Source organism: Lactuca saligna, chromosome 9 (genome assembly GCF_052625555.1).
Source record: "Lactuca saligna cultivar CGN05327 chromosome 9, ASM5262555v1, whole genome shotgun sequence".
NCBI lineage: Eukaryota > Viridiplantae > Streptophyta > Magnoliopsida > Asterales > Asteraceae > Lactuca > Lactuca saligna.
Window position 1 is genome coordinate 18,034,121 of NC_136425.1, and position 72,089 is coordinate 18,106,209.

The window sequence follows — 72,089 nt, forward strand, 5'->3', positions numbered from 1 at the left end:
CATGGGTACAGGTAAAGGTTCTAAACTCCCATACGGTTTCTGATGTTGTGCCTTAACTCTCGCACATGTTACACACTCGGCCACGTACTTCGCAACATCAAGCTTCATCGTCGGCCACCAGTAGTAGGGTTTTAGGTCCCTATACATTTTAGTGCTACCGAGATGAATCGAGTACATGGTCTTGTGTGCTTCTTCCATCAGAAGATCTCTCATTCCTCCCGTTTTAGGTACCCAAATCCGATCTTGGAATACCTTCAGTCCTCGACTGTTTGTACCGAACACTAACGTTCTGCCCAAACGTTCTTCTTTTCGGTCATTTTTCTCTAAAGCTTCTCCTTGATCTTTCCTGATACTTTCCACAATCGTTGAGACGACTTCGATTCTCAACGCTCTTGGCCTCTTCCTTTCAAGATTGACTTTTCGACTGAGAGCATCAACAACAACATTTGCTTTACCGTGGTGGTAAAGTATCTCACAGTCGTAGTCCTTGAGTAACTCTAGTCAGCGTCGTTGCCTCATGTTCAATTCTTTCTGATTAAAGAGATAGTGGAGACTCTTATGATCAGTGAACAACCTGCACTTCGTGCCGTAGAGATAATGCCTCCATATCTTTAAGGCAAATACTACCGCTGCCAACTCCAAATCGTGAGTGGGGTAGTTCTTCTCATGTTCTTTCAATTGTCGAGATGCATATGCTATCACCTTTTCTCTTTGGGTCAGAACACAACCCAACCCGACTCCAGATGCGTCACTGTATACCGCGAAATCTTCAACTCCATCGGGTAGAGAAAGTATTGGTGCTTCACATAACTTCTTCTTTAGCTTCTCGAACGCCTCGTCGTGTTTCTCACTCCATGTATATGTGGCTCCTTTGTGGGTCAGAGCTGTCAATGGAGCAGCTATCGAAGAAAAGCCTTGGATAAATCGTTGGTAATATCCGGCTAATCCTAGAAAGCTTCGAATCTCCGTGGGACTCTTCGGACGTTCCCACTTCGTCACAGCCTTGATTTTTGCGGGGTAAACCACTATCCCTTCTTGGTTAACCACGTGACCCAAGAATTGGACTTCTCGTATCCAAAAGTCGCATTTGGAGAACTTAGCATAAAGATTCTCCTTCTTCAATACTTCCAACACTTCTCGTAGATGCTTGCCATGCTCCTCCTGGCTTTTCGAGTATATGAGAATGTCGTCGATGAACACTATCACGGATCTATCAAGGAATGGTTTACAAACCCTATTCATCAAATCCATGAATGCTGCGGGAGCATTGGTTAGTCCGAATGACATAACCAAGAACTCGTAGTGTCCATATCTAGTTCTAAATGCATTCTTCTCAATATCCTGCTCTCTTACCTTTAGCTGATGATATCATGACCTAAGATCAATCTTTGAGAAGTAACTCGAACCTTACAGTTGATCGAATAGGTCATCAATCCTCGGCAATGGATACTTGTTCTTCACTGTTGCCTTATTCAGCTCTCGGTAGTCTATGCGCATCATCATGCTTACGTCCTTCTTCTTCACGAATAACACCGGAGCTCCCCAGGGTGATGAACTAGGTCGAATGAAACCATTGTCCAACAACTCCTGGAGTTGTGTCATAAGCTCCTTCATCTCCGTCGGTGCTAATCGGTAAGGTGATTTTGCTATCGGTGTTGTACCTGGTAACAAGTCTATACGAAACTCCACTTGCCTATCAGGTGGTAATTCGGGAAGATCTTCGGGAAAGACTTCCGGATAATCACACACAACCAGTATATTCTGCACCTCTTTCTTTTCCTTCTTAGCATCGATTACGAATGACAAGTATGATGCACATCCTTTGGACAAACATTTTCTGGCTTTCATCAGGGAGATGATTCCAGAACTCACTCTATGTTTGTCCCCGTACACCATAAATGGCTCCTTTCCAGGGGGATTAATCCTAACTATCTTTTTTCGGCATAATATCTCGGCATCGTTGGCGCTAATCCAATCCATACCCAAAACGATGTCGAAATCGTTTAACTCTATGGGTAATAGCTCCTCATGGAATTCGTTTCCGTTTAGGTCGATGACGATGTTCCTAATATGATCACTAATAGGTACGAATTTGCCACTAGCAACTTCTACAATCAGGGAATTATCTAGTTTTTCTACATGCAATGCTAATTTCTCACCAAATTTATGCGACACAAAGGAGTAGTTGGCTCCCGAATCAAATAGTATATTTGCAGGCAAACCATTTACAAGAAAGGTACCTGAAGCGACGTCTGCTGCCTCCTTCGCAGCCTCGAGCATCATCTAGAAGGCTCTTGCCTTCGGCTTCGGTGGTATGTTGGGTCTTCCTGCCTCCTTCTTCTTCGAACAATCCTTTGAAATGTGCCCTTCCTCGTTGCACTCGTAACAGGCTTTCTTATTGAACGTGCATTCGTTGTCGTAGTGCCCAGGTTTTCCACATTTGAAACAAGTGACCCCTCCGTCACACTTCCCAGAGTGCTTTTTCTTGCACTGTCACACCACTTTGCTTCTGATCCTCCTCCTCTCGAACCAAACTTCGAGAATCTACTCTTCTTTCCGGACCTCGAGGATCCGTCAAATTTCCTTTTCTCTCCCACCTCCGCTCTCTCCATACCCTTCTCTCGTATCTGGGTCTCCACATTCTTAGCAGCCCAGATGGCGGCTTTCAGAGTGGTATTTTACTTGACCATTGGACCAAAGTCCGCTGGTAATCCGAGGGCAAATTTGTTAACCTTGGAGAGTTCAGTTGGGACGAGGTGAGGAACAAGCTTCATTTTCTCAATAAAGCTTGCAGCGTATTCAGTAACGCTCATTTTTTCCTTCTTCAGATTCTGGAACTCGTTGTTGATCTCTAGAAGATCCTGATCAGAGCAGTATTGTATCTTCAATTGTACCAAAAAATCTTCCCACGACATCTTGCTTGCTTCACCCTTGGGCATTTAATCAGCTAGTAGCTTCCACCAGCTTAGTACTCCGGATTTTAATAGAGGAACCGCGAGAGCGGTCTTCTGCCTATTGCTATGCTCGCAACTCTCAAACATCGTCTCCATATCAGAGATCTAGTTCATGACTTCCACCGGGGTCATACCACCCAAAAGTTTGCACATGTGCCATCCCTTAAAGAGTTGCACATTTATAAACAAGTCCAAACCCTGTTTCTCAACATAGGATGGCACGCGTTGTTGAGGGTTCAAGAACTTAGTTATAAAGTTAGTTTCGCAATAGCTTAGTCCAAACCCTGTTCAGGAACTTAGTTTCGCAACAGCTGAGTTTCTATCCTCAGTTTATTTGGACCATGGGATCCTTTACTTCCATCTCATGAATCAAGATTATGAAATTTCCTTGGATCAAATTACTGCCATAGTTGGGGCCCCAACTGAAAACACATTTGGACCCACTGACCCAATTAAAGGCTACTTTGATTTGACATGGTGGATCCACCTCATCCATTTACACCCATACATCTCTAGCGCTGCTAAAGCCTCATCACTTATCCATCCCGTGATGAAGGTGGCCCATAGAATCATTGCTTCGCTCGTCTCCCTAAAGAGGAGCGAAGCACCATCAACGCGCTAGAACTCAAAATCCTTTATGCAATGGCTCATCCTGAGGACAACCTCATTCCTCATTATGGTCAGTTTCTATGCCACAAACTCCTCCGCCTGAGCACATCCTGATCGGGAAAGATATATTGTAGGGGTATTGTCAGCATGCTCGCCAAGAGCGCCCAAGTCCGAGCCCCATACCCCGATCCCCATCAACCACTACCGGGTGAGCCTTATCTCACCACCTCTATTCTTGAATCCATGAGACTTTTCCGTTCGGCAGTGAATGGCACAAATCACTGGATCATGGGTCAAAATCATGATCCCAAGCTCCTCATCACCCCAGAAAACAAAGGCATCCTTGATCTCCGAAACCCCATTCACATGACCGATTGGCAAATCACGCCATACATCTTCCCCCGGTCCTACTCCACGGAGGTTGTAACAATGTAAATTTTCAAAATAAATTTTCATTTCAAAAACAACGTAAATATCTTATCACAATTTCAAATTCACATGTCGATAGAATTTTGAAAACATTCCCAAGATCTCTAAACATAATAAAACTCCATCGGTGTGTGTACGTATCATGCCGGCGCCTTCCCACGGTCCTCGTTAGTACCTGAGACATAAAACACAACAATTGTAAGCATAAATGCTTAGTGAGTTCCCAAAATACCGCATACAAAAAATGATGGGTTTTAGCCATAAGAACTTTCCTATGTGCGCATGCAAAACCCTAATGCTTGGATCTAGGCTTTCTAATAAACATGCTTTTGAATCCAAGACTTCTAATAGCTAATTAGGTCAAATAACAAAATTGAAACAGATCTAGAATCATACCTTTGAATCCCTTGTTGATCTTGTTTGTCTTGGAGCTTCTAGAGTCACAATTGTCACTCCTCTAATGGCTTACAAACACCAATAGCAAGCAAGATGATTTAGGAGAGAGGAGATGGGAGGAATTCGGCCAGAGTATCCTTGCTTAAGGTTGTGTGTCGAATTCCCTCACCCATAGGGTCTATTTATACTTGTAGACTCCTTAAGGGTTTCACCCTAAACCCTAATTGGATAATCTTCTCTTAAGGCTATCCAAATCCATTCCATAGATAACCATATGGACGATTTGAGCTATCCTAAAGCTCTTAGAATCCGTCCAAGGTGTTTCCTAATGGATTTCTAGTCTAAAGTCTAACTATCAAACAATTGACAGTTTATACCCTCTTATTTAATTAATCTCTTTAAGTCACCAAATTAATACCAATTAATTTATGACTTATATTAATCAAATAGCTAAATATTATTTCTTACAATATTTACTCTCTCTTAACAAATCATCCTTCAAGTTGCTATGATGAAGGCAACCCAAAAGGACCATGCACAACCGAATATAGTTACAGCCTTAGACACTATTCCAACAAAAAATACGCCACTCGAGGTTAAAATCGAACCTCCAGTCAAGGTGTCTCACCGGGACCCTCCAGTCCCGTAGCTCGTTGGGCCCTCTGGCCCGGTCTGTATTGTTGGATCCTCCGGTCCGGTCTTATACAATCATATAACATACATATATCACATAACACATAAATAGCACATAATCTCATACATAGCACATACGACCCTCCGGTCCACATAAATACCACTCTAGGTAATGTATAGTGAGAAGACTTATATACATTTACTTATTCATTAACCAACTATACACAACAATGCGTTTTATAACATCAAGTTACTGATGCGTTTTCGCATTATCAATGCACAATCAATTAACAAATAATAAACCATATATCTAGGTTTTAAGACCATATGATATTATCGTCTTGCGATCACCTTTTATATCGTATTCCATAAGGTGATTCCAGCAAGCGCGGGTTTATTCCAATGCTCAAAACCAGTTCATAAGCACTCATGAACGTTGCAGCAACCCTTGCTATGTCTAACACCATTTAGACATTCTACACACCAATTCATGACAATCTTCATTCATATCTACTCCCAACATATGAACGATTGTGGACCATTTGAATAATTCGATTATAAATTCAACTATTCTGGAAGTCAAAACATGCAAAGTGAAACAATAGTTAAACAACTAACATGTGACAGTAACTTTACTCATAAATAACACTCCTTTATTTAATCATCAAATGTTAATTACATTTATCTATTATACGTTTCTAATACTATCTAATCTATACTAATATCATCCTTCAGCCCAACACTCCTAGCATGCTGCAAGTGCTTAACCCTACTTAGTCCCTTCGTAAGCGGATCTGCTGGGTTATCTTCTGATGATATCCTCTTCACTACGAGTTGTCCTTCTTCTACACGATGTCTAATGAAGTGATATTTTCTGTCGATATGTCGAGATCTACCATGATCCCTCGGTTCCTTGGTCAAGGCAACCGCACCTTCGTTATCACAGAAAATCTCCATGGGCTCCTTTATGGCCGGCACAACTCCAAGATCACCGATGAAGTTCTTCAGCCATATTGCCTCCTTCGACGCTTCGCTCGCTGCGATGTACTCTGATTCGCACGTTGAATCAGCTACGGTTTCCTGCTTGGAACTTTTCCATGTTACTGCTCCTCCATTTAGAGTAAAGACCCAGCCCGACTGCGAACGGTAGTTGTCTCTATCGGTTTGAAAGCTGGCGTCACTATACCCTCGCACCTTCAAGTCATCACTCCCTCCAAGGACTAAGAACCATTCTTTCGTCCTCCGAAGGTACTTAAGGATGTTCTTCACCGCAATCCAATGTGCTTTGCCAGGATTCCCTTGATATATGCTAACCATGCTCAAAGAGAAGGCTACATCAGGGCGAGTACAAGTCATAGCGTACATGATTGAACCAACTGCGGAAGCGTATGGTACTCGGCTCATTTCTGCTATCTCGGCTTCGGTACTCGGACTTTGGGTCTTACTCAACTTGGCATTTCCTTGTATCGGTAGTTCTCCCTTCTTTGAGTTTTCCTTACTAAAACGTTTTAGTACCTTCTCCAAGTAAGTATTCTGACTAAGTCCAATTAGTCTCTTACTTCTTTCTCTTACTATCCTTATTCCCAAAATGTAAGAAGCCTCTCCGAGGTCCTTCATAGCGAAGCACTTCCCGAGCCAGGACTTAACCTCCTGCAACGTCGGGATGTCGTTTCCTATGAGTAATATGTCATCGACATATAGAACGAGGAAGCTTACTATACTCCCACTGGCTTTGACATATACACAAGATTCGTCTTCTCTTCGTACAAATCCAAACTCTTTGACTTTCTCATCGAAGCAAAGATTCCATCTGCGAGACGCTTGCTTAAGTCCATAAATGGACTTCTCAAGCTTACACACTCTATTCGGATGCTTCGGATCCACAAACCCCTCTGGCTGAGCCATGTAAACATCCTCAGCCAACTTTCCGTTAAGGAAAGCGGTCTTGACATCCATTTGCCAAATCTCATAATCATGAAATGCGGCAATTGCTAGCATTACTCTAATAGATTTAATCTTCGCAACTGGTGAGAAGGTCTCATCGTAGTCAACTCCGGGAGTTTGAGTAAATCCCTTCGCAACCAATCGCGCTTTGTATGTGTGTACGTTCCCATCCACGTCGGTCTTCTTCTTGAAGATCCACTTGCACCCTACGGTCTTACGTTCGGGCACGTAATCAACCAAATTCCAAACTTGGTTATCGTACATGGATTGGATCTCGCTATCCATCGCCTCTTTCCATTTTGCAGACTCCGGGCCTGCCATGGCTTCCTTATAGCTATTAGGTTCATCAAGATTTACTAGTGTACCATCACTAATATACGTGTCCCCTTCGGTAGTAATATGAAAACCATAAAACTGGGGATGAACTCTAACTCTATCGGAACGTCTAAGAGGTAAGGATTCGTCAATCGGTTCAACCGGAGTTTCCTCCTCGGGTTGAATGCCAGCGGTAGAGGTTCCTTCATCTATCGACTCTTGAATCTCTTCAAGTTCGATTTGCCTCCCACTGTCTCCTTGGCTTATGAGTTCTCGCTCTCGGAAAACTCCTCTCCTCGCAACAAAGATTACATTATCTTTCGGTCTATAGAAGAGATATCCAAAGGAAGTTTGCGGGTAGCCGATGAAAATACATCGCTCACTTCGAGGTTCAAGCTTGTCGTGAGTATCTCGTCTTACGAAAGCCTCGCAACCCCAAACCTTGATATGTGCCAACGAGGGAGCTTTCCCCGTCCACATCTCGTGAGGTGTTTTGGCAACCTTCTTAGTAGGGACTCGGTTAAGGATATGGGCGGCAGTCTCTAAGGCATACCCCCAAAAGAAGATAGGTAGTGAAGCACGACTCATCATAGAGCGAACCATATCCAATAAGGTTCGATTACGCCTTTCTGCCACACCATTTAACTGCGGTGTCCTAGGAGGCGTCAATTGCGAAACTATTCCACACTCCTTGAGATACTCGTGGAATTCAAGACTTAGGTACTCTCCTCCTCGATCGGATCGAAGCATCTTGATTTTCCTGCCCAATTGATTCTCCACTTCATTCTTGAACTCTTTGAACTTTTCAAACGTTTCTGACTTTTGCTTGATTAAGTAGATATACCCATATCTACTATAGTCATCGGTAAAAGTCACATAGAAGCGGTTCCCATCCTTCGTGGTTGATCTAAAGGGTCCACATACATCGGTATGTATTAGGTCCAATAGCCCTTCACCCCTTTCACAAGTACTCGTGAAGGGTGACTTAGTCATCTTTCCAAGTAAACAAGATTCGCATGTGTCATCTTCCCTAAGGTCGAATGACTCCAACACTCCATCCTTTTGGAGTTGGGCTATGCGTTTCTTGTTGACATGTCCAAGACGACAATGCCACAAGGATGCTTTATCCATACTAGTGGAAGAATCAATATTCAAAACATCATTTCCTAAGTTATCAACAATCATAACAGTTTCATATATTCCATTACATGGTATAGCTTCAAAGTAAAAGACACCATTTAGATAAGCCAAAATAGAACCATTCTCATTATTAAAAGAAAATCTAAATCCTTGTCTATATAAACCATGAAATGAAATGATGTTTCTAGCCATTTCTGGCGAATAGCAACAATTGTTCAAATCTAAAACTAAACTATTCTTAAGCACTAAAGAATACACTCCAATCTTGGTCACAGGCGACGATCTTCTGTTCCCCATGATTAGATTGATCCTTCCTTGCTCCACATCCCTACTTCTTCTTAGTCCCTGCACATTAGAACAAATGTGATAACCACAACCGGTGTCAAGAACCCAAGAAATAGCATGATTAGAATCGTTAGATTTGATTGTATATATACCTGCGAAAGATGGCTTGATCTTTCCTTCCTTGATGGCTTGCAGGTAGTCCGGGCAGCTTCGCTTCCAATGTCCTATCTTGTGGCAGTGGTGACACTCAGCCTCCTTCGGGTTAGAGCAGGGCTTAGAGGGATCAACTTTGGTCCCACTAGAAGAGGAACCATCTCGGGCTTTCACCTTGCGATAGTTGTTCGAAGAAGCTTTCCTCTTCTTTCCCTTCCCTTGACCAATAGCCAAGACAGGAGCAGCGGATGGATTGGGAGTTGGTGCAACAGACTTGTCCTTGAAATTGCTCTCAGCAACTCTCAAGAGACCTTGGAGTTTACTTAGAGTGACCTCCTCTTTGTTCATGTGGTAGGTCATCCTAAATTGGTTGTACATCGGAGGCAACGAGTGAAGCACCATGTCGATCGCCAAGTCTTCGCCAAAGTCAACGTTTAACTTACGAAGGCGGTCGACATACCTTTGCATCTTTTGCAAGTGCACGGTAAGAGATTCTCCATGACCCATCTTGGCGGAAATCATGTTAGTGAAAATCTCGTAACGCTCTTGTCTCGCGTTTTGGTGGTACCTCTCCAACAAGTCTTGATGCATCTCGTATGGATACATGTCCTCGTAGGACTTTTGGAATTCGGAGTTCATGGTGGAGATCATGATGCAATGTACCTTCGTTGCATCTCGCTCATGGGTTTCGAAGGCGGTGATTTCTTCGGGAGTAGCAACTTCGGGGTTGATTTTCTCGAGCTTCTCGTCGAGGACATACTCTTTATCCTCATAGCGAGCAATGGTGCGAATGTATCTTATCCATTCGCTAAAGTTCGTTCCATCGAAGGTGACCTTTTGGCAAAGGCTCATCAACGTGAAAGAACTAGCAGCAGCGTTGTTTGCGTTCGACATCTATAGAAAGGACAAAGATAGATTAGAATAAGAATCCCTAATTATCACCCAATAAGAAAAATTAGGGCTAGGATCCAACAATAACATTTACATACTAGAAAAGGGATGCCGTAATCTAACATGCAAATAAATTGAAGGTAAGTGAATGACGATTCACTAATTCTCCATCACAAAAACTTAAACTATTAGTCCTAAGTGTCTTTGAGAATTCCTAGGTTCGGATGAGATTCATTGAACTATTCAATGGCATGTTTAAATCTCGATATGCCCCTCTTGTTTGTGACTGGGATGCCGAGGATCACAAAGCGGGTGTGAATTACCATGCAAATTCACATGGTGCCTTCATTGTAACGATCACCTATTCGATGTGCCGGTAAACCACACACGCTCCATCGAACTATGATGAACAATGAATCACCCTTTGCCACCTTCGCTTAGAACCAATTAGTGTGCCGGTAAACCACACACGCTCCACTAACATCTTAGCAAGGTGCAAAGTGTAATTTCATGGGATTGCATCAATTCACTTTTCCTAAAGTAACTAAGATTGGGAATTTTAAAAAAAAGGTTTTAGTTACTTCGTATTCCTTATTATACTTTTAATGAGAGGATGAGGTTGCCCTATCCTACCCGTTCGGCTAACGACCCTCCACCAATCAAGCAAGCGGTGGGTGTGAGTGTACACCCATTAAGCGCCATTTTATAGGCCGCAACCTTATACCCACCTTATAGATCGGCTTCGTGAATGAGGCCTACTAGCGGTAAGACTAGCATTTAGTTATACATATATATATATATATTATTCTAGTAATATCATATAAGTATAGGGTTGTATTTTAAACTTTTAAAATCTAGGGATTGAAATTTAAGTTGTCTAAATTAGAACTTTTAATCACAAATATAAATTTCAAAACTATAGGGTAGGTTTTAAACATTTAAAACATGGAGGATCAAATAACAAATAATTTCAATTAACAATTAATATCTTAATTATCTTTATTTGATTTATCTTTGATTTCTTTGAAGATAATTACCAAAAATAATCAAAATAATTAATTAATTATCATATAAGGAAACTAAATATTTAATTAGTTGATAATTACCTTTAACTAGATCAAGATAACACTTATATTTATCAAGAAATCGGATTCATATTGATCTAATTAGTTTATGGAAAGTTTGGATAAGATAAACACAAAGAAATCCCGAATTTGGCCCTTCCTGACGCTTGGACTCGCCGAGTGCACAAAGGGACTCGCCGAGTCAGGCCTACTCGACGAGTCCACCTTGGAACTCGACGAGTCAGTGACTCAAAACCCAAAAAATCGAATTTTGCAGGTTTGTTTCAGTTATTCAAGCAACAATTTAAAGAAAACCAATCTAGGCTCTGATACCACTGATGGGTTTTAGCCATAAGAACTTTCCTATGTGCGCATGCAAAACCCTAATGCTTGGATCTAGGCTTTCTAATAAACATGCTTTTGAATCCAAGACTTCTAATAGCTAATTAGGTCAAATAACAAAATTGAAACAGATCTAGAATCATACCTTTGAATCCCTTGTTGATCTTGTTTGTCTTGGAGCTTCTAGAGTCACAATTGTCACTCCTCTAATGGCTTACAAACACCAATAGCAAGCAAGATGATTTAGGAGAGAGGAGATGGGAGGAATTCGGCCAGAGTATCCTTGCTTAAGGTTGTGTGTCGAATTCCCTCACCCATAGGGTCTATTTATACTTGTAGACTCCTTAAGGGTTTCACCCTAAACCCTAATTGGATAATCTTCTCTTAAGGCTATCCAAATCCATTCCATAGATAACCATATGGACGATTTGAGCTATCCTAAAGCTCTTAGAATCCGTCCAAGGTGTTTCCTAATGGATTTCTAGTCTAAAGTCTAACTATCAAACAATTGACAGTTTATACCCTCTTATTTAATTAATCTCTTTAAGTCACCAAATTAATACCAATTAATTTATGACTTATATTAATCAAATAGCTAAATATTATTTCTTACAATATTTACTCTCTCTTAACAAATCATCCTTCAAGTTGCTATGATGAAGGCAACCCAAAAGGACCATGCACAACCGAATATAGTTACAGCCTTAGACACTATTCCAACAAAAAATACGCCACTCGAGGTTAAAATCGAACCTCCAGTCAAGGTGTCTCACCGGGACCCTCCAGTCCCGTAGCTCGTTGGGCCCTCTGGTCCGGTCATAGCTCGTTGGGCCCTTTGGCCCGGTCTGTATTGTTGGATCCTCCGGTCCGGTCTTATACAATCATATAACATACATATATCACATAACACATAAATAGCACATAATCTCATACATAGCACATACGACCCTCCGGTCCACATAAATACCACTCTAGGTAATGTATAGTGAGAAGACTCACCTCGCTGATGTCGGATAATCACTAGTGCCCGATCTCCCGATCTATCGTCCTCCTATAACATAAGTACATCTCTAATTAATACTTTCCTGAATCTGGTTGACTAACACTGTCAAGTCAAAACCAGTCAACGATCAACCTTTGACCCGACTCGCCGAGTCTGGTGTGGACTCGCCGAGTCCCTACGAGTTCCCGATTCCTCTGAATCCCTTCCGACTTACCGAGTCACTCACCCAACTCGGAGAATCATCCCCTGGTTCGAAACACGGGACAACCCGCCCCAACTCGTCGAGTCTGCCCATGGACTCGGCGAGTGCATTCCATGCACAACCTCAAACGACCTTCTGAGGTCAGATCTATTCTTCTAACTATTAGATCTAATATTTCCAAGCTTAATAACCATGTAAATTCTATGTCTTGATGCTCATATAACATCTATTTGATCATATATGATGATTTAGCCCCAAATATTATAACCCAAGGTTAAAACCTCCATAGATCTTCATAAAGCTTGATGAGTAAGGTCCTCTGGACGTCTATGGATCTAGATCCAGAACCTTAGCACCAAAAGGGACTAATAGGACACCAAATATAGCCAACAAAGGGTCCAAGAAACCCTAGATCTATAAGAACATCATAAGAACAAAAGATGGGTCGAATTTAATACCTCCAAGTGATGCTCTGAACCTCAAATCAACAGAATAGCAACCTCCTTTGCTTCCTCTTGACTAGAACCTCCTTCTCCTTGCTAAACAACACCTCAAGAGTCAAGAATGACTTCCTTTCTCTCTCAAAACGCTCAATGACTTTAGGGTTTCTCTCTATGGACTGATAGGCACAAATGACGGCCATAAGGCCCTTTAAATAGGCCCCAAACCCGAGAAATTAGGGTTTCATTAAACAGCACGAACTCGCGGAGTCCACAGGCGACTCGTCGAGTCCGGTCATTAACCCGGGTGAGAAATCGCGACTCTACTCGGCGAGTTTATGCATCAACTCGCTGAGTTCCTCCACAAACTAAAAATAAAATGAATAAAATATTATACGTGGGAATCCGGGTGTTACAATTCTCCCCCACTAAAATCAGACTTCGCCCTCAAAGTCTCGCTCCGCAAATAGATCTGGATGTTGCTCACGCATCTCTAACTCTGACTCCCAAGTCATCTCGGGCCCTCTCCGATGCTGCCACTGCACCTGAACCAATGGCACCTCCTTGTTTCTCAAACTTTTGATCCTCCTACCCTGAATTGCCATCGGCCTTTCAACATAATTCAGGATCGCATCCACCTGAATATCCTCCAATGGAACCACTACCGACTCATCGATGATACACTTCCTCAACTGAGACACGTGGAAGGTATCATGGATCTGATCCAATTCCGCAGGTAGCTCCAAGCGATATGCTACCCTGCCCACCCTTGCGATCACTCTAAATGGCCCAATATACTGGGGCCCCAACTTGCCCCTCTTCCTGAATCCTATTACTCCTTTCCAAGGAGATACCTTCATGAGCACATAATCACCGACCTGGAACTCAAGCTCGGATCGTCGCTTGTCCGCATAACTCTTCTGGCGACTCTGAGCGGTCAACAACCTCTGTCTGACCTGTTGTACATGCTCTGTCGTCTGAAGCACTATCTCAGTACTGCCCATTACACGTTGCCCTACCTCTCCCCAACAAATGGGGGTCCGACACTTCTTCCCATACAACAGCTCAAAGGGTGGCATACCAATGCTCGAGTGATGGCTGTCGTTATAAGAAAACTCAGTCAAGGGCAAAAACGTGTCCCAACTCCCGCCGAAATCCAATACACATGCCCGAAGCATGTCCTCGAGCATCTGAATCGTTCACTCGCTCTATCCATCAGTCTGTGGGTGGTATGCAGTACTAAAATGTAGCCTCGTACCCAGTTCCTCATGAAATTTCTTCCGAAATCTGGAAGTGAAACGCACATCTCGATCTGAGACGATCGAGATTGGTACTCCATGCCGCGATACCACTTCCCTCACATACAATTCCGCCAAACTTTCAGCAGAATAGCTCTCACTGATGGCAAGGAAGTGAGCGCTCTTCGTCAATCTGTCCACGATCTCCCAAATCGCATCGACACCCCTAACAGTCCTCGGCAATTTGGTGATAAAATCCATGGTAATCTGTTCCCACTTCCACTCGGGAATCTCTAATGGCTGCAACTTACCATGCGGACGCTGGTGCTCAGCCTTAACCTTGCGATAGGTTAAGCACCTCTCTACGAACCATGCAACATCCCTCTTCATACAGGGCCACCAATACTCCCTCCTCAAGTCCAAATACATCTTAGTGGCCCCGGGATGGATCGAGAACTTCGATCTGAGCGCCTCCTCCCTCAAGATGGTACGCGTTCTGCCTACAAACGGTACCTAAACCCGACCCTGGAAGGTCATAAGTCCTCGACTATCAGTAACAAACTCCGATACCTGCCCGATCACTCGCTCCCTTTTTCAGTTCTCCGGTCTCACGGCCTCCGCCTGGGCCCCACGAATGGTGTCCCACATCGGAGTCATCACTGTCAATCTCATGCAAACATCTCGTATCGGGGCTCCCTCCGCCCTACGGCTCAAGGTATCGGCTACAACATTAGCCTTTCCTGGGTGGTACAGAATCTCACAATTGTAATCCTTTACCACGTCCAACCATCTCCTTTGGCGCATATTCAGATTGGGCTGATCCATCAAATACTTCAAACTCTTGAGGTTCGTGTATATCGTACACCGAACACCATACAAATAGTGATGTCATATCTTGAGGGCGAACACTACTGCTCCCAATTCCAGATCGTGAGTGGGATACCTCGACTCATGAGGCTTCAGCTGTCTCGATGCATATGCTATCACATGCCCCCTGTGCATAAGCACCGCTCCCAATCCTGATATCGATGCATCACAATATACCACAAAATCCTCCATCCCTTCCGGAAGGGTCAGCACCAGGGCTTCGCATAATCTCTCGAGAAGTGTCTCAAACGAGGTCTGTTGCTCCAGTCCCCATGAAAAAGCAACACTCTTCCGGGTCAACTTGGTGAGTGGCATGACGATCTTGGAGAAATCCTTGATAAATCTCCGATAATAACCTGCCAACCCTAAGAAACTCTTGATCTCAGTCGGTGACCTTGGCACCTCCCAACTCATCACAACCTCGATCTTGGCCGGATCGACCAATATCCCCTTCTGGTTAACGATATGCCCTAGGAACTGGACGTCCCGTAACAAAAAATCACACTTGGAGAATTTGGCGTAAAGCCTCTCCGATCTCAGAACTCCGAGGATCACCCTCAAATGCTCCTCATGATGCTCTATGGATTTCGAATACACCAAGATGTCATCTATAAAAACAATTAATGAACGATCCAACATAGGTCTGCACACCCGGTTCATGAGATCCATGAACGTTGTTGGTACATTGGTGAGCCCGAATGGCATCACCACGAACTCGTAATGCCCGTAATGAGTTCTGAATGCCGTATTCTGGATATCCTCATCCCGAACCCTCATTTGGTGATATCCTGACCTCAAGTCTATCTTGGAGAACCAAGACGCCCCCTGAAGTTGATCAAATAAGTCATCGATCCTCGGCAACGGACAACGATTCTTGACCGTTAACTTGTTCAACTATCGGTAGTCGATACACATCCGGTGTGAACTATCTTTCTTTTTAACGAAAAGGATCGGCGCTCCCCAAGGTGAGCTGCTTGAACGGATGAACCCCTTCCCCAACAACTCCTGTAGCTGTGAGGATAACTCCTGCATCTCTGGCGGTGCTAGACGATAAGGCGCCTTAGCGATGGGCCCAGCCCCGGGAATCAAATCGATACGAAACTCCACCTGCCTCTCAGGAGGCACACCCAACAACTCCTCGGGAAATACGTCTGGGAACTCTCGCACTATCAGAACATCCTCAACTGAACCTGGCCTCCCAGTAGCCTCATTTATATCCATCACATAGGCTACGAACCCCTTGCAGCCCTACTGTAAACTCTGTCTCGCTCTGGCAGCCGAACATAATGCTGAACCACTACGAGTCCCCTCGCCATAAACTGTCAGCACTCCCCCACTAGGATCTCGGATCGTCACCAGTCGACGCTCACAGTCTATAACATCCCCAAAATGGCTCAACCAATCCATGCCTACTATAACACAAACGTCCCCCATAGCAATCGGAATCAAGTCTATCAGAAACTCCACCCCGAAGATCTCAAGTACACACCCACAGATCACCTCAGTAGCATACACTTCTCGCTCATCTACTATGGAAATTCGTAGAGGTTGACTTAACGCCTCTCTCTGAATACTGATGTGCTGACTAAAAGCTAAAGATATGAAGGACCGACTCGCACCCGAGTCAAACAACACCAAGGCAGGTACAAAACTCACAAGAAAAGTACCTACGCATATCATATAATAAGCACAATAGCATAAACTCAGCATAAATAAATGAAAGAATACATACCATCCACGACGTCAGGCGCTGCGCGGACCTCCTCCGCAGTCAGCTGGAAGGCTCTCCCCCTAGCATTTGGTGCTTCGGCCTTCACCGGCCCGGTCTCAGTAACTCTAACAACAAGTGCAGATCCATGCGCTGATCTCTGAAGCTGGGGGCACTCGGCCTTCCGATGATCGGTCTGGTTGCAATGAAAGCAAACCGAGAACCCCTTAGGGTAATCCCTTGCAAAGTGACCTTCCTTCCCACACTTGTAACACACCCCAGTCCTGCACGCCCCATCATGGCTCTTGCCGCACTTCCCACAAGTGTGGCCCTTCAGACCACCAGACCTCAAATCAGCGGGCTTCGCCCGCTTAGTTGTCGACTGCGACTGCGTCGGTCACCGATCACCCTTTTGAGACTCAGCCTCCTCCTTCGCCTGAGTCTCTAGCTCGATCTCCCTCTTCCGGGCATTTTCCTGGAGCTCAGCAAATGTCCGGCAAGTTGAGTTCGCCACGAACTCACGGATATCCCTCCTCAGTATGCTCAAATAATAGCTCATGCGAGCCTGCTCGGTAGACACCTGCTTAGGGCAAAACAACGCCCGCTCATGGAACATCCTCGTAATCACTTTCACCGACTCAGTCCCCTGCTTGAGGGTCAGAAACTCCTGAGCTAGATGTTCCCTCTCAACCAGGGGAACATACTCATCACGGAACATCGCAGTAAACCTCTCCCAGGTCACTGCAGTCAGCTCTGCCGTCGAAAAGTCCGTCGTCACAAATTTCCACCAGTCCTTCGCCCCCAAGCGAAGCTGGTTGAGCGCGAACCGAACCCTCAAGTGCTCCAGGCACGAACATGTATAGAAACACCCCTCAATGTCTGAAATACATCTCATCACAGTGATTGGATCCTGTGTACCATCGAACTCTGGTGGTTTCGTGTTGCTGAACTCTCGGTACAACAACGAATCACCACCCTGGGGTCTCGCAGCAGAAACAGCTGTAGTAGCTATGGCAACAGCAACATAACACTCGTCAAACGTCTCGATCAATGTGGTCTTAATAGACCCGAACATCTCCGGTATCTCAGCCCGAATGGGCAGCTACCTCCTCATGAATCAACTGCCGGATATCCTCGTCACTGACACCGCTGCTCTCAGGAGTGTGTCGCGTCCCAACCATGATGTCTCTGAAATACAACATAGGAATAAACATAAGAGACTCAATTGAGTATACTCACACTTGATAATGCAACCCTACTCATCCTCCAGTATCCAAAAGATTCTTACTTGGACTGCTTACTGATTCGGTGTCTTCAGTAGTACAGGCCCTATACTACTGACCACACCGTATCAACATTCACTCCATGTCCTCCTCCTTGGATCCCGTATCGCAAGGACTCTACTCTCGCTATACATTGGCTACCCTTCGTAGACCTCTCATGAGCTCCTCATTGCTACCTACTCACTATGAAGGCATCTCATAGCAGCAGAAATCTCCTAGGCTAAGGCATCACTAATCAGGCCACTCTAGACCTAATATGAATACCTAGCCTACTCTAGCATGCATAACATATAATAACTCATATCACATAATGTAAGGGTATTGTGGGGATTCACCGTTCGGGTGCTGGTTGACTGTACACACTGTTCCACTCTGTTTGTTTCTAAAACCTCTTTTTCTTTTTAGAAAATTTTAGTTTTATTGTTGAAAATTTCTCAAATCCTCGGTTTGAGTTCAAATATGCCCGAAGGTGCATCCGAATCCCTCAAACCAAGGCTCTGATACCAACTTGTAACAACGTAAATTTTCAAAATAATTTTTCATTTCAAAAACAACATAAATATCTTATCACAATTTCAAACTCACATGTCGATAGAATTTTAAAAACATTCCCAAGATCTCTAAACATAATAAAACTCCATCGGTGTGTGTACGTATCACGCCGGCGCCTTCCCATGGTCCTCGTTAGTACCTGATACATAAAACACAACAACTGTAAGCATAAATGCTTAGTGAGTTCCCAAAATACCGCATACAACAAATACGCCACTCGAGGCTAAACTCGACCCTCCGGTCAAGGTGTCTCAGCGGGACCCTCCAGTCCCGTAGCTCGTTGGGCCCTCTGGTCCGGTCATAGCTCATTGGGCCCTCTGGCACGGTCTGTATTGTTGGACCCTCCGGTCTGGTCTTATACAATCATATAACATACATATATCACATAGCACATAAATAGCACATAATCTCATACATAGCACATACGACCCTCCAGTCCACACAAATACCACTCTAGGTAATGTATAGTGAGAAGACTCACCTCGCTGATGTCGGATAATCACTAGTGCCCGATCTCCCGATCTATCGTCCTCCTATAACATAAGTACATCTCTAATCGATGGAGCGTGGGTGGTTTATTGGCACATCGAATAGGTGATCGTTACAATGAAGGCACCACATTAATTTGTATGGTAATTCACACCCGCTTTGTGATCCTCGGTATCCCAGTCACAAACAAGAGGGGCATATCGAGATTTAAACATGCCATTAAAAGGTTTCAATGAATCTCATCTAAACCTAGGAATTCTCAATACATTTAGGACTTATAGTTATGTTTTTCATGGTGGAGAATTAGTGAATCGTCATCCACTTACCTTCAAATTGTTTGCATATTAGATTACGGCATCCCTTTTCTAATGTGTAAATATTGTTGTTGGATCCTAGCCCTAATTCTTCTTATTGGGTGATAATTAGGGATTCATATTCTAATCTATCTTTGTCCTTTCTATTTGTAGATGTCGAACGCTAACAATGTTGCTGCGAGTTCTTTCACTTTGATGAGCCTTTGTCAAAAGGTCACCTTTGATGGAACGAACTTTAGCGAATGGATAAGATACATTCGCACGATTGCTCGCTATGAGGATAAGGTGTCCGTCCTCGATGAGAAGCTCGAGAAAATCAACCCCGAAATCGCTACTCCCGCCGAAATCACCGCTTTTGAAACTCACGAGCGTGATGCAACGAAAGTACATTGCATCATGATCGCGACCATGAACTCCGAATTCCAAAGTCCTATGAGGACATGTATCCGTACGAAATGCACCAAGACTTATTGGAGAGATACCATCAAAACGCGAGACAAGAGCGTTATGAGATTTTCACTAACATGATTTCCGCTAAGATGGGTCATGGAGAATTTCTTATCGTGCACTTGCAAAAGATGCAAAGGTATGTCGACCGCCTTCGCAAGTTAAATGTTGAATTTGGGGAAGACTTGGCGATCGACATGGTGCTTCACTCTTTGCCTCCGAGCTACAATCAATTTAGGATGACCTATCACATGAACAAAGAAGAGGTCACCCTAAGTAAACTCCAAGGTCTCTTGAGGGTCGCTGAGAGCAACTTCAAGGACAAGTCTGTTGCACCAACTCCCAATCCGCCCGCTGCTCCTATCTTGGTAATTGGACAAGGAAAAGGAAAGAAGAGGAAGGCTTCGTCAAAGAACCATCGCAAGGTTAAAGCCTGAGATGGTGCCTCTTCTAGTGGGACCAAAGTTGATCCCTCTAAGCCCTGCTCTAATCCGAAGGAGGCAGAGTGCCACCACTGCCACAAGATAGGACATTGGAAGAGAAGCTGCCCAGAGTACCTGCAAGCCATCAAGGAAGGAAAGATCAAGCCATCTTTCGCAGGTATATATACAATTAAATCTAATGATTCCTACAATACTTCTTGGGTTCTTGATACCGGTTGTGGTTACCACATTTGTTCTAATGTGCAGGGACTAAGAAGAAGTAGAGACGTGGAGCATGGAAGAATAAATATAATCATGGGGAACAGAAGATCATCGCATGTGACCAAGATTGGAGTGTATTCTTTAGTGCTTAGGAATAGTTTATCTTTAGATTTGAACAATTGTTGCTATTCGCCAGAAATGGCTAGAAACATCATTTCTTTTCATGGTTTGTTTAGACAAGGTTTTAGATTTTCTTTTAATAATGAGAATGGTTCTATTTTAGTTTATCTAAATGATGTTTTTTACTTTGAAGCTATACCATGTAATGGAATTTATGAAACTGTTATGATTGTTGATAACTTAGGAAATGATGTTTTGTACTTGGATTCTTCCAATAGTATGGATAAGGCATCCTTATGGCATTGTCATCTTGGACATGTCAACAAGAAACGCATAGCCCAAGTCCAAAAGGATGGAGTGTTGGATTCATTCGACCTTAGGGAAGATGACACATGCGAGTCTTGTTTACTTGGAAAGATGACTAAGTTACCCTTCGCTGGTACGTGCGAAAGGGGTGAGGGTCTATTGGACCTCATACATACCGATGTGTGTGGACCGTTTAGATCTACCACAAAGGATGGAAACCACTTCTACGTGACTTTTACCGATGACTATAGTAGATATGGGTATATCTACTTAATCAAGCAAAAGTCAGAAACTTATGAAAAATTCAAAGAGTTTAAGAATGAAGTGGAGAATCAATTGGGCAGGAAGATCAAGATGCTTCGATCCGATCGAGGAGGAGAGTACCTATGTCTTGAATTCCACTATTATCTCAAGGAGTGTGGAATAGTTTCACAATTGACGCCACCTAGGACACCACAATTGAATGGTGTGGCAAAAAGGCGTAATCGAACCTTGTTGGACATGGTTCGCTCTATGATGAGTCGTGCTTCACTATCTATCTCCTTTTGGGGGTATGCCTTATAGACTGTCGCCCATATCCTTAACCGAGTCCCTACCAAGAAGGTTGCGAAAACACCTCACGAGATGTGGACGAGGAAAGCTCCTTCGTTAACACATATCAAGGTTTGGGGTTGCGAGGCTTTCGTAAGACGAGATACTCACGACAAGCTCGAACCTCGTAGTGAGCAATGTATTTTCATCGGCTACCCGCAAAAATCCTTTGGATATCTCTTCTATAGACTGAAGGATAATGTTGTCTTTGTTGCGAGGAGAGGAGTTTTCCGAGAACGAGAACTCATAGGCCAAGGAGACAGTGGGAGGCAAATCGATCTTGAAGAGATTCAAGAGTCGATAGATGAAGGAACCTCCACCGTTGGCACTCAACCCAAGGAGGAAACTCCGGTTGAACCGATTGACATATCATTACCTCTTAGACGTTCCGAAAGAGTTAGGTTTCAACCCCAGTTGTATGGTTTTCATATTAGTACCGAAGGGGACACGTATATTAGTGATAGTACACTAATAAATCTTGATGAACCTAATAGCTATAAGGAATCCATGGCAAGACCGGAGTCTGCGAGATGGAAAGAGGCAATGGATAGCGAGATCCAATCCATGTATGATAACCAAGTTTGGAATTTGGTTGATAATGTGCCTGGACGTAAGACCGTTGGGTGCAAATGGATCTTCAAGAAGAAGACCGACGTGGATGGAAAGATACACACGTTTAAAGCGCGACTAGTTGCGAAGGGCTTTACTCAAACTCCCGAAGTTGACTATGAAGAGACCTTCTCACCAGTTGCGAAGATAAAATCTATTAGAGTGATGCTAGCTATTGCCGCATTTCATGATTATGAGATTTGGCAAATGGATGTCAAGACCGCTTTCCTTAACAGAAAGTTGGATGAGGATGTTTACATGGCTCAGCCAGAGGGGTTTGTGGATCCGAAGCATCCGAATAGAGTGTGTAAGCTTGATAAGTCCATTTATGGACTTAAGAAAGCGTCTCGCAGATGGAATCTTTGCTTCGATGAGAAAGTCAAAGAGTTTGGATTTGTACGAAGCGAAGATGAGTCTTGTGTATATGTCAAAGCCAGTGGGAGTGTAGTAAGCTTCCTCGTTCTATATGTCGATGACATATTACTCATAGGAAACGACGTCCCGACTCTGCAGGAGGTTAAGTCCTGGCTCGGGAAGTGTTTCGCTATGAAGGACCTCGAAGAGGCTTCCTATATTTTGGGAATAATGATAGTTAGAGAAAGAATTAAGAGACTAATAGGACTTAGTCAGAACACTTACTTAGAGAAGGTACTAAAATGTTTTAGTATGGAAAACTCGAAAAAGGGAGAATTACCGATACAAAGCAATGCCAAGTTGAATAAGACTCAAAGTTCGAGTACCGAAGCCGAGATAGCTGAAATGAGCCGAGTACCATACGCTTCCACAGTTGGCTCAATCATGTATGCTATGACTTGTACTTGCCCTGATGTAGCCTTTGCTTTGAGCATGGTTAGTAGATATCAAGGGAACCCTGGCAAAGCCCATTGGGTTGCGGTGAAGAATATCCTTAAGTACCTTCGGAGGATGAAGGAATGGTTCTTAGTCCTTGGAGGGAGTGATGACTTGAAGGTGCGAAGGTATAGTGACGCCAGTTTTCAGACCGACAGGGACAACTACCGTTCGCAGTCGGGCTGGGTCTTTACCCTAAATGGAGGAGCAGTGACATGGAAGAGTTCCAAGCAAGAAACCGTAGCTGATTCAACGTACGAATCAGAGTACATTATAGCAAGCGAAGAATCGAAGGAGGCAATATAGCTAAAGAACTTCATCGGTGATCTTGGAGTTGTACCTGCCATAAAGGAGCCCATGGAGATTTTCTGTGATAACGAAGGAGCGGTTGCCTTGACCATGGAACCGAGGGATCATGGTAGATCAAGACATATCGACAGAAAATATCACTTTATTAGACATTGTGTAGAAGATGGACAACTCGTAGTGAAGAGGATATCATCAGAAGATAACCCATCAGATCCGCTTACGAAGGGACTGAGTAGGGTTAAGCACTTGCAGCATGCTAGGAGCATTGGGCTGAAGGATGATGTTAGCATAGATTAGATAGTATTAGAAACGTGTAATAGATAAATGTAATTAACATTTGATGATTAAATAAAGGAGTTTTATTTATAAGTAATGTTACTATCTTATGTTAATTGTTTAACTATTGTTTCACTTTGCATGTTTTGACTTCCAGAATAATTGAGTTTATTAAGAATAATCGAATTGTTCAAATTGTCCACAATCGTTCATATGTTGGAAGTTGGTATGAATGAAGATTGTCATGAATAGGTGTGTAGAGTGTCTAAATGGTTTTAGACATAGCAAAAGATTGTTGCAACGTTCATGAGTGCTTATGAACTAGGTTTGAGCATTGGAACAAACCCGCGCTTGCTGGAATCACCTTATGGAATGTGATAGTAAATGGGTGATCGCAAGACGATAATATCATATAGTCTTAAAACCTAGATATATGGTTTGTTATTGGTTAATTGATTGTACATTGATAATGCGAAAACGCATTGGTAACTCGATGTTATAAAACGCATTGTTGTGTATGGTTAGTTAATGAATAAGTAAATGCATATAAGTCAAAGTTTATCTGTAACTTTTATCCTAAGAAGGAAAAAGTGATATCTCGGCCGCTCGATGATTTGATTTGACTTATGTGTCGGGCCCGGTCAGAACTGAATTGATGTGTTTGATTAAGTTCTATGTCGAATAAATCGGAAATCGAGAAACCAAATGCTTGACTAACTGTTCCATAGTATTGTCAACATGATATCTAACAGAGGACTGTACAATCCCTTATCTAAAGGACAAGATTGATTAAATCAAAGTTTGACAGCGTCTTTGAGAGCTACGATTGCAAACCAAATTGTACTTGCGCTTATAGTTAGTAGACTTATCCAAGTGGGAGACTGTTGGAATATTGTCTAAGGCTGCAACTATATTAGGCAAGTATTTGACCCGGTTGTGCATGGTCCTTTTGGGTTGCCTTCACCATAGCAACTTGATAGGATGATTAATTAAGAGAGAGTAAATATTATTAGTATATTATGAGAATAATATAAAGAATAATATATAGTTATTTGATTAATATAAGTCATAGAATTAATTGGAATTAATTTGGTGACTTAAAGAGATTAATTAAATAAGAGGGTATAAACTGTCAATTGTTTGATAGTTGCACTTTAGACTGTAAATCCTTATTGATAAAGGATTGGACGATTTCTAGGGCTTGGATAAGCCAAAATCGTCCATAAGGTTATCAAGGAAAGGATATGGATCAAATTAAAGTCTAAGTTATCCAATTAGGGTTTAAGCTGTAACCCTTAAGGAGTCTACAAGTATAAATAGACCCTATGGGTGAGGGAATTCGACATCCCATCTAAAGTAGAGAGACTCTGGCCGAATTCCTCCCCTCTCCTCTCTCCCAAATCATCCTCCTTGCTATTGGTGTTTGTAAGCCATTAGAGGAGTGACAATTGTGACTCTATAAGCTCCATGACAACAAGATCAACAAGGAATTCAGAGGTATGATTCTAGATCTGTTTCAATATTGTTTTTACATCTAAATAGTCATTAGAAGTCTTGGATTCAAAGCATGTTTGATTAGAAAACCTAGATCCGAGCATTAGGGTTTTGCATGCGCACATAGGAAAGTTGTTATGGCTAAAACCCATCACATATAACATCTATTTGATCATATATGATGATTTAGACCCAAATACTATAACCCAAGGTTAAAACCTCCATAGATCTTCATAAAGCTTGATGAGTAAGGTCCTCTGGACCTCTATGGATCCAGATCCAGAACCTTAGCACCAAAAGGGACTAATAGGACACCAAATCTAGCTATCAAAGGGTCCAAGAAACCCTAGATCTATAAGAACATCATAAGAACATAAGATGGGTCGAATTTAATACCTCCAAGTGATGCTTTGAACCTCAAATCAACAGAATAGCAACCTCCTTTGCTTCCTCTTGACTAGAACCTCCTTCTCCTTGCTAAACAACACCTCAAGAGTCAAGAATGACTTCCTTTCTCTCTCAAAACGCTCAATCACTTTAGAGTTTCTCTCTATGGACTGATAGGTGCAAATGACGGCCATAAGGCCCTGTAAATAGGCCCTAAAACCGAGAAATGAGGGTTTCATTAAACAACGTAGACTCGCCGAGTCCGGTCATTAACCCGGGTGAGAAATCGCGACTCTACTCGGCGAGTCTATGCATCAACTCGCCGAGTTCCTCCACAAACTCAAAATAAAATGAATAAAATATTATACCTGGGAATCCGGGTGTTACAGAGGTAGAGGAGCAAAGTGAAGAAAATGAAGAAGGTGGTGATGATGATGATGACGTGGAGGAGGAGCCCCACCATACTCCTCCCACTGGTGGTACTAGCTCATCCCATTATGCTGCACCCCTGTCTTATCATCAAGAGTATATGGATGAATTTCTAATCCATCCATTCCCGCCTTGACACCTACCAGCACGATATTACAAACCTCACTCAGAGTTTTTCTTCCTTCACTACCCAATATGCTCGGGATCAGGAGCGCCAACGCAAACATGAGGAGGACTTTTGGGCTTGGACCCAAAATTACGACTATTACCCTCCTCCTCTTCCTCCATTTTAGGTTGTTCCACCCTCTCCAAGCATCGGGGATGATGCTTATCTTTATGCTTAGGGAGAGGTAGAGTGTATACATTAGGTTCATGCATCCATGCATAAAAAAAAGTGTACGAGATGATGACACTCTTTACATGCAATTGCTCCATGAAGTGGGAAAACGAGAATCCAAATGAAAAAAATTCTGAGGCGACCGGATAGTTACCGGAATTGTAGAATCAGCTGTCATAACTAGGGGACCGAAACACCGTAATTCAAGACCCTAGCCTTAGATAATAAAAAGAGTTTATATTGAAACGTTTTATGGGCGGTAATAACAAATGTAGGATGATTTGCTACTGAATGTTTAAAAAGAATTCTTGATTGACAACTTTGGACCCCACAAAACATGGACCTATTTGTTGACACGCGTTAACAGTCAATAAAGAAAGAAGGGTACAACTGCCATATCTAGTACCCAAATCAGAATTTCAAGTGCCAAAACGAAGAAATAATCAGAAATTCAAAAGTTGGTTGAAGAATCCAAGCTCAAAATGAAGTTACAAATTCAAGTTCAACCAAAATCAAAAGCCAATTCAAAGTAAAATCCGGCGAATGAAGAACTGTGTGATATGATACTTGTGGCTCCTGAAAAAGTGAAAGTATAGGAGTCAGGCCCCTTCGGGTAGGCTCGTTGTTTCAGCGAAAGCTGATTCGCCGTGACGGGTTCTTAAGGATGCGTCGTTCCCGATTCTTACTTATCTAGTCTTTAGACATGAGATCCAGACTATGTTATTTTCACCCATAAAGCCTAGTAAGGTATACAGTTTAAATAAAACTTTGGTTGGATTATTGGGTTACACCATTTCGGGTCTTCCTCACTTTGAGAGTTTGTGATATGTGGAAGGAAGCAGGATGGTCACCAAGGTATTAATGATTGGAGCTCCATTGATGTAAAGTCTGATCGTATCTTTATTTAGTTACAAAAGTATATATTTTGTGTTTGTTCTTAATTTCTTTTCTTTTGATTCATTTTGTTTCTCAAGTGCATTATGTACATATCTATATTTTTCATGGTATTGCATTGCATGCATTCATTCTTAGCCTTTAGGATCCTTTCGTCCCCTTTTTGTTCTATGTTTCTTTTTGTCATCTAGATATCATCCTGTTTTGTCTTATTATTGTTCTTTCTTAAGGACAAGAAAGGTTCAAGCTTGGGGAGATTTTTTAGGTGCATTTTGTGCACCTTTTTGCACAACCTTTAGCCCTTTTTATGTATGTTTTTAGCATAATTGTTCTTTGCTTTTATTTCATTTCATCATATTTAGGTTAATTTGTTGAACAAGATTATTTTCACTCTTTAATGTCATTTCAGGTAATCCGGAGATTGGAGCGCGCTTTTGGAGGTGTCGGGGAGCGTTGGTAAAGATTGCGGGGTGATCGGGCGAGAAACGTAAGAGTTGAAAAAATCAAGTTGGGATCAGCATCTAGAGGGCTACACGGGGCGTGTTGGGTTTGGCCTAGAAATCCAACACGGGGAGTGTTTGACCATCCCAGGCATTTTGACTTCACTGAACACGACCCGTGTTCATTTAGCCTATTTGGACACGGGGAGTGTTGGGCCAGTTGGTCATTTTTTTTGCAACATACTTTAAAGCTGGAATCAAGGATTGAAGGCTTGTATTTCACTCAACACGACCCGTGTTGATTTACTCTATATTGACACGGGCCGTGTTCGACTTAAAAATTGCTTTTTGGTAGTTTTTCCTATTTTCCATATGCCGGGAATTAGGTCATTTTGGGGGATATCAGAGCATAGGAGAGCACTTTTGGAGAGAAGAATTTGAAGGTTTTAGCAAGGGTTTGTCCATTAATCATTTGGAAACATTTTGATTTCATCTTTGTAAGCACTTTAGCACTTTAATTTCCTTCTAGACTTGTTAATCTTGTTCTAGCCATGTATGGCTAGAACCCTAACTTCTCCAATTTCATGTTTTGACTTTTTGGGTTGTGAATCCAATCATATGACCTGATGTTTGTGTTTAATTTCTATATAGTGAAAGTGTTTTTATTTCAATCGAATGTTTGATTCTAATAATGATTCTTATTGGCCATTTGAATTAAGGTTAGGTCATTCAAGTTAATCCTTTTGCAAAATCCGTAATTGTTTTGTGAATTGAACTAAGTAACAAGCATTAAATTGATTTCCTATGAATGAATTTAGTGTAAATCTCTTCACACACTTTTACACTCTCGAGCTTGTGAGGAGTATTGGGTGTTGTTGGGAACATTCACAATAAGCTTAATGCAATCGTTTAATCTAATTCTAAGTGCTTGTTTAGATTAGGTTAGTAAGGTTAGGATTAATCAAAGAGCTTGTTTTGGTTAATTATTGTGTTGAATGGAAAGTGTTAGAGCTTGTTAACATTTTCCACTACCAACTTAGATAGAATGAAACAAATGTCGTGTCATCTTTGATTCACATTGCTAAATTGTTATACATGAAGTTAGAGTCTTTATAAAATATGAACTTAATTCACTCATTTAGATAATTACTTGTGTTTTTAATTTGTTTGTCTAATCATTGCCATCAAAACACACCCTTCTTTAATCTTTTGTGAACAAGTACCTTACGCAAAAAAAGGGTATAGACTGATTGTCCCGTGTCTCAGTGGATCGACCCTACTTGCCTTGTACTACTTTTTAGTGCAATAGAGTAGTGTACCTGGAGTCATTTGTACCCCTTTATTTGTTTGGTTTGACACCCCTAACAATGCATCCTATTTGATAGTGGAGTGGAGAGGAGCTTCGTTAACCAAAGTTTTAAACACTTATTAAACCAAGCACCGCAAGCACTAAAAGAAACTTTCATCGTAGAAATGGCTAACGGGAAAACCGAGAGCTCTAACGAGATTTACAAAGGTTTCTCTCTGTCTCTAGACAACTATTCATTTCCGATCATTCTCATACCCATTTCAATCAAAAAAGTTTCGACCTCATTATTGGCATGGACTGGTTAAGTCTTCATCGTCCCGATATTATGTGCTTCGAGAAAGCCGTCCGCCTAAACCTACCGAGTAGCAAAACCATGATCATCTATGGCGACAAATCCGATACAAATCTTCGTATCATCTTGAGTATTCAAGCCCAGAAGTGCTTACACAAGGAATGTCATGCTTTCCTTGCTCATATCGTCAATACGACCCAAGAAACCAAAGACATGAAGAACATTCCTGTAGTACGTGATTTTACCGACATCTTTCCAGAAGAACTCCCAGGGTTACTACCGCAGTTTCAAGTCGAGTTCAGGATCGACCTAATTCCTAGAGCTACCCCCGTAGCCAAATCACCCTATCGTCTAGCTCCAGCCGAGATGCAAGAACTGTCCGGTCAACTAAACAAACTACTCAACAAGGGTTTTATTAGGCCAAGCTTCTCACCTTAGGGAGCACAAGTATTGTTCGTAAAGAAGAAATATGGATCGTTCCGTATGTGCATTGATTACAGAGAACTCAACAAGCTAACCATCAAGAATCGTTACCCTTTGCCTCGCATTGACGACTTATTCGACCAGCTACAAGGAGCGAGTTACTTTTCGAAGATAGAACTGAGATCCGGGTATCACTTGTTACAAGTGTTAGAGGAGGATGTTTCAAAGACAACCTTCCGAAATCCTTATGGACACTACGAGTTTGTAGTGATGTTGTTCGGATTGACCAATGTGCTCACAGTGTTCATGGACTTAATGAATAGAGTTTTCCGTCCTTACTTGGATTAGTTCGTTATCATCTTCATTGATGACATACTTATCTACTCTCGGAGTGAGGAGGAGCATAGTCAACATCTGCATCAGGTCTTGGAAACTTTATGATCAGAGAAGTTATATGCGAAGTTCTCCAAATGTGAATTTTGGATCCGAAGAGTCGAATTCTTAGGTCACGTGGTCAGTAAAAAGGGAATCCACGCTGATCCTTCCAAAATTAAAGCCATTGAAAACTAATCAGCTCCTAAGACACCTACAGAAATTCATCAATTTCTAGGTCTCACTGGCTACTACCACAGGTTTATCCAGAATTTCTCAAAGATCGCGAAGCCGCTTAGAACGCTGACCAGAAAGGCGTGGCCTTTGACTGGGAAGAGAAACAAGAGAAAGCCTTTCAAACATTGAAGCGATCCTTATGCATCGCACCTATACTATCCCACCCCGAAGGGATATAATACTTCATAGTTTATTGCGATGCATCCAACCAAGGGCTTGACTGTGTTCTCATGCAACGGGGAAAGGTCATCGTCTATGCCTCAAGACAGCTAAAGACACACGAGGTCAACTACACTACACATGATCTTGAGTTAGGAGTAGTTGTGTTTGCTTTGAAGATCTTGAGGCACTATCTGTATGGTACGAAAAGCACTATCTACACTGACCATAAAAGCCTGCAACACATATTCAACCAGAAAGAGCTCAACATGCGACAACGATGGTGGGTCAAGCTATTAAATGACTACGAATGCGAAATTCGTTATCATCGCGGTAAAGCCAATGTAGTAGCTAACGCCCTAAGTCGGAAAGAATACTCTGGTCACAGAGTCAAATCATTGACTATAGCTATCCACTCACATCTGTCCACACAAATTAAGGAGGCGCAGCTTGAAGCCTTGAAACCTGGAAATGTGGCGGGTGAATCCTTGAGAGGAATGGATAAAAACTTGGAGGTCAAGGGTGACAGAGCATTATATCTCATGGACCGAATCTAGACCCCAAAACTCGGTGGCTTCAGAGACTTAGTCATGACAGAGGCGCACAACGCTCGATATTCTGTCCACCCAGGTTCAGATAAGATGTATCTTGACCTAAAGAAACTATACTGGTGGCCTAACATGAAAGCAGAGATTGCTACCTTCGTGGGTAATGCCTTACTTGCTCAAAGGTTATGGTCGAATACCAGAAACCCTCGGGTTTACTACAACAACCAGAGATCCCATAATGGAAGTGGGAGCGGATCACGATGGACTTTATAACCAAATTGCCCAAGACGACGGGTGGTCTCGATACTATATGGGTGATCGTTGATAGGTTGACCAAGTTCGCACACTTCCTGCCAATCAAAGAAACATACAAGATGGAGAAATTAACAAGAACCTACATTAAAGAGATTGTACGACTGCACGGTGTTCCTATATAAATTATCTCCGATAGAGATAGTAGATTCACTTCAAGATTTTGGCAGTTGCTACAAAGTTCTCTAGGAACTAGGCTGGACATGAGTACAGCCTACCATCCACAAACCAATGGACAAAGTGAGAGGACTATCCAAACCTTAGAGGATATGTTGCGAGTCTGTGTGATCGACTTTGGAAAAGCATGGGATACTTGTTGGGTTTTGAGCATTCTAACACTCCTATGGCGTACATACAACCCTATAAACCTTGGATATATGTTTTCTCTATTATACATGCAAATATTAACTATTCCAAGGTTTCATCCTAACTAACATATTATGAAGCACCTACACTACAAAGTTCTAGTTATATGACATACCTTTTGATGTAGCTTGATGTATTCAAGCTTCAAGAGCTTAGCCCCAATAGTGTGGAAGCCTCAAATGGAATCACAAATCATCAAAACACCTTGGAAGAACTTGAGAGAATATGTATGCACACTAAAATTGGTCCCACTCTTATTTTCACACACTTGTGCCAATTTTGTGAGCCAATGACCCCTTTATATATTATGGCGGATTAGGGTTACATCCATGTAAACCCTAATACCCATGACCTTTCATTTACATAGGATCCATGGGTTAAAACTCCATGGACCATCCATGAAAGCTTAGCCCAACCTAAATAAACTTGGCCCATTCCATATATAAGAGTCCATATTTAATTAGTTCTTTTTGATCACTTAATTAATTCTAAATTAATTCTTGATCAATACTAATTAAATAATATGATTCCATATTAATATATTAGAACTTATAATTTATTAATATAAATCATAAATATACTATTCTCAAAAGACTATCCATATAAATTGTGCCGGTGAAGTACAACCCAAATGGACCATGCCGGGTCGGGTCAAGTACATACCAAATATAGTTATGGACTTAGACATTAATCCAACAGTCTCCCACTTGGATAAGTCTAAAACTATTATTGAGTATGACTTCAAAACCTAACTGGAAATCGTAGCTCTTAAAGCCGCTGTCGAACTCTGACCTTGTCAATGACTTGTCAATTAGATAAGGGATCATATATTCCTCCATTCTAGATATCATATGGACTGAGACATGGATTATAATCATTCTCTCTGTCCATTTTTTGTTTCCCGATTTTCAATTTATGATGACTAACCGATTGAACAAATCAAATCAGTCCTGGCTTGGCCAAGCACTCACATGTGTCATCGCTAAATCATCGAGGGGCCCACATATATCGCTTTTATCCCGAAGGTAAAAGGAATGGATAAACTTCGACTTGTATGGCTTCTTCTACTACTTATTGAATCATACACAAAGGCACGTTTTATAACATCGAGTTACCAAATGCGTTTTCGTGCAATCAATGTATAACCAACTCATAGTAACAACTCATATCTCTAGGTTTGAAGAATATAAGATATTATCGTCTCATGATCACTCGTGATAAAATCCATGAAGTGATTCAAATGAGCGCGGGTTGAATCCAATACTTAGAACTTATGAGCACTCATGAGTGTTGTAGCACCACTTTGTCCACCAACTTGGACCTCTACAAACCAACCCATGACAATCTTGGTTCATATCTACTTCCAACATATGACCGACTGTGGATGGTTTGAATAACTTAATCATTCAGGAAGAGCGACTTAGTTATTCTGGAAGTCAAAACATGCAAAGTGAAACTCAAGAATAAATGAATCAAATATGGTATCAAACCCTATGAATATAAATAAACATTTTTATTTATCACCATAATGATTACTCATTATTCATTGTTTCGGTTTTATCAACTTTATACTTGAATTAAAAACACTAGTTGTCCCATGCTCCAAGCATGTACACTATGTTTTTCTTAAACAATAGCTTTGCCATACACCAAGTATGCACTCTATGTTTGTCTATGATCCTTACTTCGTGAACTAGATCGATTGAACATAATTTCAATGGTTCTCTTTTCACACTCCCAAATCATTATCGAAAAAATTTAAGAATTCCAAATTCCTATCATTTATCGAAATCTATTTAGATTTTTAACTTATATGCACTGACCCTTTTGTAATGAATGTGTACAAAGTCACAAAACTTTTCAACAGTCATTATAGGGCATTCCAATGAAGATCAACTTCATGGAAATTAAGTCTCATATTCAAAGTACATAACTTTGAACATGCTTCTTGCATTAAGTTTTTCTAATCTTACACAGATAACTTCCACCTATGGAGACAACTCCATATTCCCATTTTGACTACCCCTTCTGAACAAGAGTTGCCTCTTTTCAGATTAGGTCAATATGGTCCTTCCAAAGTTAACACTATACTTCCAATTGTCCTTGAGTAACCAATCTTTGGTAAATCCTTAGATTGTCCTTGACAATTGCTTAATCACTTTAGTCATATCCGATTCTAGATATTTTTGTCTTAATGCCCCCGGGCATTTGGAAAATTTAGAAATGATGAATATTATAGCACATGCAATCTTTCCTGTACCCAAAGCAAATGGGACACGATTCATGATGTCTCACATAAAGACATGATTCTAGAATAGTCTTTTGCTACAATATTTTTTATTTGCCATGTTCTCAAGAATTGACTATGAACAGGGATGCCGTAATCATAATCGAATTTTGAGAACGCAATATATAGAATTTCTTTAAGTTGAACCAATCCAACATTAAATTCATATATATATATATATATATATATATATATATATATATATATATTCTTGACTAAAGATGATTAAAATCTCAATCTAAGCTTAAAATCTCACTCTAAACCTTTTAGAATTGACATGAAGTATAATATTCTCTCCCTTAATTTTAGCAAAACAACTTTTTCAACCCCTGCAACCTCACGGATTGAACCTTTTGTTTTCTATAATTAACATTGCTAACTTGCAATACTTATCATAAGTATCATGCTCCCACTAACATGATGATTATTAGCATAACACTCATGCTCCCACTAGCTTTGACATGTATCCAAAAAACAGTTGGACTTCTAGAAGTCAATACTTTATTGACTTTCTTACCAAAGTTCAGATTTCTGATACTAGATTGCTTTGATAAGACTTTATCAAAATCATAAACCTTATTTTAGACAGCTCACAGGTGTGTCTAAACAATTTCATAACTATGAAAAGGGATGCCATAATCATAGTCTCAGTTGTTTATATTTTTTCCATTTCTCATAAGTCCATGTTAGTGTGCGGGATAACCATGCACGCTCCACTTAACGACTTTGAGAATGCAAAGATTACAATTGCTATCTTACTTAAAATCTACTTGGTGGAAGTGTTTCCTCACCATCATTTTCATGAATTGGAGAGAAACCTTATGACCCTTAGATTTTATGGTGTATGTGTTCTTATCCATGTGAATTTGTCAAAACCATAATCACAAGACTAGGTTAGTGACAAATCCTAACTCATATGGATTGCACTTGTGCAATCTTAACCTCTTGCCACCTGGCAGCACAAGGGCCTGCCATTGCTTCCAAGTAGTTATGAAAACAATTGAGAACATGTAGAACTCAAATGTTATAGCTAACTTAAATAGAATGGGCACAAAAATTTCAACACGATAGGTTATAAACCTCTAGTTGTGTGCTAGTGATGAAATACAGGTTTTATTCTTGATTAGTTCTTGAAACCATTTCAGGATCTTTTAAACTCCCACTGTCTTCTTGACCAATAAGACTTTCTTGCCAGATATTCAAGAAGTAGCGTGGATTCTTAATCAAGACAAACACTTTACACAATTGGCCTTAGTTGGTCTTTGTTTTATCCAAAACATCACAACTTACCAATTTCAAATGTACAAGAGTAGAAAACTTTTACTCTTACATTTGACTAGTGTTATAAACCTTCTTTAAGATGTTTCACTCAAATTACAATCTTGGATTATGTCTCTAAGATTTATTTTGGAATGAGGTTTGACTCATCTTCTTGATTTTACCACTTCAACAATTCATGACTTCTCTTCTTAGCTATCAGAATGCACTTAGAGGATGAATTGTGATATGGTCTCATAATCTTTAAGATGACCATTAAACATGATACTAAAGTACTCTCCCATCTTTTCAGATTTGAGAAACTTTTATCCTTCTGCCTAATTTGATTCTTCTTATTCGTTGTGCCATACATTGGAACTTTTCCAATGTCTTAGACTTATACTTAAGCTTGTAAGTAGAACCATATTTACTAAAATTTAGTAAATCATGACGAGTAGTCTTATCGATCTTTTGTGGTGGACTCTGATCAGTGCACAAGGATGTGTACTTGATGTAATATCCTCAAAATACGACCCAAATTTTTTGTTTAAAACATACTAAAATCATAACACTGAATACCATATAATAAAATCGTACATCATGTATCTCAAAACCATAACAAAAGAGTCATATCAAAAGCTATATCAAAACATAAATAAGTGTCTGAACAAAACTCCCAGGAAAACTGCTGAAGTTGTGGTGTGTGCGATGCCATCATCCCGAGCTCTTCCCTTTACTAGCGGAAGTACCTGAAATCAAAAACTGAAACTGTAAGCACGAAGCTTAGTGAGCTCCCCCAAAATACCACATACCATACAAACATATAAAACACATACCGAGCCTTTCCCACTGCATCGGACCGAAGTCTGGAAACTTCATCAGACCGAAGTCCGGAACTATCTGGGGCCTTGCCCCCTGCATCGGACCGAAGTCCGAAAACTGCATCGGACCGAAGTCCGGAACTAACTTGTAACGCCTGCGTTTCCAGGCTAGGAATTAACATTGATGTAATAGTCTAGGTTAACCTTTGTAACTCTTTTTGAAGTATTAATGATGAAATATTTGAGTATTATGTGAATTATGTGTTTATTTTCTTAATTATTATAATTTAATGAATTAAGAATAAAATAAGCGTCAAATTTCAAGTGTGAGATAAGCCCAATATCTTTGTGTAAAGATATAGTGGTCGAAACAAGGATTCCGAAGATATAAAGAATGCCGAAATCCGAGTTATAACGAAGAAGTTATGACTTGTCGAAGTTTCGCGACAGAACCGCCAACGCTGAATGACGTAAAAAGTGAAATTTACGTTAGAGCGATATTTAGCCTTAGTGATCTAAACGAAAGTCGTAGAGTTCGTTAAACCGAGAGCGTGCATAAAAAGAACGCCCAAATCTGACTTCGTATGAGGAAGTTATGATTTTTCTAAGTTTCGACGTAACATTATGCAGCCCGAATACTCGATTTGAGACCAAGCGGTTTTTAGCCGAAACAATCTAAACAAGAATCGAAGATCTCGTTAATTGTAGTGAAACGATGAAAAGATAGGCGAAAACGGACGTCGGATGAAGAAGTTATGATTTTATAACGGAATTTTCCTGTCCCGACCTACTAAAAATAAATAATAAAAATAAATTCAAAATTTGCCGATGGAGTCTAAACGAAAGTTGTACAGAATAGTCTCACCTACGCGTGGATATAAAGAGCGTCGAAAATAGATTTCGTATGAGGAATATATGAGTTTTTGAAGTTTATTAAATAATTAATATATATATTTAATCCTAAATTCGGATGTATATCCGAAGGAGTCACCGGTCTGATCCGAAGTACGCCCAGTGTACTGCTGTATGCCCAGCGTACCACTCGAGTGCTCCGGGTTCATATGCGATGACGTAGAGGCTCCGATGACGCACTTAGTGACGCCTTCGAAGGAGTACGCCCCGCGTAAGACCATTACGCCCAACGTAATGCGAGGCTTCTGCCTCCTATAAAAGGGCATGCGAGGGCAGCCAATTTCTTTTGCAATTTTCTTTCTTTCTCTCTAGTTTTTGCCTCGATTTGCATGCCATTTATACCCTGAAGCCCCGGTGATCATCCCGAGACCCGAAGCAAGTCTCGAAGACCCAAAGATCCCGAAAATTAAGATTCCCGAGCCGAAGCTCTGCCCGCGAAAAGTCAGTTTTTGTGAAGATCTTCTAGATCTACCGAAGAATACTACTTCTACAAGTTGTAGTGCTGTCCGATCATCTTCTGATCAAGTGAGTGTGTAGTTACTTTCTTCTAACGCATAATTATGAAGTATTTTATATAAAATACGTGTTATGTGTATATATTGTTGTTATATGTGTGACTGTATATTCACTTTCTTCTATCTCATAGATCTGATTTATTCTCTATGAAATAAGTGTTATGTGTGTGTGCCTCATCTGTTATGTGGAATATGTATTGATTGATCATGCTATACTGGTTTTAAACTATGTATAAAAAATATTTTATCTACTAATATGTTGGGTAGAACATGGGTAGATAGTTGATGTGTGATAAACAGATGAGAGGCCTCGATGTTTTTGATTAAGTCATCTAGCGGAATTTAGATGACGACCACGGACTCTTTCTAGGTAGTCTCGTGGAACACTAGCAGGCTCATAATTTGTAGGTGTTAATGAACATGGGTGTTCATTCGTTGTATTCCATCCCCCTCATGGTTGCCTTATTTGACTTATATTGCTGATGCACCCCCGAAGCATGTGTAGTCGCCCCGATGAATTATTATTAGACTAGGTCCATTGTGTTAGTTGTCTTAGGGACGTAAAGTGAGAATAACGGGAATGGGTAATCGGGTTATTGTTGGTTGGTGAATTAAATATAATTATTTATTGTGGGTTGAAAACCCTTTATGCTCACCAGGCTCCCAAGCCTGACCCACTCAGTTTTGTTTATGTTATAGGTAGTGGTGCGAGAGCATAAGTTGGATGACTTATCAAGATGTTTTGATTTTAGACATGTTATTATATGTAACTGTCGTAAGGTCTATCTTTTGTTGTTTATGCTTTTGGTCTGTTTATCGGAACATGACATCCGTAATATTTATATAATGAAAATGCATCTCTTGAATGAAATGCTTTGATAAACTTTATTTTATCATGTTTTGTTTTGGGAACAAATTTCGCAACTCTTTTAAATCAACATGATTTACTCTGAAATTATTTTAAAAACATAAATGAAACCGGTCTTTTCTGGCCGTGATTTTGGGGATGTCACAGTTGGTATCAGAGCATTAGTTTAAGCGAACTAGGAATTTGTAGGATTTCTAGACTTCAACTTAGAATGCTAAGTGATGGTTTTGAGATGCGTGTCTGTTATATTTTAGACACACGCACTTGTATATATTAGGAAAGTTGCCTAATATGCTTTTATGTGCTAAATATTATATGTGGCCATATATGATATTATTTGTTCGGATCTATGGTCTGTTGCCGACCGGATCGGGAAACCTTATGTGTTTAGGATTCTAAGCGTTTGGCTACGATATTAGAACTAGCATGTAAACGTTTCGGAGTGACAAGGATGATTGTAATATCTATCGTGGATGAGGATCTAATTTCACCTTATTTGGTGTATAGATCAAGAATGGCAAGAACAAGAAGCAGTGTTGGAAACGCAAACGAAAACAGGAATCAAAGGCCTCAACCACCAGTGATTGAGCAAATACCTGTAGTAGCTGCTGCACTAGAGCCAATAACGATGGCCATAGTGCAAATGATGATTCAAACGATGTTGGATCGTCAGATGGAGGAGACTAGGAGGTTGCTTCAGCAGAATCGGGAAGAACTTTCTATGCCTGTTGAACAACCCAAATTCAATGAAGGGCACTCTGAAGAAGGAAACTTCAGTGGTACTGTTGGTCAAGCCAACCACCGATAGTTAGGCAAATCAACCAGAATGGAGGTAATGGTGGAATTGGATGCAAGTACAAGGATTTTCTGACTTGCAAACCATCGACCTTCACTGGAAAGGAGGATCTGATCGGAGTCATGGATTGGATATCGGAAATGGAGCTAGCCTTCATGACATGTGGTTGTAAGGGCAAGTTGTAGACTACGTTTGCTGTGCGTCAGTTCAGAGGTGGATCTGTTCATTGGTGGAACACTTTAGGGAAAACCCTAAGTCCTAACGAACCATTGCAGTTGACTTGGGCAGAGTTCTTGGTGCATTTCAAGCGCAAGTTCTGTTCGGACCAAAATTTGTTGGAGTTGGAGAACAAGTTTCTAACATTGACGAAAGACAACATGTCAGTTAATGAATACACGAATAACTTCACAGACATGATGGAGTTTGCCTTGCGCATCGTCCCGGACGAGCCGACAAAAGTTGATAGGTACGCAAAGGGACTCCCATGGGAGTATGCGGTGCCAGTATGTCAGGTGTAACGCCCGTAGATCCGGGCTAGTCAATTAGAGACGTTAAGCGTCAAAAATGAATTTTTGATGGAAGATTATTTTGAAGGAATAATCTTAACTAAGTTATAGAATATGTTTCAAGGTTTCCGTGCATATAAAGAACACCGAAATCCGAGTTATAACGAAGAAGTTATGACCTGTCGAAGTTTCGCGGCAGAACCGACAGCGCTGAATGACGTAAAAAGTGAAATTTACGTTAGAGCGATATTTAGCCTTAGTGATCTAAATGAGAATCGAAGATCTCGTTGTTATTATCAAAGCGATAAAAGGTTAGGCGAAAACGGACGTCAAACGAAGAAGTTATGAATTTATAACGAAAATTTCTGTCCCGGCCTATTAAAAATAAATAATAAAAATAAATTCAAAATTTGCCGACGGAGTCTAAACGAAAGTTGTAGAGCATAGTCTCACCTTTCCGTGGATATAAAGAACTTCGAAAACGGAGTTCGTATGAAGAAGATATGAATTTCCGAAGTTTGATAAATAATTTGTATTTATTTTTAAATCAAAAATCCGGCATTATCCGAAGGGGGAGTCAGCAGTCCGATCCGACTTACGCGTCGCGTAAGTGAGTACGCCCCGCGTACTCCGAAGAGTGTCGACACTTCAGATGATGCATGACCTTACGTTTCTGAGGCACGTACGCCCCGCGTACGAGGAGCTTCCAGCCTCCTATAAATAGGATGCGAGGGTTCCGGGTTCCATTGCTATTTTCCTCTCGTTTTTGTGTCGAAGCTTTGCGTTTTTACCCTCGAAGCCACTTCGAAGCCCCGGTAATATTCCCGAGTCCCGAAGCGTGTTCCGAGATCCCGAAGATCCCGAGAAGTGCGGTTTCCGAGCCGAAGCTCTGCCCGCGAGAAGTTCGATTTTTGAAGAGATCTTCCAGATCTACTGAGGATTACTACTTTTACAAGTCGTAGTGCTGTCCGATCATCCTCTGATCAAGTGAGTGTATACTACCTTTCATAAACGCAATAATAATACAAGTATGGTTTGAGTGTATTAAGTATATTGTTGTTTATTCGTGTGAGTGCGTTGTTACTTTCTCCTAACGTATAATTATGAAGTATTTTATACGAGATACATGTTATGTGTATATTTTGTTGTTATGTGTGTGAATGTATATTCACTTTCTTCTACTTTACAGATCTGATTATTTCTATATGAAATACGTGTTATGTGTGTGTGCCTCATCTGTTATATGGAAAATGTATTGATCAAGCATGCTATACAGGTTTTGAAAATATGTATAAAAATGTATGTTTTTATCTACAAATATGTTGGGTAGAACATGGGTTGATGAGATAGTTGGTATGTGATAAAACGATGAGGTATGAAAGATGATTAAGAATGATATTGGCAGATGCACCAATTAGAGAATATCATAATACTAGCAGATACGTTTAAGAATAATATCGGTAGATGCACCAAGTAGTGAATGTCGTAATCTTGGCAGATGTGCTTATAGGATAATCCTGGCAGATACGCTTATAGGATAATGTCGGCAGATGCGCCTAAAAGATAATGTCATAAACCTGGCAGTCGCGCCTCATAGTGTATGACGTAATCCTGGCAGAGGCGCTTAAAGGATAATGTTGGCAGATGCGCCTTATGTAGCAATGGAAGCTGGTGCTAATTCCTTAGGTCAATCCTTAGGAATGAATGAATGATGGGTAGTTGAATTCCTAGGGTAAAATCCTAAGAAATAAAGAAGATAATAGGGATGGGTAATTGAGTTGATTGTTTGATGGTTGAATGTAATAATTATATTATTGTGGGTTGAAAACCCTATACGCTCACCAGGCTCCCAAGCCTGACCCACTCAGTTTTCTTTGTATCACAGGTATTAATACGAAGATATATTTCACAGGGAGATTTAAAGGAGATATAAATCAATTGTGTAATTAAATGTAAGTTCTGTTTATGCTTATATGTCTGTATCGGAACATGACATCCCGAGGTTTGATTATTAAATGAAAATACATTCTCTTCGAGAAATGCTTTGATAATTTTTATCATATTTTGTTTTGGGAACAAATTCCGCAACTGTTTTCTTTAAAAGAGTACTCTGATTTTAAAAACAAGCATAAACAAATCGGTCTTTTCTGGCCGTGAAAATGGGGATGTCACAGTTGGTATCAGAGCATTAGTTTAAGCGAACTAGGAAATTGTAGGAAATTTCTAGACTTAAACTTAGAATGCTAAGTAATGATTGTGAGCAGTGTGTCTAAAATATGTTAGGTAGTACACCTAAATTGACACAAGCACTAGTTTATTTTAGGAAGGATGTCTAAAATGCTTTTATGTGCTAAATGTTTTGTGTATGTCTACGATATTAGAACTAGCATGTAAACGTTTCAGAGTGATAAGGATGATTTGAATATCTATCGTGAATAAGGATCTAATTTCACGTTATTTGGTGTATAGATCAAAAATGGTGAGAACAAGAAGTGGAGTTGGAAATGCAGATGAAAACAAGAATCAACCACCAGTGATTGAGCAAATACCTGTCATAGCAGCAGCACCTGAGCCGATAACAATGGCCGGTGTACAATTGATGATTCAGATGATGTTGGATCGTCAGATGGATGAGACGAGACGCCTGCTTCAACAAAATCATGAAGAACTGTTAATTCAAGTGGAAGAGCCCGAAGTGAATGAAGGGCACTCGGAAGGTGGAAACTTTAGTGGATCTGTTGGTCAAGCCAACCCACCGATAGTTAGGCAAAACAACCAGAATGGAAGGAATGATGGAATGGGATGCAAGTATAAGGATTTTCTGACTTGCAAACCATCTACCTTCACTGGAAAGGAAGATCCGATCGGAGTTATGGATTGGATATCAGAAATGGAGCTAGCCTTCATGACTTGTGGCTGCAGAGGCAGGTTGGAGACTATCTATGCAGTGCGTCAATTCCGAGGTGGAGCCGTTTGATGGTGGAACACTCTAGGGAATATCCTAAGCCCTAACAAGCCACTGCAACTATCTTGGGCAGAGTTCTTGGTGCAATTCAAGCGCAAGTTCTGCTCGGCCCAAAACCTGCTAGAGTTGGAGAACAAATTTCTGATATTGAAGAAAGGCAGCATGTCAGTGGATGAATACACTAATGCCTTCACAGACAAGATGGAGTTTACTTTGCGCATCGTCCCAGACGAACTGACAAAAGTCGACCGGTATGCAAAGGGACTCCTTTGGGAGTATGCGGTGCCAGTGCGTCAGGCACCTACACTAGAGGCAGCTATTTGGGCTGCCAAGTCTGTTGAGAATATGATCAAGAGGAGGACTGACAGTAAGGTTGAAGTTAGCGAGAAGAGAAAGTTAGAAGGAACTTCAGGTTCAAATGAGAAAAGAAAATTCTCGAAGTCTGGAGGAGGAGGAAGGGATGAGGCAAGGTGGTGCGATAAGTGCAAAAAGAAGCACTCAGGAAAATGTGGTGCGGAGGTGACATGTTTCAAGTGTGGAGAGCATGGGCACTATGCCGATGAATGTATTTTCAACAAAAAGGTGTGTTACGAATGTAACGAAGAGGGGCACTTCAAGCAAGACTGCCCAAGGAAAAATCAAGCAACAAGGCTAGAGGCACCGCCAAAGCTAAAGGCACGAGCATTTCAAATGATCCTTGATAAAGCAGATGGAAATGCAAGGAATCAGGAATAAGGATCTTATATCTAAAGATCTAGTTATAAAGTAGCGATATGAAACGTATCATGTATGTAGCCTATTAGAGGCATAATATAGGGTGAACTTGAACTTTTGTGTAATTGTTTCAAGGAATTAATATAAACCCTAGTTTTGCTAACTGATGTGTTGAACGATTGTCTTATTTTCTTGTATGGTGACTTGGTCGACTGCGGGACAATACTTGGGACGAGTATGAGTAGGTGTGAAAGATAGTAGATGCATATACTACCGGAAGCACAAGACTCGCACTTGGATCAGGGAAGGTCACAAGGTTACCAAGAAGCTAGTAATTAATTCCACTTTATTCTGGTATGTCATTACCATTGTTTCGGTAATGACTAGTAATATGGTTCTTTTTCCGACCCTAGTGGTCATATTTAAATTTGAGTTCGACTACGAGGAGTATGTTACGTGGTCTAGAGGACCAAGTTAGATGTAACATCTGACTTAAGTCAGAAGGTTGAAGTTAATGCGATTGATAGTGTCGCGCTCGTCGTTAAAAGAAGTTCGTAGGTAGAAATGCTACATGCTGAAATGTGATTATATCACGTTAGAATATGAAGAAAGGTATATTCCATCTTGGAATTTAACTTCATTAAAGACCGAGTCTAAGCGTCGCATCGTGCGACGAGAAGTCAATAGAGCACGACCCATCGATTTGTTACAATAGATAAATGAAAGTAATTATCCTGAGAAGAAGGAGTCCACAATAAGGACTTATCTGGTAACTTGAAGGTTACAACTGAAAGTACAACATAGTACGGTAAGCAGATGCAAGATTGGGCATCTTCTGCGATCAAGAAAGCCATAGAGTTAAATACTCTTTTGAGGAAACATAGAAGTTATGGTTATTAAATAGGATGAATAAATAACGTGTGGAATCATTATGCAAGTCCTATTTCGTTGATGATTCCGGGACGTAATCATCCTAAGGGGGAGATAATTGTAATGCCCGTAGATCCGGGCTAGTCAATTAGAGACGTTAAGCGTCAAAAATGACTTTTTGATGGAAGATTATTTTGAAGGAATAATCTTAAATAAGTTATAGAATATGTCGCAAGGTTTCCGTGCATATAAAGAACACCGAAATCCGAGTTATAACGAAGAAGTTATGACCTGTCGAAGTTTCGCGGCAGAACTGGCAGCGCTGAATGACGTAAAAAGTGAAATTTACGTTAGAGAGATATTTAGCCTTAGTGATCTAAATGAGAATCGAAGATCTCGTTGTTATTATCAAAGCGATAAAAAATTAGGCGAAAACGGACGTCAAACGAAGAAGTTATGAATCTATAACGAAAATTTCTGTCCCGGCCTATTAAAAATAAATAATAAAAATAAATCCAAAATTAGCCGACAGAGTCTAAACAAAAGTTGTAGAGCGTAGTCTCACCTTTCCGTGGATATAAAGAACTTCGAAAACGGAGTTCGTATGAAGATGATATGAATTTCCGAAGTTTGATAGATAATTTGTATTTATTTTTAAATCAAAAATCCGGCATTATCCGAAGGGGGAGTCAGCAGTCCGATCCGACTTACGCGTCGCGTAAGTGAGTACGCCCCATGTACTCTGAAGAGTTTCGAAACTTCGGATGACGCATGCGCTTACGTTTTTGAGGCACGTACGCCCCGCGTACGAGGAGGTTCCAACCTCCTATAAATAGGATGCGAGGGTTCCGGGTTCCATTGCTATTTTCCTCTCGTTTTTGTGTCGAAGCTCTGTGTTTTTACCCTCGAAGCCACTCCGAAGCCCCGGTAATACTCCCGAGTCCCGAAGCGTGTTCCAAGATCCCGAAGATCCCGAGAAGTGCGGTTTCCGAGCCGAAGCTCTGCCCGCGAGAAGTTCGATTTTTGAAGAGATCTTCCAGATCTGCTGAGGATTACTACTTTTACAAGTCGTAGTGCTGTCCGATCATCCTCTGATCAAGTGAGTGTATACTACCTTTCATAAACGCAATAATAATACAAGTATGGTTTGAGTGTATTAAGTATATTGTTGTTTATTCGTGTGAGTGCGTTGTTACTTTCTCCTAACGTATAATTATGAAGTATTTTATACGAGATACGTGTTATGTGTATATTTTGTTGTTATGTGTGTGAATGTATATTCACTTTCTTCTACTTTACAGATTTGATTATTTCTATATGAAATACGTATTATGTGTGTGTGCCTCATCTGTTATATGGAAAATGTATTGATCAAGCATGCTATACAGGTTTTGAAAATATGTATAAAAATGTATGTTTTTATCTACAAATATGTTGGGTAGAACATGGGTTGATGAGATAGTTGGTATGTGATAAAACGATGAGGTATGAAAGATGATTAAGAATGATATTGGCAGATGCACCAATTAGAGAATATCATAATACTAGCAGATACGTTTAAGAATAATATCGGTAGATGCACCAAGTAGTGAATGTCGTAATCCTGGCAGATGCGCTTATAGGATAATCCTGGCAGATACGCTTATAGGATAATGTCGGCAGATGCGCCTAAAAGATAATGTCATAAACCTGGCAGTCGTGCCTCATAGTGTATGACGTAATCCTGGCAGAGGCGCTTAAAGGATAATGTTGGCAGATGCGCCTTATGTAGCAATGGAAGCTGGTGCTAATTCCTTAGGTCAATCCTTAGGAATGAATGAATGATGGGTAGTTGAATTCCTAGGGTAAAATCCTATGAAATAAAGAAGATAATAGGGATGGGTAATTGAGTTGATTGTTTGATGGTTGAATGTAATAATTATATTATTGTGGGTTGAAAACCCTATATGCTCACCAGGCTCCCAAGCCTGACCCACTCAGTTTTCTTTGTATCACAAGTATTAATACAAAGATATATTTCACAGGGAGATTTAAAGGAGATATAAATCAATTGTGTAATTAAATGTAAGTTCTGTTTATGCTTATATGTCTGTATCGGAACATGACATCCCGAGGTTTTATTATTAAATGAAAATACATTCTCTTCGAGAAATGCTTTGATAATTTTTATCATATTTTGTTTTGGGAACAAATTCCGCAACTGTTTTCTTTAAAAGAGTACTCTGATTTTAAAAACAAGCATAAACAAATCGGTCTTTTCTGGCCGTGAAAATGGGGATGTCACATCAGGCACCTACTCTTGAGGCGGCTATCTGGGCTGCCAAGTTTGTTGAAGATATGATTAAGGGAAGAACCACCAGCAAGGTTAATGTTGGTGAAAAGTGAAAGTTTGAAGGAACTTCAGGTTCCAGCAAGAAAAGCAAATTTTCGAAGTCTACTTCGAAGAAGTTTGGAGGAAAAGGGGGCGAAGGAAAGTGGTGTGAGAAGTGCAAGAAAAAGCACTTTGGAAAATGTAGTGAGGAAGTAACCTGCTACATGTGACATCCCCATTTTCATGGCTAGAAAAGACCGATGTTGTTTATGCTTTATAAAAATAAGAGTTCTTCTTTTAATAAAAATGTTGCGGAATTTGTTCCCATAAAAACACAATAAATACGTTATTAAAACATTATCGAAGAAACGTATTTTATTCATTTCAAAACGTTTGGGATGTCATCGTTAATACAGAAACATAAGCATAAACAGACGTTGCATTTATTTACACTAGTGATCTACATCTCTTTAAATCTCTCAGTGTAATGTGACTTCGTATCAACACTTGTGATATAAATAAACTGAGTGGGTCAGGTTGGGAAACCTGGTGAGTATTTTGGGTTTTCAACCCACAATAATATAACTATTATGTTTAAACAATCAAACAATCATACCAATTACCCATTCCCGTTATCCTCACATTACGTCCCTAAAACATCTAACACAAGGGACCTAGTCAAAGGACTATCATTGGGATGGACGCTACTGCTAAGGGGATTCCTTGGCAATGAAACTCCTAAAGACAACCATATGGGGGATGAAGTACACCTGGTGAGCACACAGTTCACACAGTTCGAATAAACACACAGTTCAAGTAAACACACAATTCGAATAAACACCTACAGGTTGCGAGCCTGCTAGTGTTCCATTGGACTGTCTAGAATAGTCCGTGGTTGTCATCTATACTCCGCTAGATGACTAGATCATCAAGAACAGCTATAACGAGGCCTCTCATTATTTTATTTTGTCACACAACAACTATAATATCTACCCATGTTTTACCCAACATATTTTGTAGATATAAAATACATATACAGTTTAAATCATTGAAAACATGTATAAAACGTTCATCCAGCATAGATAGCAAGTATACATATAATATACACACACAACACGTAATTTATATAAAATACTTCATATCTATGTGTAAGCTGAAAGTAACTATGCACTCACCTGAAAGGTGATGACTCAGTACTCGGACAGCGCTTCGATACTCTCAAAACGATATTCCTTCGATAAAACCTAGTACCAATACCACTAGGGTTTAGTCTAACGATAACCGCGATAAATTAATTGTCTGAATATTATTATTATTATTATTATATAAGTGTTAATAACACTCAATATAACTCATAATAATAGCCCAAATAATTATTTTAAGGACCTAATAACATTCCTATAATTATTTGAAAGCTATATTAAAAATTGTGTAAGCGTAGCACACTTACAGCGAATTCTATCGAAAATCGGAACTTAATTGGAGCAGCATTTCGAAACCGAAAAACTCTTTTTTTCTCAGGACTCCGGGAGCCTCGGGGCTTCCTTCGGGTGCTAGGTATTTTTCTTAGGGCTTAGGGGTGGTTTGGGAAGCTAGAGAGAGAAAGAAATTAGAGAGAGAGAGTGGGATTTCGTGCAAGAAAACTGGCTGCCTTCGCAGCTTATTTATAGGCGCCCCTCCTTGGAACGCTAGGCGTACTCCTCGGAGTACTCTGGGCGTAATGGACGCGAGTCGCGGCTTCGGTGGTGCATCGTGGACAGCTCCGGATCGCACAAGTCAGCATACCGCTGGGCGTACGAGCCTTGGTACGCGAGGCGTACTCGGATGCTGGGCGTCTTCGGATTATGAGGGGCATATGCGAGTACAGGTGTCACTCATACGAAGTGAGGCGTGGGCAACAAGGGACGGCTGAGATTCGGCCACGTCAGCAACTTCGCACCAGATTCGTGATTTTCTACTCCGACTTCTAAAAATCATAACTTTCGCATACAAGCTCCGTTTTCGACGTTCTTTATATCCACGCGAAGGTGGGAACGTACTCTACAACTTTCATTTAGACTTTGTTGGCTAATTTTGAATCGATTTTAAATTTTATATTATTAACAGGTCGGGACAGGATTGGTCCGTTAAATCCTCATAACTTCTTCATCCGACGTCCATTTTCGCCCATCTTTTTCTCGTTACACTACTTTTGACGAGACCTTCAATTCTCGTTTAGGTCGTGTCGGCTAAAAAAAACGCTCGATCTAACATTCGAATTTCGGGTTGTACACTGCTAATCCGAAAGTTCGAAAAATCATAACTTCTTCATACGCAGTCAGATTTGGGCGTTCTTTTTATCGATGTTCTTTGTTTAACACATTATACGACTTTTGTTTAGATCGCTAAGGATAAATCTCGCTCTATCGTAAATTCACTATTTATGTTTCCCGGTATCGTGTCGGTTCCGTCGTGAAACTTCAACGGGTCATAACTTCTTCGTTATAACTCGGATTTCGGCGTTCTTTATATGTATGGAAACCTTGAGACATATTCTACAACTTGGTTAAGATTATTTATTCTAAATAATCTTTTGTCGAAAAGTCATTTTTGACACTTATTGTCTCTAAATTGACTAGCCCGGATCTACGGGCGTTACACTACAAGTGTGGAAAAATTAGGCATTTTGCCATTGAGTGTCCGTCCAACAAAAGGATGTGTTTTGGTTTTAATGAAGAGGGGCACCTTTTGAAAGACTGTCTGAAGAAGAAGGAGGAAACTAAGCCCAACATTCCACCAAAGCCGAAGGCGAGATCCTTTCAGATGACACTTGAAGCTGCTAAAGATGAAGCTGATGTCGCTTCAGGTACCTTTCTCGTAAATGAATTGCCTGTCCAAATTTTGTTTGATTCTGGAGCCAATTACTCCTTTATTTCACATGAATTTGGTAGAATACTAGCTTTGCCTGTTGATAGACTAGATAATGCTTTATTAGTCAAAGTTGCTAGTGGCAAGTTTGTACCTGTTATCTATCGCATGAAAAACATCTTGATCGACTTGAATGGGAGTAAGTTCCACGAGGAATTATTGCCTATCGAATTAAACGGTTTCGACATCGTGTTGGGGATGATTGGCTTAGTGCCAATGATGCCGAAATATTGTGCAGAAAGAAGATAGTGAAAGTAAACCCGCCAGGGAAAGAGTCATTTATGGTGTATGGGGACAAACGCAGAGTGAATTCTGGAATCATTTCGCTAATGAAAGCCAGAAAGTGTTTGGCCAAGTGATGTACATCGTATGTAGCATTCGTGATTGATGCTAAGATGGAAAAGAAAGAGGTGCAAAGTAATCCAGTGGTGTTTGATTATCCGGAAGTATTTCTCGAAGATCTTCCTGGATTACCGCCTGATAGACTAGTGGAGTTCAGAATAGACTTGTTACCAGGAACGACGCCTATAGCGAAAGCACCTTATCGATTAGCACCAAAGGAGATGAAGGAACTGATGATGCAACTTCAGGAGTTATTGGATAAAGGTTTCCTTAGACCTAGTTCATCACCCTGGGGAGCTCCGGTGTTATTCGTAAAGAAGAAAGATGGGAGTATGAGAATGTGTATAGATTAGAGAGAGCTGAATAAGGCAACAATAAAGAATAGATACCCGTTGCCAAGGATTGATGACCTATTTGATCAATTGCAAGGTTCGAGCTATTTCTCGAAGATCGATATGAGGTCTGGATATCATCAGCTAAAAGTAAGAGAGCAAGATATCGAGAAGACTGCATTCAAAACTAGATATGGACACTATGAGTTCTTGGTTATGTCGTTAGGACTAACCAATGCTCCAGCAACATTCATGGATTTAATGAACAGGGTCTCCAATCCATTCCTTGATAAATCTGTGATAGTATTCATAGATGACATTCTGATTTACTCGAAAAGCCAAGAGGAGCATGGAAGGCACTTGCGAGAAGTGTTAGAAGTATTGAAGAAGGAGAAGCTTTATGCAAAGTTCTCCAAATGTGATTTTTGGATTCGTGAAGTCCAATTCTTGGGTCACGTGGTCAACCAGGAAGGGATAATGGTTGATCCAACAAGATTGAAGCTGTGATGAAGTGGGAACAACCGAAAAGTCCCACGGAGATCCGAAGCTTTTTAGGATTAGCCGGATATTACCAAAGGTTTATCCAAGGCTTTTCTTCGATCGCTACTCCATTGACAGCTTTGACCCACAAATGAGCTACTTATGCTTAGAGTGATAAGCATAAAGAAGCATTCGAGAAGCTATGCGAGGCACCAATTCTTTCTCTACCCGATGGAGTTGAAGACTTCGCTGTTTATAGCGATGCGTCTGGTGTTGCATTGGGTTGTGTTTTGACCCAAAGAGAAAAGGTGATAGCATATGCATCTCGACAGTTGAAAGTGCACGAAAAGAACTACCCCACTCATGATTTGGAGCTAGCCGCGGTAGTATTTGCGCTAAAAATATGGAGGCATTACCTTTATGGCACGAAGTGAAAACTTTTCACTGATCATAAGAGTCTCCAATATCTCTTTAATCAGAAGGAATTGAATATGAGGCAACGAAGCTGGCTGGAATTACTTAAGGACTACGACTGTGAGATACTTTACCACCCCGGTAAAGCTAATGTTGTTGCTGATGCTCTCAGTCAGAAAGTTAATCTTGAAAGGAAGAGGCCAATAGCGTTAAGAATCAAAGTTGTCTCGACAATTGTGGAAAGTATAAAGAAAGCTCAAGAGGAAGCTTCTGAGAAGAACGACCGAAAGGAAGAACGTTTGGGAAAAACGTTGGTGTTCGGTGTAAACAGTCATGGACTGAAGGTGTTCCAAGATCGTATTTGGATACCTAAGACAGGAGGAGTGAGAGATCTTCTGATGGAAGAAGCTCACAAGACCATGTACTCGATTCACCCCGGTAGCACTAAAATGTATAGGGACCTGAAACCCTATTACTGGTGGCCGACGATGAAGCTTGATGTAGCAAAGTATGTGGCTGAGTGTGTGACTTGTGCTAGGGTTAAAGCAAAACATCAGAAACCGTACGGGAGTTTAGAACCTTTGCCTGTGCCTATGGGTAAGTGGGAAGATATTGCGATGGATTTTGTCACTAAACTGCCCAGAACAAAGAACGGTCACGACATGATTTGGGTGGTCGTTGATCGATTCACTAAGAGTGCGCATTTCATAGCAGCCAGGGAGAAATGGTCTATGGATAAGCTTGTGAATTCTTACGTGAAGGAAATTGTGAGGCTTCACAGTGTTTCGTTAACGATTGTATCGGATCATGATAGCCATTTCACGTCAAGATTTTGGAAAAGTTTACAAGAGGAAATGGGTACCAAGTTGTGTTTGAGTACAACTTACCATCCACAAACCGATGGTCAAAGCGAACGAACAATACAAACACTTGAAGATATGCTGAGAGAATGTACTCTGGAATTCCTAGGTAATTGGGATGAACATTTACCTTTGGTAGAATTTTCCTACAATAATAGTTTCCACTCGAGCATGAAGATGGCACCTTATCAAGCTTTGTACGGACAGAAGTGTCGTACGCCGTCTTGTTGGCTTGAGGCTGAGGAAAAGCTGTTTATGGGACCAGAGATGGTTCATCAAACTGCTGAAAAGTTGAAAGTAATTAGAGAAAGAATGTTAGCAGCTCAGGATCGTCAAAAGAGCTATGCTGACAATAAAAGAAGACCGATGACTTTTGAAGTTGGAGATTCGGTTTTACTTAAAGTCTTGTCGTGGAAGGGACTTATAAGATTTGGAAAAAGGGGAAAGTTGAGTCCAAGGTTTATTGGACCGTTTAAAGTTCTTCAGAAAATTAGGAACCAAGCTTACAAGCGTGAATTACCAGAAGAACTAAATGGTATTCATAACACTTTCCATGTATGTTATTTGAGGAAGTTCACGGGAGAAGTTCCCAACATAATTCCAATTTCTGAGTTAAGAATTGATGAAAACAAGAGGTTGATTAAAGAACCTGAGGAAATCGTTGACCGAAAGACTAAGAAATTACGACACAAGATGGTCGAATTGGTGCTTGTCCGTTGGAAACATACGTATGGGCCGAATCTCACCTGGGAAACGGAGGGTGACATGTTGAGTCGCTATCCGCATTTGTTTGTTGATGTGTGATTCCGGGGACAAAATCATCCTAAGGGGGAGAGAATTGTAACGCCCGCGTTTCCAGGCTAGGCATTAACATTGATGTAATAGTCTAGGTTAACCTTTGTAACTCTTTTTGAAGTATTAATGATGAAATATTTGAGTATTATGTGAATTATGTGTTTATTTTCTTAATTATTATAATTTAATGAATTAAGAATAAAATAAGCGTCAAATTTAAAGTGTGAGATAAGCCTGATATCTTTGCATAAAGATGTAGCGGTTGAAACAAGGATTCCGAAGATATAAAGAATGCCAAAATCCGAGTTATAACGAATAAGTTATGACCTGTCGAAGTTTCGCGACAGAACCGGCAACACTAAATGACGTAAAAAGTGAAATTTACGTTAGAGCGATATTTAGCATTAGTGATCTAAACGAAAGTCGTAGAGTTCGTTAAACCGAGAGCGTGCATAAAAAGAACGCCCAAATCTGACTTCGTATGAGGAAGTTATGATTTTTCTAAGTTTCGACTTAGCAGTATGCAGCCCGAATACTCGATTTGAGACCGAGCGGTTTTTAGCCGAAACAATATAAACGAGAATCGAAGATCTCGTTAATTGTAGTGAAACAATGAAAAGATAGGCGAAAACGGACGTTGGATGAAGAAGTTATGATTTTATAACGGAGTTTTCCTGTCCCGGCCTACTAAAAATAAATTCAAAATTTGCCGATGGAGTCTAAACGAAAGTTATAGAGCATAGTATCACCTACGCGTGGATATAAAGAGCGTCGAAAAAACGGAGTTTGTATGAGGAATATATGAATTTTTGAAGTTTATTAAATAATTAATATATGTATATATATATATATATATATATATATATATATATATATATATATATATATATATATATATAAAATCCTAAATTCGGATGTATATCCGAAGGATTCACCGGTCTGATCCGAAGTACGCCCAGCGTACCACTCAAGTGCTCCGGGTTCGTATGCGATGACATACAGGCTCCGATGATGCACACAGTGACGCCTTCGGAGGAGTACGCCCCGCGTAAGACCATTACGCCCAGCGTAATGCGAGGCTTCTGCCTCCTATAAAAGGGCATGCGAGGGCAGCCAATTTCTTTTGCAAATTTCTTCCTTTCTCTATAGTTTTTGCCTCGATTTGCGTGCCATTTATACCTCGAAGCCCCGGTGATCATCCCGAGACCCGAAGCAAGTCCCGAAGACCCAAAGATCCCGATAATTAAAATTCCCGAGCCGAAGCTCTGCCCGCGAAAAGTCAGTTTTTGTGAAGATCTTCTAGATCTACCGAAGAATACTACTTCTACAAGTTGTAGTGCTGTCCGATTATCTTCTGATCAATTGAGTGTGTAGTTACTTTCTTCTAACGCATAATGATGAAGTATTTTATATAAAATACGTGTTATGTGTATATATTGTTGTTATATGTGTGAATGTATATTCACTTTCTTCTATCTCATAGATCTGATTTATTCTCTATGAAATAAGTGTTATGTGTGTGTGCCTCATCTGTTATGTGGAATATGTATTGATTGATCATGCTATACTGGTTTTAAACTATGTATAAAAAATATTTTATCTACTAATATGTTGGGTAGAACATGGGTAGATAGTTGATGTGTGATAAACAGATGAGAGGCCTCGATGTTTTTGATTAAGTCATCTAGCGGAATTTAGATGACGACCACGGACTCTTTCTAGGTAGTCCCGTGGAACACTAGCAGGCTCATAATTTGTAGGTGTTAATGAACATGGGTGTTCATTCGTTGTATTCCATCCCCCTCATGGTTGCCTTATTTGACTTATATTGCTGATGCACCCCCGAAGCATGTGGAGTCGCCTCGATGAATTATTCTTAGACTAGGTCCATTGTGTTAGTTGTCTTAGGGACGTAAAGTGAGAATAACGGGAATGGGTAATCGGGTTATTGTTGGTTGGTGAATTAAATATAATTATTTATTGTGGGTTGAAAACCCTATATGCTCACCAGGCTCCCAAGCCTAACCCACTCAGTTTTGTTTATATTACAGGTAGTGGCGCGAAAGCATAATTTGGATGACTTATCAAGATGTTTTGATTTTAGACCTGTTATTATATGTAACTGTCGTCAGGTCTATCTTTTGTTGTTTATGCTTTTGGTCTGTTTATCGGAACATGACATCCCAAATATTTATATAATGAAAATGCATCTCTTGAATGAAATGCTTTGATAAACTTTATTTTATCATGTTTTGTTTTGGGAACAAATTCTGCAACTCTTTTAAATCAACATGAGTTACTCTGAAATTATTTTAAAAGCATAAATGAAACCGGTCTTTTCTGGTCGTGATTTTGGGGATGTCACATAACTGCATCAGACCGGAGTCCGGAACTAGCTGGGACCACGTCCCCTGCATCAGATCGAAGTCCGGAAACTGCATCGGGCCAAAGCCCGGAACTAACTACATCGGACCCAAGTCCGGAACTAACTGAGCATATAACAACATAAACACAACAAACATATAAATACTGATACTGCATACTGCATCGGACCGAATTCTGGGACATATAACACAAAACCCTGTCTGAATCACAAAGACCTCAGACAGACTAACTACTGCATCAGACCGAAGTCCGGAAACTACTGCTAACTAAACGGGTCGGCATTGTGGCCGTAGACCCGTTCCTACTGGAAGGAAACTCACCTCGTGAACTGGCTGTTGAGTGTATGGCTCTGGAAGCTATCTGCTGCTGCTTCGGTATCTCCCCGGCTACAATGAACTCTGACTTTGGCCTTGGATCTTTGCTTTACACCTCCTCCTTTGGTACTTCCTTCTTTCTCTTCTTCAATCCTTTAAGAAACACACACAAAACACTTTAATCACATAAGGAAAGGTTTAGGGTTGCTCACAGGCTCTCTGAGGGTGAAGGAGGCGAGTTTGGGGCTCCTAACTTTGTTTAAATAAGGTGCAAACCCGGGGATTTAGGGTTTCTTCCAGACAGGCGGACTCGCCAAGTCCAGAATATGGACTCGTCGAGTCGCCAATTTACACGTGCTCGAAATACCGTCTTCACTCGACGAGTCGGGCTACTGACTCGTCGAGTCCCCCCTTGAAAACTCAATTAAAATAAACATTAAATGACATACCAGAAACGGGACGTTACAACTCTCCCCCACTTGTCTCAGACTTCGTCCTCGAAGTCTGCTACGACTGAATCTGCAAATAACTCCGGGTAGTGCTCCCTCATCTCCTCCTCAGCCTCCCACGTCCACTCAGACCCATTTCGGTGCTGCCACTGCACCTTTACTAACTGAACCACCTTGTTCCTCAGGGTCTTCGTCTTCCGATCCAAGATCACTACTGGTCTCTCAATATAATTCAGGCTGTGTAACGCCCATAGATCAAGGCTAGTCAATTTAGAGACGTTAAGCGTCAAAAATGTCTTTTTGATAGAAGATTATTTAGAATGAATAATCTTAACCAAGTTTTAGTATATGTTACAAGGATTCCGTACATATAATGAACGCTGAAATCCGAGTTATAAAGAAGAAGTTATGACCTGTCGAAGTTTCGCGACATAACCGACACGACGCCGAATGACGTAAAACACAAATTTAAGATAGAGCGATATCTCACCTTATTGATCTAAACGAAAGTTGAAGAGTTCGTTAAACCGAGAGCGTGCATAAAAAGAACACCCAAATCTGACTTCCTATGCGGAAGTTATGATTTTTCCGAAGTTTCTACTTAGCGGTATGCAGCCCGAATCCTCGAATATGAGATTGAGTGATGTTTAGCCGAAAAAGTCTAAATGAGAGTCGAAGATTTCATCGATAGTAGTCCAACGATAAAAAGACAGACGAAAACGGAGTTCAGATGAAAGAGTTATGAATTTCAAACGAAGTTTTCCTGTCCCGGCCTACTAAAAATAATATATAAGTAATATATTTAAAATATATTAAAAATAAACTCAAAATTAGCCAAAAATATCTAAAAGAGAGTTGTATAGCATAATCTCACCTTCGCGGGGATATAAAGAACGTCGAAAACGGAGTTCGTAAGCGAAAGTTATGAATTTCTGAAGTTCGGGGTGCGAAACCCCAAAACTGTCAGATACCACGACGTGGCAAGCAGTGCCACGACGTGGCAAGTCTTCTGAAACCTCCTGGAGTCCACCAGACGCCACTTGCGATGATGTATGCAATGATGATCAAGCCCACGATGTGGAAAAAGGTGCCACGACGTGGCAAGGGCTAAATTTGCCCTATAAATAGATTTGAAGGGCCAGCTGTTTCGGGTTGCTATTTTCTCTCCTCTCACTCCCGTTTTACCTCGATTTACGTGCAAGAAATATCCCGAAGCCCCGGTATCAACCCCGAGACCCGAAAAAAGTCCCGAAGCCCGAAGATCCCGAGAAGAAAAAGAGTTTCCGAGCCGAAGCTCTGCCTGCGAGAAGCCCGATGTGTGAAGTGATCACGATTTCACCGAAGAATACTACTTTTGCAAGCCGTAGTGCTACCCGATCATCTTCTGATCAAGTGAGTGTATAGTTACTTTCTTCTAACACATTAATATTAAGTATTTGATATGAAATACGTGTTATGTGTTTATATATATATTGTTGTTTATATGTGTGAGTGTATAGTCCCTTTCATAAACACGATTTTAATACAAGTATTGTTTAAACGTATTAAGTATATGTTTTGGGTAAGTGTGTAGTCACTTTCTTATAACACATAAATATGAAGTATTTGCTATGAAATACATGCTATGTGTTAATAAATTGTTTGTTTATCTGAGATGAGTGTTGAATACAAAGTATTGGCTATAAAATACGTGATATGTGTTTATATATTGTTTGTTTATTCGAGATGAGTATGAAATGGATGAGCTATATAGGTTTTAATGAGTTAAACTGTATATGTATTTGGTATCTACAAATATGTTGGGTAGGACATGGGTATATGAGATCCGTAAGTATGGATCAGATCAAGGGGTTAGTTTTAGATCCGAGAGTATGGATCAGATCAAGAGGTTAGTTTTAGATCCGAGAGTATGGATTAGGTAAAGAGATAAACTTGTTATTAGCCTGGGAGTATGGAATAAGACTAAGTTAATTGTCCCTAGTCCGGGAGTATGGATTGGGCACAATTTAGATCCGGGAGTATGGATCAGAACATGAGTTAGGTATAGTAAATTGTCTCTAGTCCGGGAGTATGGATTTGGCACAGTTTAGATCCGGGAGTATGGATCAAATAAGGATTTAGGTATAGTAAATTGTCCTTAGTTTGGGAGTATGGATTGGGCACAGTTTAGATCCAGGAGTATGGATCAGAACAAGAGTTAGGTATAGTAAATTGTCTCTAGTCCGGGAGTATGGATTGGGCACAGTTTAGATCCGGGAGTATGGATAAGATAAGGATTTATGTATAGTAAATTGTCCTTAGTCCGGGAGTATGGATTGAGCGCAGTTTTAGATCCGGGAGTATGGATCAGACCAGTAGGTAAACTTGTTATTAATCCAGGAGTATGGATTACGACATAGTTAATTGTCCCTAGTCCGGGAGTATGGATTGGGCATAGTTTTAGATCCAGGAGTATGGATCAGATCAATAGGTTAGTTTAGATCCATGAGTATGGATTAGACTAAGAGGTTAGTTTTAGGTCTGAGAGTATGGATCAGGTGGATAGATTAGTTTAGATCCGTGAGTAGGGATCAGATAAAGAGGAAAAGTTTATGAGAGTTTAGATCGTGTCGTTGTGAGGATTGATGGGGTGGGATAAGAGTTGCTTTAATATGGTGAAATTATATAAGTTTGGATGTTCTATATATATTTATATGATATAACATTTTGGGATGAAAACCCTATATGCTCACCAGGCTCCCAAGCCTGACCCGCTCAGTTTTCTTTATATTACAGGTATCGATATGAAGACGTATTTCACTAAGAGATTTAAGGAGATGTAGATCATTAGTGTAATTAAATGTAAATTATGTTTATGATTGTGTGTCTGTATCGAAACATGACATCCCAAGGTTTTATTTTATAATGAAAAATACATTTCTTTAAAGAAATGTTTTGATAAATCTTTATCATATTTTGGAAACAAATTCCGCAACCGTTTTCTTTAAACGATTACTCTGATTTTAAAAACAAAGCATAAACAAATTGGTCTTTTTTGGCCGTGAAATTGGGGATGTCACAGGCTGCTATCAACATGAATGTCCTCCAAGGGCACTACCACTGACTCATCCACCAAACACTTCCTCAACTGAGAAACATGGAAAGTGTTCTGGATCTGGCTAAGCTCTGCCGGAAGATCTAACCGATACGCGACCCGACCAAACCGGGCCAAAACCCTAAAAGGACCGATGAACCTGGGGCCCAACTTGCCCCTCTTCCAGAACCTGATGACACCCTTCCAGGGTGAGACCTTCAGGAGGGCCATATCGCCCACCTGAAACTCCAAGTCTGAACGCCTCCTGTCGACGTAGCTCTTCTGCCGACTCTGCGCAGTCTGCACTCTACTACAAACCTGCTGAATTAACTCGGTCGTCTTGAGCACCACTTTGGTGCTCCCAATGACTCGTTGACCGACCTTGCCCCAACAAATCGGGGTCCTGCACTTCCTCCCATAGAGCATCTCAAAGGGAGGTCGATCAATGCTCGCATGGTAACTGTTGTTATACGAAAATTCCGCTAACGGAAGATACGTATCCTAATTGCCACCGAAGTCTAGGACACATGCCTGGAGCATGTCCTCGAGAGTCTGAATCGTCCTCTCGCTTTGCCCGTCCATCTGAGGGTGGAAAACGGTGCTAAAATGGAGACGAGTACCCATCTCGTCATGAAACCGCTTCCAGAATCTGGATGTAAAACGGACGTCTCGGTCTGACACCACCGAAACCAGCACTCCATGACGTGCCACTACTTCCCTCACATAGATATCGGCTAACTTTTCCGCCGAAATGCTCTCCTGGATCGGTATAAAATGAACACTCTTCATCAAACGATCCACTATCACCCATATCGAATCCACTCCACGTGCGGTCCTGGGAAGCTTGGTGATAAAATCCATGGTGATATCCTCCCACTTCCACACTGGAATGTCTAACGGCTGCATCTTGCCGTGAGGCCTATGGTGCTCTGCCTTGACCTTCCTGCAGGTCAGGCACCTCTCTACATACCAGGCGACATCCCGCTTCATGCAGGGCCACCAATAATCAGGTCGAAGATCTCTATACATCTTCGTCGCCCCTGGGTGGATAGAAAATCGAGACTTATGAGCCTCGTCCATTAGCACTTGCCGTACTCCACCCCAGTACGGTACCCAAACTCTCCCATGAAGAGTCAACAACCCTCAACTATCATAATCGAACGAAGCTACTCGGCCCACTATCCTCTCGTACTTCTGCCTCTCCTCCTTGAGGCCCTCGACCTGCGTCTCTCTGATCTGCTCCAACAATGGAGTAATCACTATCATCCTTAGACATATGTCTCTGATAGGGGTCGCTGCCGCCTTGAGGCTTAGGGCGTAGGCCACTACGTTGTCCTTCCCCGGATGGTAAAGGATCTCACAATCATAATCCTTCAGCACATCCAACCACCATCTCTGCCTCATGTTCAGATTTGGTTGATCCATAAGGTACCTCAAGCTCTTGTGATCAGTGTAAATGGTACAACGAACCCCATAAAGGTAATGTCTCCAAATCTTGAGGGCAAACACCACTTCCCCCAGCTCTAAATCATGGGTAACATAGTTAGCCTCGTGAGGCTTCAACTGTCTAGAGGCGTAAGCTATCACACGGCCTCGCTGCATCAACACTGCTCCCATGCCTGTGATCGAAGCGTCACAGTAAACTACGAAATCCTATACTCCCTCTAGCAGGGTAAGAATCGGTGCCTCACACAATCTCTGCCTGAGGGTCTCGAATGTTGTCTGTTGCTCAGGCCCCCAGTGAAACACCACCGACTTCTTAGTCAGTCGAGTGAGTGGTACTGCTATCTTGGAGAAATCCTGGATGAATCTCCTATAGTACCCTGCCAAACCTAGGAAGCTCCGAATCTCAGATGGAGACCTCGGGACCTCCCACTGCATCACGCCCTCAATCTTGGCCGGATCTACTAGAATACCCTTCTAGTGACGAGGTGTCCAAGGAACTGCACCTCGTGCAACTAGAAATCACACTTGGAGAACTTCGCAAAAAGTCTCTCCCTCCTGAAAACCTCTAGCACCTCCCCTAGGTGCTCCTCATGCTGCTCCTGAGTCTTGGAATAGACCAAGATGTCATCGATGAACACTATCACAGACCGATCCAACATCGGTCTACATACGCGGTTCATGAGGTCCATGAACGCGGCTGGAGCGTTGGTGAGCCCAAACGGCATCACCACAAACTCATAATGACCATAGCGGGTCCTGACAGCAGTCTTCTGTACGTCCTCGTCTCTAACTCGCATCTGATGATACCTGGAGTGTAAATCGATCTTGGAAAACCAAGACGCTCCCTGCAACTGATCAAACAAATCATCTATCCTCGGGAATGGGTAACGGTTCTTCACCGTTACCTTATTCAACTCCCGGTAATCTATACACATATGGTGCGACCCATCCTTTTTCTTCACAAACAGGATCGGTGCTCCCCAAGGAGAACTACTCGGTCGAATGAAACCCTTGTCTAGCAACTCTTGCAGCTGCTTAGACAACTCCTGCATCTCAGGGGGAGCTAACCGATATGGTGCCTTAGCTATCGACGCTGCACATGTCAATCCCAAACTCGACCTGTCTCCCTGGAGGTATTCCAGGCAACTCCTCTGGAAATACATCAGGGTAGTCTCGCACTACCGGCACATCATCAACTGTCGTCTTGCCCTTCTCCCGGGGCTCTATAACATAACTATATATCCAGCGCAACCCTGCTGAAAATAGCGCCTCGCTCTCGCGGCTGAACATAGAACTGGTCCGCATTGTGGCCTCTTGCCCTGAATCACTAACTTTCCCCCACTGGGAGTGCAAACCCTCACTAGCTGAAGCTCGCAATCAATCACCACCCCATTGGGACTCAACCAATCCATGCCTACTATAACCTTATTCCCTCGCAGGGAATAGGGACCAAGTCCACCAGAAACTACTCGTTGAATAACTGAAGAGAACATCCTCTGTGTACCCTAGCGACCCTCACGATCCTATCGTCTTCTATCTCAACCTCAAGTGGACAATCCAGCTCCCCTGGAGCTCTACTAAATCTCTTGCTAAGTGTTAGTGAAACAAACGATCGGGTATCCCCCGAATCAAACAATACTGTAGCTGAAATGCCGTTCACTGAGAACGACCCCGTCACCACATCAGGAGTCGGTCGCGCCTCCTCTGCTGTCATCTAAAAAGCTCTACTCTTCGCCACTGGCGCCTCATATCGGCCCTGACGGCCATCTGTAATCCTCAAAGTAGCAGGGGTAGGTGCTGCCACCTTCCCTGCTGCAGCTAAACTCCGACACTGGGACTTTTTATGTCCCCTTTGATTGCACTGAAAGCAAATCAGATCTGATGCCCCAACGGCGGTAGCAGTGGCTGTATAATCCCTGCTCAAATGCCCAGTCCGACTGCACTTGTAGCAGCCGGAACTCCCTGCCTTGCATGCCCCATCGTGCAATCTCCCACACTTGCCACACCTACCGTGGCTCTGCTGAGTCCTGGATCTATGATCTGAAACCTTGGGCTTTTTGCCCGAACCCCCTGTACCTGAAGCTGCCTCCGGCTTCCTCTTCTTCTCCATCTCGAGATCAATCTCCCTCTCCCGAGCCCTAGCAATCATGTCATCCAGTGTCTTACAGCTGGACCGGCTCACAAACTGGCAGATATCACTCCGCGACATCTCATGGTAACGGGCCTTCTTCATTTCCTCATCAGCTGCATACTGAGGAGCAAGAAGGGCCCTCTCCCTGAACTTGGCGGTGATCTCCGCCACTGTCTCTGTCGTCTGGGTGAGGTCCTGAAACTCCCTGGCTAACTGATGCACCTCAATAATCGGTGCAAACTCCACCCTGAACCTGGTAGTGAAATCAGCCCAGGTCATGGCGTCCAACACTGCGTCATCCCCGATGATATGTCCGACCTCCTCCCCCCAGTCCCGTTCCCTGTCCTTCAGAAGACAGGACACCAATCTAACCTTGTCCCCCTCGGGACACCTGCTCGTGCGGAATGTGTTGGCCACATCCGCCAACCATCTAGTACTCGCTATGGGGTCCCGCGCCCCATGATAGTTTGGAGCTCCACATGCTCGGAACTCCCTGAAAGTAAGTGTGCGCGACCCCATCATAGCCGCCACCTCGTCACAGAAAGTGCCCAACCGCTCATCCATCAACTCCAGTATACCCTCCTTGATCGAACCGAAGATCACAGGAGTCTGCTCAAGAATAACATGTGTAATCTCTGAAGAGAGAAACTCTCTGGTCTGCTCATCCATCTGCTCGGCTCCCGAGCCTGATCCTGATCCCTCCCCGGCACCTGAGCTACCGACTACTGGCCTCTGTCGCAAAACCACCATTCTGAAACACATCATGACAAACGTCAGAATACTGAAATATCTCAAGGGATCACTACTACTACTACCAGCTCCCTAGTCTTGTCTCAGCCTTCCCCAATTCGAGTACGGATCCTCTGCTTTCAGTAGTACGGGCCCATACTACCTTCCACATTTATCCGTACTTTCCTTAAGGACTGCCTTGACTCCACCAAGTTACTCTACTGCTACTGATCTCTGCTACTCTCATCCTAGGCTTGCCTTAAGGAAACTGCTATTTCATCCAAACCAGTCCTCAACTGCTAAAAGCCCCTTGATGATGCCAATTAGCCACCACATGGATACCATCACATGCAACGAGGCTCAGATAATCCTTCGAATAGGGGACTCATCCCTACAACGGTTAGGACTCAAACAAGAGCTATGCAATAATGTTAAATCCGATCCTCTAAGATTATTCAACCCTGATTGCATGTGACTTATCATATCCACCTAATGGCTAACTCCTATCACTCAAGGTCTCACAAAGCACATAGCAAGCAACATTCAGACAAAGGGAAACTGCTCAAATAACTCTATTCTCATAGCAAGAAATTGTACAAGCATACAATGCTAAGCTCATATTACCATGCATAACCTAAACAGGCTATCCTACTGCCGTCTAGCATGCAATTCCCATAAGGCTGAAACACATAAATCAGGCACATAAGGCATCCTACTAGATCCTTAGCCCTAATCTAGCATGTTGTTCTACTGAAACTGAAACTGAAACTGAAACTGAAACGGAAACTGAACTGAACTGATAAGCATAGCATAAAATTGTATGGGTAATTTTGGAGTACTTACTTGAGCTCGACTGATCGCATACACCATACCCTTATCTTATTTTTAAAACTCTTTTCCTTTCTAAATATTTTTCAAAATTCTTTCGAAAACATTTTTCTTTTTGAAAATCTTTTATCTTTCCCTTAGTTTGAGTTCAGACACACCCGAAAGTGCATTCGAATCCCTCAAACCAAGGCTCTGATACCAACTTCTAACATCCTCAAAATACGACCCAAAATTTTTGTTTAAAACATACTAAAATCATAACACTGAATACCATATAATAAAATTGTACGTCATGTATCTCAAAACCATAACAAAAGAGTCATATCAAAAGCTATATCAAAACATAAATAAGTGTCTGAACAAAACTCCCAGGAAAACTGCTGAAGCTGTGGTGTGTGCGATGCCATCATCCCGAGCTCTTCCCTTTACTAGCGGAAGTACCTGAAATCAAAAACTGAAACGGTTAGTACGAAGCTTAGTGAGCTCCCCCAAACTACCACATACCATACAAACATATAAAACACATACCGAGCCTTGTCCACTGCATCGGGCTGCAGTCCGGAAACTGCATCGGACCGAAGTCCGGAACTATCTGAGGCCTTGCCCCCTGCATCGGACCGAATTCCGGAAACTGCATCGGACCGAAGTTCGGAACTAACTGCATCAGACCGGAGTTCGGAACTAGCTGGGACCACGTCCCTGCATCGGACCAAAGTCCGGAAACTGCATCGGGCCGAAGCCTGGAACTAACTACATCGGACCGAAGTCCGGAACTGACTGAGCATATAACAGCATAAACATAGCAAACTTATAAACACTGATACTGCATATTGCATCGGACCGAAGTCCGGAACATATAACACAAAACCCTGTCTGAATCACAAAGACCTCAGACAGACTAACTACTGCATCGGACCGAAGTCCGGAAACTACTGCTAACTAAATGGGTCGGCATTGTGGTCATAGACCCATTCCTACTGGAAGGAAACTCACCTCGTGAACTGGCTGCTGAGTGTATGGCTCTGGAAGCTATCTACTGCTGCTCCAATATCTCCCCGGCTACAATGAACTCTGACTTTGGCCTTGGATCTTTGCTCTACACCTCCTCCTTTGGTACTTCCTTCTTTGTCTTCTTCAATCCTTCAAGAAACTCACACAAAACACTTTAATCACACAAGGAAAGGTTTAGGGTTGCTCATAGGCTCTCTGAGGGTGAAGGAGGCAAGTTTGGGGCTCCTAGCTTTGTTTAAATAGGGTGCAAACCCGGGGATTTAGGGTTTATTCCAGACAGGCGGACTCGCTGAGTCCAGAATATGGACTCATCGAGTCGCCAACTTACACGTGCTCGAAATCCCGTCTTCACTCGACGAGTCGGGCTACTGACTCGTCGATTCCCCCTTGAAAACTCAATTAAAATAAACATTAAATGACATACCAGAAACGGGACGTTACACTTGATCTCTTAGTCCTTCGCTTGACTCACATATACATGTGAACAAGGAACTAGTCTTAAATTTTTCCAAAAACGAAACTTCTCATTCATCATACTATACAACGTGCATGATTCCAAGTTTCGGTCCAATTGAAACTTGGGTGATGAAAATCTTTCCTTACTTGGTAAATTTAGACACTACCACAAATGAAAGAATCAAATTCATTTTTCCAGTGTTGCTAGAAACATACAAACATCAAGTTATCATAAATGCCATTGCAAGGAGATATAAAATAAAGTAAAACTTTTATTTATTTATAAAAATGCGGAAAAACTTTTCCTTATAATGCAACTTGAAATGAAAACTATGCTATTACATGTTTCCTATCAATCTATCATAACTCCTAAGAAGTAACTCAAGAATCCGATCTTCAACCAAGCGATAAAAATCCATATTCGCGATCAGATTCAACATACTCTTTTCTTTAAGTTTCCTTCCCTTTTCTTGATCCTACTAAATATCAAAATGCAACCGAGTCACATAGCCAACTTCCAGTCAATAGCCAACTTCCTTGGGACAACGACACCCAACATTCTCAACCTGTCACTGTGTGACTTCAGTCCTAAGACATGAGTGCACACAGGACTTCCAACTTGATGTTTTATTGTGAGTAGGGATTGAGTGATCTTGAACTTTTCAAGTCTTTAAGCTTGTGGGTCAGGGAGAATAATTGGAGGAGGTGGAGGAAGAGAAGTATGACTTCCATGAGCCAAACTCGGGAAGTCATATTCATTAGGAAAGCTTGGTTTGGGAAGATCATTGATGTCTAAACCAAACATCAACAATGGGAGAAATTCACGTAAAGTTGATTTAAGTCCTTAATATAACACCCAATATGATATATTAAGGCTAGGACCCAACAAACTATTTTATAACTTGGAAGAGGGATGCCGTAATCCAAGCTATAAAATATTTGAAGGTAGGTGAATGACGATTCACCAATTTCCACCAAGATAAACGAAATGTATTATTAGGTTTTAATTGGTTTTGAAACTCCTTGATTATTTTGAGATTCATTGAACTTTTCAATGGCATGTTTCAATCTCGAGTGTACCCTTTAGGTTTTGTGACTGGGATGCTGAGGATCACAAAACAAGGTGTGAAGTAACCATGAAAATATACTTGGTCCCCTTAATATTTACCCCTCAATCGATGTGCCGGTTAACCACACATGCTCCAACGATACTATGATAAACATTAAGTTACCCTTTTCCTACCTTGTTAAGTTTAGGTTAGTGTGCCGGTTAACCACACACGCTCCACTAACAGCTTAAACAAAGTGAAAAGTGTAATTTCATGGATTAGAAACTTATTCACATTTTCCTAAGTAACTAGGATTGGGAATTTATAAGTGTTTAGTTACTTAGTATTTATCATTATACTTATAATGAAGGGATAATTATAGTCCTTGTCCTACCTGTTCGGCTAACGACCCTCCACCGATCAAGGAAGCGGTGAGTGAGAGTAGACACCCATTAAACAGCCATTTTATAGGCAGTAACCTTATACCCCCCTTACAGACCGATGTAACGCCTGTGTTTCTGGGCTTGTCATTAATGTTGATGTGATAATCTAGGTTAACCTTTGTAACCCGTTTTGAAATAATAGAAGTGTATTATTTGAGTATTATGTGTTTTGTGCTTAATTGTGAGTATTAATTGATTAAGGTTAAGAATAAGCGTCAAAATGAAGTGTTAGATAAGCCTGATATCTTTACATAAAGTTTTAGTGATTGAAACAAGGATTCCGAAGATATAAAGAATGCCGAAATCCGAGTTATAACGAAGAAGTTATGACCTGTCGAAGTTTCGCGATAGAACCGACACGACGCCGAATGACGTAAAATATGAATTTAAGATAGAGCGATATCTAGCCTTAGTGATCTAAATGAAAGTTGAAGAGTTCGTTAAACCGAGAGCGTGCATAAAAAGAACGCCCAAATCTGACTTCGTATGAGGAAGTTATGATTTTTCCGAAGTTTCGACTTAACAGTATGCAGCCCGAATCCTCGATTTAAGATCGAGTGATTTGTAGCCGAAACAATATAAATGAGAATCAAAGGTCTCATCGATAGTAGTCCAACGGTAAAAAGACAGACGAAAACGGATGTCGGATGAAGGAGTTATGATTTACTAACGGAGTTTTCCTGTCCCGACCTACTAAAAGTAATATATTTATAATATATTAAAAATAAAGTCAAAGTTAGCCAACGGAGTCTAAATGAGAGTTGCAGAGCATATTCTTACCTACGCGTCGATATAAAGAATGTCGAAAATGGAGTTCGTATACGAAAGTTATGAATTTCTGAAGTTCGGGGCGCGAAACCCAAGATTGTGTTAGTCACCACGACGTGGTGAACAGTACCACGACGTGGCACATGCTCTGGAGTTTGCCAGACCCACTTGCGATGATGAACACGATGACGACCAGTCACCACGACGTGGTGAAGGTTACCATGACGTGGTGAGGGCAAATTCAGCCCTATAAATAGCTTGAAGGGGGCAGGCGAGTTTGGTTGCTCAAATTCTTTTCTCTCACTCCATTTTACCTCGATTTGCATGCAAGAAGTACCCCCGAAGCCCCGGTATCATCCCGAGACCCGAAGCAAGTCACGAAGCCCGAAGATCCCGAGAAGTAAGATTTTCGAGCCAAAGTTCTGCCCACGAAAAGTCAGTTTTTGTGAAGATCTTCTAGATCCACCGAAGAATACTACTTCTACAAGTTGTAGTGCTGTCCGATCATCTTCTGATCAAGTGAGTGTGTAGTTACTTTCTTCTAATATATAAATACAAAGTATTTACTATGAAATATGTGATACATGTGTATGTATTGTTGTTTATGTGTATGAGTGATTATTCACTTTCTTCTAACTCATAGGTATCATTTATTCTCTATGAGATACGTGTTATGTGTGTGTGCCTCATCTGTTATGTGGAGTATGAATTGAATGAACATGCTATACAGGTTTTAAACTATGTATAAAAGTATATATTTTATCTACTGATATGTTGGGTAGAACATGGGTAGATAGTTGATGTGTGATAAACATATGAGAGGCCTTGTCGTCGTTGTTGTTGTTGCTCTAGTTATCCAACGGAGTATGGATAACGACCTCGGACTCTTTCTAGATAGTCTTGTGGAACGCTAGCAGGTTCATAACCTGTAGGTGTTTGTGAACGATGTGTTCACCGGTGTACTCTATCCCCCTCATGGTTACCTTAGGACTTTTATTGATGAGGAAACCCCTCGCAGTAAAGTCCATCCCGATGAAATTCCTAGATTAGGTCCCTTATAATAGATGTTGTTTTAGGGACGTAAAGTGAGGATAACGGGAATGGGTAATCGGGTTATTGTTGTTGTTGGTTTGTGAATTAAAAATAATTATTTATTGTAGGTTGAAAACCCTATATGCTCACCACGCTCCCAAGCCTGACCCACTCAGTTTTGTTTATATTACAGGTAGTGGTGCAAGAGCTTAAGTTGGATGACTTATCAAAGATGTTTTGATTTTAGACCTATTATTATATGTAACTGTTGTAAGGTCTATCTTTTTTTGTTTATGCTTTTGGTTTGTTTATCGGAACATGAAATCCCGGATATTTATATAACGAAAATGCATCTCTTGATGAAATGCTTTGATAAACTTTATTTTATCATGTTTTGTTTTGGGAACAAATTCCGTAACTCTTTTAAATCAATGAATTTACTCTAAATATATTTTAAAAGCATAGATGAAACCGGTCTTTTCTGGCCGTGATTTTGAGGATGTCAGAACCGATTTCGTGAATGAGGCCTACTAATGGTAAGACAACGTGCTCTTATACATATAATATATTGAACTTTTAATATTATAATAGTATAAGGGTGTATTTTAGACATTTAAAATACTTGGTGGTTTAATCTATTAATTAAACTTTACTTTTAATTTAATTAAACTCAAACCATAATAAAGTCCATAAGAGTTAATTTGAACTATTCAACAAAACATCATAATTCCAGTTATTAAACTCAAAATTAAAACCATTTAATTAATTGTTTAAGTTATGAACCCAAGAGTTTTAGAATCCAATTCTTTTTTAAATAAAAAACTTTTCTCAAATTCAAAAACTTGAGGGCAAGTTTTGTAATTCTTGAAAACCTTTGGATTCCATAACTTATGGAATTAATGGTGTTTTATGATGAAACTTTCCATGTTCCATAACTTAAGAACAAGTTATGGAATTTTTTAAAACATTAACACCAAATTTTGTAACTCCATAAAAACTTTGAATCAATTTTTTTTATAAAAAAAACTTCCATATTCATAACTTATGGAAGTTTCAAAAACCCTTAAGATCACAACTCTAAAAAAAACTTTTGAGCTCCAAAATTTTATGACAAAATTTGTAACTCCTTAAAACATTTAGATCAAACTTTTAAAACTAATAAAATAATCATATCATTTTATCTTTTACTAATTTTGACCTAATTCAACCCATATAGCAAATGATTCAAATTTTACAAATAATTCGTTCTTCACAAAACAAGTAATCATCTTAAAATTTAACAAACGTCATGTTTTTTTCCTTTTTTTTTCAACTTGAAAATAAAACATTTGCCTCAATATAACAGAAAACAACCCATGGGTTTGATACCACTGTTGGGTTTTGAACATTCTAACACTCCTATGGTGTACATGCAACCCTATAACATTGCATTTATGTTTTCTCTATTATACATGCAAATATTAACTATTCCAAGGTTTCATCCTAACTAGCATATTATGAAGCACCTATACTACAAATTTCTAGTTAGATGACATACCTTTTGATGTAGCTTGATGTCTTCAAGCTTTAAGAGCTTAGCCCCAATAGTGGAAGCCTCAAATGGAATCACAAATCACCAAAACACCTTGGAAGAACTTGAGAGAATATGTATGCACACTAAAATCGGCCCACTCTTATTTTCACACACTTGTGTCAATTTTGTGAGCCAAGGACCCCTTTATATAGTATGGAGGATTAGGGTTACATCCATGTAAACCCTAATACCCATGACCTTTCATTTACATAGGATCCATGGGTTAAAAGCTCCATGGACCATCCATGAAAGCTTAGCCTAACCTAAATGAACTTGGCCCATTCCATATATATAAGAGTCCATATTTAATTAGTTCCTTTTGATCAATTATTAATTCTAAATTGATTCTTGATAAATACTAATTAAATAATACGATTCCATATTAATATATTAGAACTTATAATATATTAATATAAATCATAAATATACTATTCTCAAAAAACTATCCATATAAATTGTGCTGGTGAAGTGCAACCCAAATGGATCATGCCGGGTCGGGTCAAGTACATACCAAATATAGTTATGGACTTAGACATTAATCCAACAATACTCACCTACCTCTAGTCGAGTTTTCCTACAATAACAATTATCACACGAGCATTAAGGCTGCTCCATTCGAAGCCCTCTATGGCCGAAAGTGCAGATCACCACTGTGCTGTGCTGAAGTCGACGACACACAGTTAGCTAAAGAACGAATTCCTGACAGCACTCTCACCATTCCATAAATTATTCGGGAAACGACAGAGAAGATCATTCAAATTCGTGAGCGATTGAAATCCTCTAGAGACCGACAGAAAAGCTACGTAGACAAGAGAAGAAAACTTTTGGAATTCCAGGTGGGAGAACGAGTCTTATTGAAAGTCTCACCCCGGAAGGGCTTGATATGTTTCGGAAAGCGAGGAAAGCTAAATCCAAGGTATATAGGGCCTTTTGAGATCATTGCTAGAATCGGCCCTGTAGCTTACAAACTCAACCTACCTCGTGAACTTAGCAACGTACATCCTACTTTCCACGTCTCGAACTTGAAAAAGTGCCTATCCGATGAGACTCTTGTAATCCCTCTCGACGAGATCAAAATCAACGAGAGCCTCAACTTCGTGGAAGAACCTGTAGAGATCATGGACCGAGAGGTCAAGAGAACGAAGCAAAGCCGTATCCCTTATAGTGAAGGTTCGTTGGAATGCCAAGCGAGGACCCGAATTCACTTGGGAACGCGAGGATCAAATGAAACTTAAATATCCTCATCTTTTCAGTTAGTTATTTGTTGTAATTTAGTCGCTTAAAATCTAATTTTAGGAAGAAATTCCCTCTAACGGGGGGGGGGGGGGGGTGACGTGACAACCCGAAATTTCTAGCTTGTGCAATCATACATCATTTCTATCCAAGTTAGCCTCGTTTTGCTATCTTTTAACGCAATCTTGGGTCTATGTGAGTGCTTTAAGCCTAGTATAACCTACATATTGGTCTTAGGAAGGGTTTGTGACTGTGAGGCATCTTGAAATTGAGCCAAACACACCAAACATGGTGTGTGCGGCTACCCAGCCGCACACACCCAACCGTACACCCTCCCAGCCTTACACCCACACCTATATATAGCACCCTTGGCTGACTTTAAACCCATTTCCCACTCCTTCAAAGCTGGAACACGTTTTCTCTCAAGAACCGCGAAGATCTCCCTCTCATTCTTCTATTAGGTAAGTATACTACCTTAGATCATTGGTGCATCACCCTAGCTTACCTTTTTCATGGATTTAAGCCTCAAGATCACCACCTTCTTAAGATCTTCATATGTTTACGGCCGCACACACTCTTTTAGCCCCTAAAATGGCCTTAAACACCTATCCAAACTTAGCAATGGCAAAAACACTGTCCGTAGAACACCCCATGGCTTGGAAACATGATTTGGACACACTTCTTAAGGAATGTGCGGCCGCACACATGCCAGGCCGCACACCCTAGCTGTACACCTGGCTGCACACACCCAAAAGTCAAGTTTTGGTGGCCTTACACTCCTATCTAGAGCCATACACTCTTGAAGTGTATCAATAG